Below are 72,089 nucleotides of genomic sequence, written 5' to 3' on the forward strand. Positions count from 1 at the left end.
CACTGAAACACACACACACACTCTCACACTGAAACACAAACACCTCCCACACGCTCACATACACATGCACACACTCACTCACACACACACATGCACATAGGCACGCCCCCAGACTCTTTGTCAACTTGCCTCCCAGGTTGCTGGCTCTCTCAGTAGAGGCCATCGAATGACCACACATAAAGAATCTGTTTTCATACAAGTCAGCATCTAGAAATGGTTCAAATATGGATAATAAGCAGGCACTTATCTCGCTATTCTTTTTCATCTATTCTCCTGTTTGTTTTATATCAAAATATATATTTTTAAATGCTTAAAAATATTAGAACATCAGAAAGAGATGAATGACTGGAAATTTTGAGAAATATGCAAAAAAACAAAAACAGATGTGAGTCAACTGAAGTAGAAAATGACCACTTAAAATACGCAATAAATTTCTATGAAAGGTGGGAGTGGTTTTGTAAGCATATTAGTTAGAGGCAAACATACAAGGTGATTGTTTCCAAAACTAAATTTAGAATAATCAGTCTGGGACTTTTTTTTTTTTAAACCTTTATTTCTGTCTTTTAAATCCAGCTGTGCCAGCACCAGGCCATGTTCTCAGACTGACGCTTTGAGTGGAACATGATATGGAGAGAGCCCTTACCTTCTTCTAGGTGGTAACACCCAGAGGAATGACCTCCCCAATATCTAGAACACAATGATGACAAACTTCTCGGGGGTCCACACTACCCCCCAAGATTACAAGGGAATCTATGGGAAACACAAACATTATTTCAAACACTTGAAGAAAACCAGAATAATAAATGAGAGGCATAAAAAAAAAAAGACTAAATATCTCAGGTTCCAGCTACTATAATACAGACAAAAAATTTTGAAGGAAATATAATACCTGTACTCAAAAAGGCAAAAGAAGATAATGCTTTTTTTTTTTTTGAAACAAAGAGGTATAAACAAATGCAAACACAACAATGTGCTCATAGTAAATTTCTCTATTTAAAAACATACTTTATTCTGGAGAAAAGAAAAAAAAAAAAAACTAGCTATATAGTGATAGCCTGCCTAAAACAATGTGTTAAAATTGGTGATGGGGTGAGGAGTTATTATAAAAGTTATTACAAAAAGTACATAGATATAACACTTTATCAAACATTAGGGATTTTAGCCCAGAAGGTTTACTAGGACAGGAAGTTCACCATGAGTATTCCGTAGCAAATGTAAATTGTATGCAGAGAGACTGACAGAACATCAAAGAATAATTGGATGTTTTATAATCACAAGGAGAGAAATGAGTGCTTTTTAAAAAAAGAAATAAATAATTAAGTAGTACTCCACGGTGTATTACATATGTATATATACATATATACTGCATTTTATTAATAAATATCATAATTTATAAATGTGAGCTTTGTAGCCAATACTTTGGAAATATACTTATTTTTAAAAACTCATGATGCGTTTGAAATCTTGTACAGAAACTTTGGCCCCAAGGAAAAATCAATACATTGAAAAATGCCCATAATTTTACAGACTACATTCTCTAACAACCATGTTAAATACATTTGGGAAGATTAACAACCGAAGCAGAGCCATCAGACTTCTCAATGTTAAAACTTCATGCAAGAAGATAATGGAGTAATATTTTAAAAATTGTAATAGGGAAGAAACGTCACACCTCAGTATTTATATTCTTCCTTTAAATGTGAAGGTAAAGTAAGTAAAATTCTCAATCGTGCAAGGTCTCAGAAGAACACCTCGAAAAACTTGGGCGACCGTCTTCAGGATTTAGAGCTCGCAAAGTGTTCCTAGATGGGACTCTGAAAGTGTGATGGATTCATAGACAGAAATCCTGATAAACTGGACCTCTTTAAGATGGAAAAGTTGCTCCATGGAAGCCCCTTTGAAGGGAATGAAAAGGCAAGCTACAAACTGGGAGAAAATGTTTACAAACCACATATCCAACAAAGGAGATAGGATCTAAAAATAGAATTCTTAAAGCTCTCAATTGTAAAATTCCCAACAATTCAATTTATACAATGGGCAAAAGACTTGAACAGATATTTCACTGAAGATATGGTGACAAATAGCACATGAAAATGCCATTAACCTATTAGCCGTCATGGGAATACAATGTAAATCCCTAAGAAGACATTACTAGAAACTTACTAGAACGAGGGGAAAAAAGTAAGAATACCAAACACTTGTGAGGATATGGAGAAAATGGGTCACCTGTGTATTACACGTTAGAATGTAAAATGGTAAAGCCACTCTAAAAGCAGTTTTAAAATTTGTTATTAAACTAAACATGCAATGACCATGTGACCTAGCATCACAATCTTAGGCATCTATCTCAAAGCAATCAACACTTTTCAGAAGCTGATCACCACTGAGGTGGGAAAAGTTAGAGAAGTACAGGTTTTGGTGGGTTGAGTATCGGGGATATGGTATAAGTGAAGTTGAAATAGTTATTTTATAAAATACCGCAAATGCATGTTAGTAGTTTGGTGAGCATAGAGATCAAGGCAGCGTCCAGGGTTGGAACATATACTTGGGAGTCCTGGACTTCAAAATGACTTTAAAACAATGAAACTCACTGCCACCATGAAAGAATTGACTATAGTTTTAAAAATTACATAAATTAAACCATAGGACATTTCAGTGTTAAGAAGTTTGAGCAGTTTGAGTGATAATGCTAAAAACAAAAACAGGAGACAAAGGCAGTTACCATAAAAAAGGGGAAAAATAAATAAGCTATATGGCATCTTCCACTATTGAGATTATTTTTATGTTTCTATGTAAATTATTAATCTAGTGACTGACAGTACTATATTTTATGTGAAATGAACTTTGCATTTTTAAAATAAATGCAACTTGAAGATGAAGAGTTGCTCTTTAAACATTGATAAATTTTTAGCATTGTTAAATCAATGTTTATGAAAGACTGGATGCATATCTAACTAACATTGCTTACTGGGTTTTAATATCCAATAAAAAATTCTGTGATTTTTTCCCCCACTATTTTTTCACTGGATTATACTAATAGAAAAAACATTTAAAAGCCAAACTGAGTTAAAACGGGAGTATTGTTAAAGAAACAAAAAATAAACTATGGAAGACAAAGTGAGCTCAGAAATAGATCCATGTATACATGATGAGTTGGTATATGGCAGAGGTACGTCACAGCCCTATAAATAAACATAAATCACTCAGGATATAATATGGATAAAAGCAGATTACTACATGAAAACACAAACCTAGCTCTTTATATCTTACCTAAAAAGATGATTAAAGATGTAAACGAAAAGGCTCTATATTGAATAACACAAAAATATGGCATGAAATAGAATATTTTTCTGACTTCCTCAAGAGAGTAGGGAAATGGTACTTAAACAGAAATCTAAATGTAGAGCATGTAACTTTAAAATGTGGTGAGTTTAACAAAATTAAACTTAAGACTTTTTAAGGTTCATTAAAGGACACTAACAAAAACTAACAAGCGACAGATTGAAAATATACTTACAAAATATAAGACTTATAAAGAATATTTTCTAGGCTATGTAGGAAAGTGCTCTTCAGCCTCAAAGAAAAGAATCCAAACCCAATTTAAATGATTATAAGGACTTCTGTCAGTTCTAGCAAAGAAAATCAGTGGCTAACTAATAAATGAATAGGTGCATATATTCACTACTAATCACAGAAAATCAGGTTAAAACAATGAAGTATGTCTCCCACCTATCATAAGGCAAGAATTTAAATGCCAGATAAAAAGTACTTTTAACAAGGATGTGGGAAAATGAGACGTTCTGAGAACTGCTACTGAAGTGTAGGCTGCAATGGCCTTCTGGAGAGAAATTTGGCAGTGCTTAGCAAAAATAATTATGTGTGTATAGTGTGATATAGCAATTCTGAGCCTGTGGACATATCCCCGAGAAGCTCATATGTAGATCCAGAAGGGGGTATGTAAAAGCCTATTCATCACAGTGTGCCTGTGAAAGCATTTGAGGCAGCCTAGGTAAATAAATAAATGGGTAAATAAAATGTAGTGGCTGGTTCACCTTGCATATTATGCAGCAGTAAGAAGCAGTAGGCAAGGCATATATACAGAAACAGTCATACATCTTAAAACTTAACACCTAAGAAAGCTAGAGACATATTTTCTGTAATAATATATTTTCATATAAATTAAAGGATCTACATGTTAAAGCAACAGCACGTTTTCCATAGATATTAACAAATCCAAAGACACATACTAAAATACATTTACTCTGGGGGGAGAGAGTGATTATGGGGGATGATGGAAATAGAATAGCGAAATAAAATGAAAGAAAAAAGAGGCCTCACATGGATCTATGGTGTACCCTGGACCTAGATGCTTGGCTAACTCAAATCTTTGAATCTGACATCGCTCCAAAATAAGTAATAATAATTATTAAACAAATAATACATAATTATTCACCTATCAGAATAGCAAAAGTTAATAAAAAGGTGGAAAATATCTGGGACTCAAGGGAGTATGTGGAAATTAATATTTTCATGTGGTGATGGGTTGAAATGTAAAGTAATGCTGCTTTCACAAGAATAAGCTTTCATTATCTAGAGATATTGATTGACTAATTAATTGAGACATGGTGCCTCTCTGTTGTCTGGGCTACAGGGGTCAACACATCTCACCACAAACTCAAACTCCTAGTCTCCACAAACAATCATAAGTTTTAGCCACACATTTAGGGATCTTGAGATAATTAAAAGATACGTTTTGCAAAATTGTTTTTTTTTTTTTCCACAGCAAAATCTGTGTAATGAATCATTCAACTTGTCTAGGTATCTATCCTTAACACAATACAAAAGTATTTATTGCAGGTTGTTTACAGAGGAGAAAATTAGATTTAATTAAATATTCACTAATTGGTATGTTGTTAAATAAATTAAGATACCTATACAGCATATAATGTAACAATATAAAGAATAAAGTTAACCCACCAGTAGTGAGGGATAGACAATTAACATATTGTTAATTACAACTGAAGTCAATAACCAAAGCACAAGTGCAGCATGACACCAGCTATGTTAAAATAACTCAGGCAAACTATTTTTGTGCATACATATGTAAATGCATAGCAGCAGTATAAATGAATATGTATTAGCTTGAAATTAGTACCTACATATAAAGGTCAAACAGGACCTTAATTACAGATTTCCAGGGTGCCTGATGGTAGCTCCCATGCATGTAGTCATGTACATTTTTCTGTAACTAAAATATATGTCTTATGTACTTCCTACAGATAATACCAAATAGCATGCCCTAAATCTTGTTCTGCACATTTTGGGAAAGGAATTCTTTAATTAAGTAAGTAAGTTTGAAAGTTAATTTAAATTTTAATTTTCTCTTAGAAATTAAAAATATACATTAACACATTACTGTCTGGGAAACGCTCTGCAGCCAAATGATGTTTCCATCATTGCTAGCCAGTGTTTCCTAAACTAGCATTCTTTTTTCCCCCAAACAACATTTAGTTACTATCTTTCTTATAGAGAATGCTGTCTGGTAAAAATCAGTGTGAAAATACCGAAATAGGAACGGAAGAGAAAAAAGAATTGAGGAAAGCAAAAAAAAAAAAAAAAAAATCCTCCCAATTCTTAAGGAGTTGCTATGATTTAGTTATAAAACATTTGCCTAGGCTGGTGCGGTGGCTCATGCCTATAATCCTACCACTCTGGGAGGCCCAGGCAGGTGTATCCCTTGAGCTCAGGAGTTTAAGCCCAGACTGAACAAGAGCAAGATCTGGTCTCTACTAAAAATAGAAAAACTATTTGGGCGGTGGCCCATACCTGTAGTCCCAGATACTAGGAAGGCTGAGGCAAGAAGATCTCTCAAGCTTAAGAGTTTGAGGTTGCTATAAGCTATGATGCGAGGGTATCCTGCCCAGTGAGAGAAAGGGAGTTGTGTTACATTAGATCCTCCTTTTTTGTAAAGAGGTCTGGGTAGACAGTTTTCTATGGTACTAAATTCTAAAAGAAAAGGTCAAATTTGGTGAATTATGTAGATGTCACTGAGTCTTATGGTTGGGAACATCTTTAACATTGTGACATTTGTTCAGATTTCGAAGTATAGATTGTGATTTAGTAAAAATGTTCCATTTACACAAAAATATTTAAAACTTTTAGTGATCAAATTATAGATAAATAAAGTCTGAAATATTGAGAAGAATAAACAAATGGTATGCTTCTTATCTCTATAAGCATAATTTACCATCAATTCACCCATTTATCCAAAAGGAGCATTTTCCATCAAGCAATCTATCCATCTGTATCAGGCACTGATATTTGACTTTGAGTTGTTGCTGGTCTATGGATCTCTATCAATGTAAGTACTTTGTATACCTCAAAGAGACTAATACAGCCTCAGTCACTCAAAATTAGTAAGTTCTGAAAACTTACTTTTAAACCTGCTACTGAGACATCATGTAATAACTTAAAAGATCAAATTATTTTATTTTTGAAAACTGAAAAAGATGAAGAAATAAAAGTACATTTAAGGCTCTATTATAAAAACATTTCTTTTTCTTTTCCTTTTTTTTTTTTTGAGACAGAGTCTCACTATGTCATCCTCAGTAGAGTGCTGTGCTGTCACAGCTCACAGCAACCTCAAACACTTGGGCTTAAGGGATTCTCTTGCATCAGCCTCCAGAGTAGTTGGGACTACAGGCACCTGCTACAACACCCAGCTATTTTTTGGTTGTAGTTGTCATTGTTGTTTGGCGGGCCCGGGCTGGGTTCAAACCTGCCAGCTTCAGCATATGCGGCTGGTGCTCTAGCTGCTGAGCTACAGGCGCCGAGCCTGTAAAAATAGTTCTTCCTGATATCCCTACCTTCTAAAATGTCTAATCTGGCAGAGCTGCCTGGTTTATTGATCATATTAGTATTGCTATCGATAAGCATTACTATTATTACATACTTTCCACAGGCCAAACCCTTTATGTGTGCCTCTATTTTCTTCTAAGCAGGGTGCTACTTTTTACTTCTACCCTAGAGTAAAAGAAAGTGATATTCAGAGAGATTAGGCATTGTTACCAAGTCACAGAAATGATGGAATGGTGACAAAGTAACTCCAGAGCTCAAGCATTCACCTCAACATTTGCACTTCAATTGATCTTTTCTCATAATAACAAAATAATATCCCAACAACACTATGATGCTATTGGAAATACCATCTACAAAGTCAACATTGTACAAAGCAATGTCAACCCATTTTCATTTGTGACCAATGAGGTCATATGCGATGAGTCTCCGAGCACTAGGGGAAAAGATGCAGAAGTGGAAGGCGTCTTTGCTACTGCCGTCTTGGCATTACCCAAACATTGGTTTGGCTCTTCCTGAAGTCCTACAGCTCAACCTTTTCCTGACCCTGATGGTTTGCGCTTGTTCTTTTCACCTGGAGTCTGCTTTACTTTCTCTCCTCATTTGTTCTAGATAGTAAGATAGTGTAAAGTCATGGCCAATTTAAGCTCAAATTTTAGATCTTGGGGGTCACACTATCTCAAATGCAGTCTTTGCTGTTTTCCTGTAACTGGTAATTTTCCCATAGACTCCTGAGGATTGACCGTATCCTGTCATCTGGCAGTGCCCTAGGAAATGATAAACTATTTTTCTTCCTCACCACTAAGGCAACATGAAAATATTTGCTGGCTCCTTTCTTTGAAAGTAACTAAAGAAATGCAAATGAGAATTGAAACCACCACCAACAAAACCACCTTAGGCTATAAAATTCACAAAGGTTTATATATATTTATATATTTTTTTCTGGTGAACAGTTGTTAACCACAAAATACTACATATATCTTCAGTGTTTTATTTTCATATATCCATCTGGTTTGGTTGTTTTATGTAATTATTTTCTCCCTTGCGGCCTTTGCTCTGTAACAATGCATGGATAATTGCATCCATGAAGATTCCTGCAGTGCTATAATAACTATGCAAACTAAAAGATGGTTTGTCAATGGAATAAAGCAATCCTAAGGATTACATAAGAGCTCTATAATCTATATTGTACAATTTTTCAGTGGGGCACAGAAGTGAGAGAAAAATTATTGTCAAAAAACAAGACATATGAAAGGCCTTTTTATTCTCCCTCCTATGGTAAAATGACTTTCTACAATTATATACAGGGAAAAATATTGTCCAAATTCCCTAGACTATGTTCCGATCCTTGATATTTTATGTGCAGAATGATGCTTGGCAAATACTAGAAAGCCTAATCAATGTTGTTAAATCGGATTGCATCTCTGCACAATAAATATAGAACTCTGAGACCAGAAGTAAACAAAGCAAAATGTTTATGTCATTGTTATTATTTATATTTTTTCAAATATTACTTATGTTTTCTATCATAAGCATGTTACTTTTCTTTACGAAGTAATAGTAACTTTGAAAACAAAATGAATAAAACCACATTTTTTCCCATTCTTGTGTCTTTCTAATTTCCACTTTTCTTTTAAGATTCAGTTCTAGAACTGTCAGTTCTAAAAAGTATTTTTTCTCTGACTCCTCATCCTTTTTTCTGACTGTTCCCTTCTCTGTGAGCTCAGATTTTTATTAAATTAATATAAATGAACTTAACATACTTTATGATAGTTGTTGTTTTATATGCCTAGCCTCCCGACTCTACAAATCCCATTAATTCACAGAATATGTTGTACTCATAATTATTCTTTCTTCCTTGTATGGGACTTTGAGTGTAGTGTTAGAGAAAGGTAATCATCTGAATAAAGCAAATAATTAGCTTAGTGAGGTTACAGCAATAGTTATGACACTGTGTCCATGTTCAAATCTCTATTCTTTAACTTTAAAATAATTTGGTAACATGATGCCTCCAGATTTATTTCTATTTCTAAGAATTGTATTTTCTATTTGTTTTTTTTTCTGGTTCCACATGAAATGGAGTACTATTTTTTTCAAGTTCTTCAAAGTATAACATTGGTACTTTGATGGGGATTGCATTAAATTTGTAGATTGCTTTGGGTAGAATGGACATTTTAACGATGTTGAGTCTGTCCAAAACTACAACTTGAATTTTACCTTGGAAGTAAGAATAATGTAACCTTAAAACTGGTATTCTCATATTAATTTAAAATAAACAAAAATTTGAACTGCTTTTCATTATCTGAAAAACCATCAGGACCTGGGAAAATAGCTATGAACTTGCACATACAGATTTTTACAGTGTTCTAAGTCAGATTTTTACAGTGACATTTCAATTGCTTTTCTTTTTTTGGAGACAGAGTCTCACTATGTCACCCTTGGTAGAGTGCTGTGGCATCACAGCTCACAGCAGCCTGAAACTCTTGGGCTCAAGCAATGCTCTTGCCTCAGCCTCCCTAGCAGCTGGGACCACAGGTGCCTGCCACGGTGCCTGGTTATTTTTGTTTGTTTGTTTGTTTGTTTAGCAGGCCAGGCTGGATTCAAACCTACCAGCCCCTGGTGCATGTGGATGGTTCCCTAACCATTGAGCACTGGTGTGAGCCTGAGATGTCAATTTCAAAAGAAATTTTAAGATTTTTTAAAACGACAGAAACATCACCAAACACTTGGCAAAAATTAAATTTCGAGCATCATTTCTTTGAGTATTTCTCCTAATCAAGTTTGTTACATTCCAATCAATGCATGTCAATCTCTAATAATAGGTTTCTCTGATAAAAGTATATCATTAATTATGTCCCTTCCTCATTCTTTTGAAAGTGTTTTATCTCTTAGACCACTAAATGACTACTCATGGCAAGATCATATTAAACTAGTAACTTTTAGTTCAAAATATTGTGAAACTAGATGTTACTACATTTTCCCAACAGGCTAAATAGGATTTTACCATTAAAACTTTTATTTAAGCTATTGCCTGGAAAAGGTTGTGGTTGATTTTAGAGTATGTTCTGTGGGCTGATGAGAAGAATGTGTATTCAGTTTTGTTGGGATGAAATGTTCTGTAGATGTCTGTTAAGTCCAGATGTTGAATAGTTAAGTTTAAATTTAAGATTTCTTTGCTTAGCTTCTTTTTGGTGGATCTATTCAGCACTGCTAAAGGGGTGTTGAAATCTTTAACTACTGTGGAACTGGAGGAAATCAAGTTGCTCACGTCTGTTAGAGTTTCTCATATAAATTGAGGTGCATTCTTGTTTGGTGCATAAATATTGATAATTTAAATCTCATCATATTGAGTATTACCTTTAAGAAATATGAAGTGTCCATCCTTATCCTTCCTTATTTTGGTTGGTTTAAAGCCTATTGTATCTGTGAATAGGATTGCAACACCTGCTTTTTTCTGCTTTCCATTTGCCAGGGGTATAGATGACCATCCTTTCACCTTGAGTCTATATTTGTCTTTTAATGTAAGATGCGATTCTTGTATGCAGCAGATATCTGGCTTGAGTTTTTGTACCCAGCCAGCCAACCTGTGCCTCTTTAGAGGACAATTTAAACCATTCACATTAATTGAGAATATTGATAAGTCTTTTGAGAGTCTAGGGGACATTTTTAATCCTTTTGCGACTGTGGAAGTTGGAATTTGATCAAAATTTTGTGGGTGGGTTTACATTTGTGGTGGAGGATTATGCTGGTCTTTATGGAGGATAGGTCTGAGAATGTCCTGGAGAGCTGATTTAGTTGTGGCAAATTTCTTCAACATGTGAATATCATTAAAGTATTTAATTTCTCCATCATAAATGAAACTCAGTTTAGCTGGGTCAGGATCCTGGGTTGAAAGTTACTTTGTTTGAGGAGATTAAAAGTTGATGACCATCCTCTTCTAGCTTGAAAGGTTTCCGCAGAGAGATCTGCAGTTATTCTAATAATCTTCCTCTTGTAGGTGATGGTTTTCTTTCATCTGGTGGTTTTCAGATTTTCTCCTTCATATTAACTTTAGTGAAATTGATTATGATGTGTCTGGGGGATGTCTTATTTGGGTTGAGTCAGGCTGGAGTTCTGAAACTGTTTGCTATCTGAAATTCAGAATCTCTTGGCATGTCTGGAAAGTTCTTTTTCATAATCTCATGGAGAAGAGATTCTGTACCTTGTGAAGCCACTTCATCGCTTTTGGTGATCCCTATAAGACGACTATTGATTTTCTTAGAATTATCCCAGAGCTCTCTGAGAGAGTGATCTGTTTTTGCCCTCCATTTATCTTCCTCTCTGAGAGTTTGGGAGTATTCAAAAGCTTTGTCTTCAATGTCAGAAATCCTTTCTACTGCTTGCTCCATTCTGTTACTGAGGGATTCTACTGTGTTTCTCAGATCTTTGAGTGCTGCAACTTCTTGTCTCAATGTGTCAAAATCTTTGGTCATTTGGTCTTTGAATTCATTGAATTCTTGAGACATCTTTTGGGTTACTGCTTGGAATTCTAATTCGATCTTACTTGTTATCCAGATTCTGTATTCGATTTCTGACATCTCAGCTATTTGTTTGTGCATGGGATCTTGTGCTGTGTCTGCCCCATTGATCCTAGGGGGAGTTGATCTACTCTGATTATTCATATTGCCAGAGTTTTTCTTTTTATTTCATCTCATGACTTTTTTCACCATTGCCATTGGCCATCCTCAGAGTTGGGGTGGTGTCTCTCCGAGATTAGACCCAGTGGGATCACTCTATTGTTGCTGGATCTCTGTAGGGAGTGAGCCTGTGTAGCTCTTCTGGGGCTGCCCCAGCCAGGGAGTTCTGTTTGTGGGAGCAGCTCCAGATTGTAACACCCTTGGATCCAGCAACAGGGCGAGGGGTGGTGGACACAGTTCTGGGAGTGCCTGGCACCCAGTGACTTTGGCACAGAGGGCCCAAGGCTCCAGCATTCTCTGGCCAGGAGAAGGGCTCCACGCAGTGGCAGGGAGGGCTCCAGAGGGCACGTGGCTACCAGAGTCCCTGGCCAGATGAGTGGGTGTTGTGGAGGCACAGATGGTACAGGAGGGAGGATGTGGGGTTGCGCGGTTCCCGGAGTTCCTGGTCACTGCATGGGGAGGCCCGGTGGGTGGGGTAGCGGGTCCCTGCACAGCTCTTACCGGAGTCCGGGAGGACACAGTGAGCTCTTACGGAGGTCCGGGAGGGTGCCAATCGCAGGTCCTGGTGCAGCTCTTCTGGAGGTCCAGGAGGGTCCCAGTGTAGCTCTTCTGGAGGTCTGGGAGGGTCCTGGTTCAGTTCTTACCAGGGGCCAGTAGGGTGCTGATCACAGGTCCCAGTGCAGCTCTTCTGGAGGTCCCGGAGGGTGCTGATCAGGGGTCCCAGTGCAGCTCTTCTGGAGGTGCTGATCACAGGTCCCGGTGCAGCTCTTCCCCCCTCTCAAATATTTCTACCACGATCCCACAACCTGTCAAGCAATGACTTTGACAGGGCTATTTCAGCTATTCTTGGCTAACTGAGCTCTTAAATAATTGAACATTGCCAATGTCTGCCTGGACGTTCTGCTGGGTGAAGCTCCTATGTATCTAGGTGTTAGGCATGGGAAATGAAGAAAGGCAATCTGTCTGACAATTTGCAATCCTTATATTTTATACCATAATATGGGGAATTTTGTTTAAAACAAATAGAGCATACTTTATCTATTGCTCTGAATCTTGCTTTGTCATTTAACAAATAATGGAGATATTTTTATTTCAGTCCATAAAGGGACTTCTTTTTTTTATTTAATGCTGAAGAGTTCAATATTTCTATCTGAGACTAAAAAAATGCTACTGATTATGTATCTCAAAACTTACTTGTTGGTATACAGCAGTACAATAATAGTAGGAAACTTCACCGCTCTACTGATACCAACAGACAGATCATCAAGACAGGACATTAACAAAGAAACACTTAATTTGGACCAAATGGAGGTAACAGAAAGTTACAAAACATTTATCCAACAATCTCAGGATGTGCATTCTTCTCATAAGTACATGGAACATTCTCCAACATCTCAATAAACTTAAAAAAATCAAAATCATACCACATATCTTGTCAGTCTACAATGGAACAAACTTGAAAAACAAATCCTAAAGAAACTCTCTAAAGTGTACACACATATGGAAATCAAACAACATGCTTCAAAACAAAGTATGAAGTCCATGAAGAAATAAAGACAACAATTAATATTTCTGAAATGAATGAAATAGAAACACAATATATAAAAACCTCTGGGATGAATTTCAAATTGTATATAAAATCAACACATTGTACCCCATAATTGCATCAATGTACACAGCCATGATTTAATTTAAAAAAAAAAGTGAAAAGGAAAAAAAAAACCCTCTGGGATATGTAAAGCTCTTGATAAGAAGGAAATTTTAGCACTAAAGGCCTACGTCAAAAGAACAGAAAGGTGATGAATTAATAACCAAATGCCTCATCTCAAGGAAAAAGAAAAATAGGAACAAACTGAACCCAAAGATAATATAGGAAAATAAATAACAAAGACCAGAGCAGAACTAAATGAAATTGATAAAAAAAGAACTATACTAAAGATCAATGAAACAAAAGTTGGTTCATTGAAAGGTAAAATTGACAGACTGCTAGCTAGACTAAATAAGGTAAGAAAAAAATTCAAATGAATTCATCAGAAATGAAAAAGGAGACATTATAAATGAACCACAGAAATACAAAATATCATCAGAGACTACTATGAAAAACTATATACCCACAAACTGGAAAAACTAGAGGGAATGGATAAATTTGGAAACATATCTTCCCTTAAGATTGAGCCAGAGAGAAATAGAAATCCTGAGCAAACCAATAATGAGTAGTGATATTGAACCAGTAGTAAAAAATGTCCTCCAAGAACAAAAAAGTCAAAGACCAGAAGGAGTCACAGCTGAATTCTACCAAAGGTGCAAAAAGGAACTGGTATCAAGCATTCTGAAATTGTTCCAAAATACTGAGAAGAAGGAACCCTCCCCAATTCATTCTACAAAGACGGTATTACCCCAATACCAAAGCCAGACAAAGATGTAACAACAATAACAAAAAAGACAACTACGGACCAATATCCCTCATTTCACAGATGCAAGGATGGTTAAACATATAAAATCAATATATGTGATTCACCATATGATCATTTCAATAGATGCAAATGATAAAATTCAGCATCACTTAATGATAGAAACTCAATAGACTAGGCATAGAAAGAACAAGCCTACAAATAATAAAAGCCATATATGACAAACCCACAGCCAACATCATTTTGAAAAAGGAAGAGTTCAAATTATATCCCTAAGAACTAAAACAAGACAAAAAATTCCTACTCTCACCACTCTTATGCATCATACTATTAGAAGTTCTAGCCAAAACAATCGGAAGAAAGAAATAAAAGGCATCCAAATGGAAAGAGGATATCAAATTATCTCTATTTGCTGATGTGATAATTTTATACCTACAAACCCTAAAGACTCTTCCAAAAAAAACTCTTAATTTCGATGAATAAATTCTGCAAAGTTTCAGAATACAAGGTGGACAAAAATCAATAGCATTTTTTATACCAATAATTATCAAGCTGAAAACCAAATAAAGAAGTCAGTCTTATTTATAATAGCTACAAAAAATATCCTATTCAATAGATGATGCTGGGAAAATTGGATTTACACATTCAAAAATATCAAACTGTACCCCTATCTCTTACAAAATTAACTCAAGATGAATTAAAGACTTAAATGTAAGACCTGAAGTTCTAAAACACTAGAAGACAATCTACCAAAAACATTTCTTGACATTGGCTCAGCCAAAGAATTCATGACTAAAACCTTGAAAGTAAATGTAAAACAAAACAACAACGGCAACAACAATAAAAACCAAACAAACAAACAAACAAAAATAGACAAATGTGACTTAACTTTTTGGTTAACTAAACCAAATAGCTTATGCACACAAAAAGAAATAAAGAGTGAAGAGGCAAGCTACAGAATGGGAGAAGATATTTGCCAACTATTCATCAGACAAGGGACTAATGTCCAGAATCTACAAGGAACACAGTTAAAACAAAACAAACTCCATTAAAAAATGGGTGAATGACATGAACAGATACTTTTCAAAAGAAGACATACAAATGGCCACAAAATATGAGAAAAAAATGCTTAAACACGATATCTCAGAGAAACGCAAATTAAAACCACAATGAGGTATCATCTTATATTATTAATTATATAATAACATAATTAATATATTATATCAGAATGGATATTATTAAAATGTAAAAAAATTACAGATGGGCTCAGTGCCCATAGCTCAGTGGTTAGAGTGCCAACCACATACACTATGGCTGGTGAGTTCAAACCCGCCTGGGCCTGTTAAACAACAATGACAACTACAATAAAAAAATATAGCCAGGCATTGTGGCGGGTGCTTGTATTTCCCAGCTACTTGGGAGGCTGAGGCAAGAGAATCACTTAAGCTCAAGAGTTTGAGGTTGCTCTGAGCTGTGATACCATGGCACTCTACCAAGGGCTACATAATGAATCCCTGTCTTTAAAAAAATAATTACAGATGTTGGAAAGGAAGCAAATAAAAGGAAATGCTTATACACTGTTGATAGGAATGTAAATTAGTACAACCTCTATGGAAAACAGTATGGAGATTTCTCAAAGAACCGAAAATAGAACTACTGTTCAATACACTACTCCTACTGCTGGGTATATAACCAAAGGAAAAAAGAAAAAAAAAATCATTACGTGAAAAAGTTACCTCCACTTACATGTATATAGCAGTTCTATTCATGATAGTAAAAATTTGTAATTAACCTAAATGTCCATCAATGGATGACTGAATGAAGAAAATATGTGATCTATCTATCGATATGTCTATGAGGATGGACAAGTAAGTTAGAGTGCTCATCCCAGAAAAAGTACTTTGAAGTATGGACTAGGCTCTGATATCAGTGCGTAGCTTCACAAAGGGAATACTTTGAAGGTGACCATAGTGATGCTCAGCACTTTTTTTCTAGGACGAGTTTGTAAACTTAATTATTGACCTTCTATGTCTATCTATACCATCTATATCTATATCTATACCTATATCTAAATCTTTATCTATATCTAAACTATATCTAATCTGTATCTATACCTAATCTATATCTATACAACACACGGAATACTATTAAGCCATAAGATAGAATGAAATTGTGTTTTCTGCAGAAACATGGATGTATCTGTAGTCTATTATCTTAAATGAAATAACTCAGACAGAAAATCAAATACCATATGTTCTCACTTATAAGTTGGAGCTAAATAATGCCAATACATGGACATGTGGAATAATAGTCATTGGAATAGTCAGTCACTGGAGACTGATAGGGAAGTAGGGTGGGAAGCAAGTGAGGCATGAGAAATTACTTAATAGGCACAATGTGCAGTACTTTGGTCATGGTTACACTAAAAGTCTAAACTTCCCCACTAAGCAATATATTCACATAACAAAACTGCACTTTTATCTCCTAAATTTATACAAATAATAATAAAGACCATCCCACTCTTCCTTCCTCTTTATTCACACTGACCTTTGTCTAGGCGAATGGATGGACGTTTGCACTACATAGGATTGAGGATGCCTGGATGGACGTGTTTGAATGATTTTGAATCTCTTCACTGCTAGTATAGCCCATATCATTTCCTGGGAGTTTTATGATTCCATTTTCCTGGAAGTGAGAGGCATTGCTATAGTTATCATTTTTTTTTTTTTTTTACATATTCCCTTTTTGTGGCAATTGTCATTTTTCTTCAGAGGTTATCACTGGAGACAGAAGGGTTTCTACTAGCTTTAAGTAGACTTTATGGCTACAGGCAAGGGCCAGCATTTTAATTATTCCCCAAAGCAACAATTTCGGCTTGAACATATATGACCTCGGTGGGGAGGAGTAGTGGTAGTCACAGGGTCTATACCTTCCTGCTTCCTATTTCAGATGACCAGCTCCACCAGCCAACTACAATTGTCCAGTCTGTGGCTTATGGTGATTATGTATGTTTTCCAAAATCTGACCAAGGTGTAGGGAACATTGTCAGATACTATCCCTGTTTCTAGACAATTCCTAGACAATCACCCTTTCTTGATGGCTATCACAGCCTCTTTATTCTGTTTGCCTTGATTTTCTCTATAGATGTTTTCATCAACCAAACACATTATATCCAACTTTCTTCATTTCTTCCAGGCATAAAGTGATATACTTATTCTAATATTTTTCTTTTTTTTTTTTTGTTTTTGTTTTTGTTTTTGTTTTTGTAGAGACAGAGTCTCACTTTATGGCCCTTGGTAGAGTGCCATGGCCTCACACAGCTCACAGCAACCTCCAACTCCTGGGCTTAAGCGATTCTCTTGCCTCAGCCTCCCGAGTAGCTGGGACTACAGGCGCCTGCCACAACGCCCGGCTATTTTTTGGTTGCAGTTTGACCGGGGCCGGGTTTGAACCCGCCACCCTCGGTATATGGGGCTGGCGCCTTACCGACTGAGCCACGGGCGCCTCCCTCTAATATTTTTCTTAAGAAATTCACATAACAGGGATTACTGCAGAAGCCAAAATTATAATTTTCTCCACCTGCTTGAGGCAACCAAACCTTATCATCATCTTAAATAGCAGAAAAGGCATATGTCCGCAGCAGGAGATGATTAATACTGGCTGGATTCATGATACCACCTCAAAATATACTGCTAGCATACTCTTTGTGTCCCTTAGGACTTATTTTTCTTTGAAGTAGGTAGGCTCTCTCTTGGGCCCACTTAGATATAAAAGTATTTGCACTTTGATGGAGGCCAGACAATTCTTCATGATGACCCAGAAGAAAGGGGAGCTGATCACATTCTTGCACTATCAGCAGCATTCCTAGGCTAGTCAAGTTTAGATTTTTAGTTTAACCAGGCTAATAAAGGATGTGTGGGCCTTCACTTAATGAAATAAAAAAAATAATGCCACTCAGCCATCCTTCGGTCTGATCCCAGGAAGCTTTGTGTGTGTGTGCATGTGAGCTCTCAGCTTGAGCTTTATATCTGAGTGATTTAGATGATCCCACAAATCCTTCTAATGAGACTTTAAGTAGTTTTTTTTTTTGTCTGCATGTGATTTCTTTTTAAAAAATGATTTTCAAGAGAGACTGGAATTATCACTGAAGTTTCAAATAATTAATTTCCACCCCTGGTGGGAAGGCTTATGTTTAATCAGTTCTTCTAGGAACCAGTAGGTAACTAAGAAGGTGCTGAGCCATGTGCTGAATAGATGGATGGATAAGCCAGGCACTTGCCCATATGGGTAGCCTATCAATGAGCTGGCTCAGGAGAAGGGTCTGCAAAGTCTCCATCTGATACTGGCCCTGGGAAGCCAATTCCTGTAGGCAACTCAGGAAATCAGAATGTCCCTCTTATCATCAAGGACATATCAAAGAATAGGAAAGTCAAGATCCTCTGCTATCCAGCGCTACACAATTTCTCAGGTGCTCTCCCTCTCCTCCTAATTTTCCTGTAAAGATGTAAAGAAGGCTATTGAATCACCTTTTCTGAATCACAAACTAAAATGTTTCTACATTAGGCCGGGCTATCTGAGGCCAGTGGGCTCGTGAAGACTTGTGAGGAACTGAAAATAATTAGCTACATAAAAGTTTCTCTAATAAATTTGCTTTGTATTTATACTATATGCATATTATCTTTGCGTGAGGCTTCACTGTGATAAAGATGGTCAAGTTTTCTAGGAATAAGATATAAACAGTAATTGAAGCAAAAATTAAAAACATTGGAATATAGTAAAATGTGGCTAGGACATGAGAACAGAGAAACACTGAGGTATTTCATGGGGCGTGCAAGTGGTTACTGTCAGCATTGTGATATGTTAATATTTTAAACTTTAGTTGATATGTAGCCATCAGCACAAATGAAGATGTGAATGAAAATGGTTTCCACAGCATTTTCATGGTAGAAAAAAAATTGAAAGCTAAGTTGATGCCAATCTCTAGTGGGGATAAATAAATATTATGTGGTATAATATTGAATGGATAAAATAAACTAAGCCTATATTTAAAACATTGATAGGTTACAAAAACATCAAAAATATTGTTAATGAAAAAGAAAAAAATGAAGTCAAGTTTATAACACAATAATGTTTAATTAAATTAAAAATATGGATTTGGACCAGTGTTTTATAATAAAAGATGTCAAATGAAAATGCATGATCTTATTCATAATAAAAAGCAAACTCTAACATATGGAGTAACGTGCTCAATATAATGAAGCAAATGAATTAGCAATGTTTGAATTAGCATAATGATTTTAAAGACATGTTCTATAGTACCTAAAAAGCTGAACATATGTGTACTCCATGACCTAGTAATTTTTGTTCTAGGTAAATACACACAGGTGTTCATCAAAAGACATGTGCAAGAATGTTCCTCGCAGCACTAAACATAAGGGTCCAAACCTAGAAACTACCCAGATGTTCATCAATAGTAGAATCATATGCTGTACACTGTCAGTGCAGTGCCCTGACCACATACTTGGGCCTTTTTGTGGTACTGCCTATCAGTCTGATTCCCAGCTGCTAGCATCTGTATCTCATTGCCTGAGCCTTTCTCGAGTTGTTAGATTTCATTCTCCTACATTTACTCTTCCCATTTATAGGCACAGCAGGCAGTAAATGCCAGAGAATTAATAATCTCTGTAAGCAGCTCTGAAACAAGGAGTGTATGCGCCAGTACCTCAGCTTGGGGACTAACACTGAGGCGTAAATTCTTTATTACCCTCCAGATTTCCCCTTTGGGATTAAGCTCTACTACCTGCAGTGACAAAGGGCTTGATAATGCCTCTCTTCACTTTCTTGACTTTCCTACTAAAGTCTCCTGCTTCACCTCATTCTATGTACCATTGCTCCAAAATAAGATACTTTCATGGAAGCAGTGGCAATTATAATGACTGTTTAAGTGCCTTTGGTAAACTTAAGGAAGGTACTAGTAGGACCAAATTAGTTGACTATTAACTAGGGTCACAGTAAGAAAGCCAGAAAGCTATAACACCTTTATTTTATTTATTTATTTATTTTTTTATTAAATCATAGCTGTGTACATTAGTATGATCATGGGGCACCATATACTTGGTTCATAGACCGTTTGACACATTTTCATCACCCTAGTTAACATAGCTTTCGTGGCATTTTCTTAGTTATTTTGCTAAGACCTTTAACACCTTTAGCATGTAAAAGACCCTCATCTCTTGCAACCAGAGGCCCAGGACCAACTTTTGAGAGTCTCATGGAAGACAGAATTTATAATCTTGGCAGGTCTCGTATGCTAAATTCAGGCCCCTAAGAGAGAAAGAGTATGGCATTTAGACCCAGGTTTGGAACATCCAGTTACATGTGCTTGAGAACTTGGCATCCTAAAATTTATATGAATCTTTATGGCAGCAAAAATGAACCATTCTTCTTAGCTAGAGGTTAACAATCTCTTCTTGTCTGTAAACAGTGCAAAGGCTGTATCAACAGATGATCGTGTCTTCCTCAAAACCTGTCTCTACATCTTCTCATTGCTTTTTGGCCAATAGATAGGGCCAGCTGTCAGCATTTGGACAAAATTGCTCTAAATATACCATTGCCACATAACTCTAGCCCAAAACATCATTACCTCTCAGCACAATTATTGCAAATGCCTCTCAACTGGCCTCTTGTTAGCATCCTTCACTTTCTTTCCTTATTTATTTATTTTTTTTGAAACAGAATGTCTGTGGTCCTGGGTAGAGAGCTGTGGCATCATAGCTCACAGAAACCCCATACTCTTGGGCACAAGTGATCCTCTTGCCTCAGTCTCTTGAGTAGCTGGAACTACAGGCTCCCGCCAAAATGCCTGGCTGGTTTTTCTATTTTTAATAGAAACAGGTCTTGCTCTTGCTGGCCTCGAACTCCTGATCTCAGGTGATCCACCTGCCACAGCTTCCCTGAGTGCTAGGATTACAGGTAGGAGCAACCGCACCTGGCCCATCCATCACTGTCAATTGTCTTTGCTTAACACACACTCACCACCCACAGAAGTCAGCCCAAGGGACTGCTTGTCTCAGGATATTCCAGTGGCATTCTACTTCACTCAGAATAAAACTCAAAATGTTTAAAATGGAAATCTAGAAGGTGCTCTTTGGCCCCAACCCACCCATACTTCTTCTGATTTCAATCTTATTTTTCTCCCCTCCCTCAATATATGCTATCGACTCTGACTTATTTACTGCTTCTCAAATAAGCCCAGCAGGATCCCACCTTGGGGCACTGAGAATGGTTGTGTCCTCTGCTCCAAATGCCGTTCTTCACACCATTCATATGCTTTGTCTCCATTACCTCTGTCCAGCATTTTTAAAATATTACTTTTCAATGGAGTTTTCTCTTTCCACCCTTTCAAAATTGCTCACTCTCCTTCTCCCTGGAACAGAATCTATAACCTGCCTACTTCGCCCCTCTCCAAAGCTCTTATCATCTTCTAATATATGCACTACTTCATAAACCTAATCTGATTTAATCTGTGTGGCTTCTAATATAAAATCTACTTCATATATTGTACTAGAAGGGAATTTTATGTGCAGAGTTGTAACTATTTGTCTTATTCCCTTACATATCTTTAACATTTAGAGCAGTACCTGAAACCCAGTAGGCACTTGATCCTTAAATGTTGAATGAATTAAAACATCAAAGATAAAAGAAATAAAGAAATAAAGAAGAAAAATGGCAATAATATTAATTGTAGCATTAATAGTTATAGGTATATTGCTGACGGCCTACTGGGTGTCTTATACTACAGCATGATCCTGTAGGTTTATTAGTGCCACTTCATAGATGAGAAAACAAAGCCTCGGTACACTCAGTGAGAAGTCGAGGATCACTAAGAAGAAGAATCACAGGGTGAGAAATTATCCCACATTATTCTGACTCACAACTCCATGGTTTTTCTATTATATATAATATATAATATTATATTTATAAATTATATATAAATATATATATATCTATATATATTTGATTATCCTTCATCAACTAAATTCCAGGGGTAATACACTCATTTTTAGTAATTTGCTGTGTCATTCAAGAGATATAGAGGCATGCCTATGTATGTAGAGGCAATATCTAAATTCACCTGATTGCAATCATAGGTACGGAATAAGAACACAGATTCTGGTAGTGGATTATGTAGGTACATGTCCTAGCTCCAACAAGTACTGGTCAAACCACCTTGAAAAGTGATTAAGCTCAGTTTTCACATCTGTAAGAAGAGGATAATGATAATACCTCCCTGGTAAGTCTCTTTTTTATAAGAATTAAGGAAACTATCACAAATAACGCTTAGAATAAGTACAAGTGTTATGCTCACTTACATGACATAGCATTTTAAAGTTTTATAGTGTTTTCACAATATTTTCATTAATATTTTTCAGCAATTTCATGAGTTAGAAAAGAATATTTTATCCCCATGTTTTCTTTCAAACTTTCTTTCTTTCAAGTTATTTATCATTTAATTTTTGATATGTTCTAGTCTAAGCTTTAGACTTAGAGGGATAAATACAACAATTTCTGTTTTCAAGAACACACAGACAGGAAAAAATTACTTAGTGGAATAGATGCTTTGAAAAAGATAGTCCAGAGGTGCTAAAATCCACAGAGGTTAAAAAGTCTGTCTAGGAGGGCGGTGCCTGGACTCAGAGGAGTAGGGCGCTGGCCCCATATGCCAGACGTGGTGGGTTCAAACCCAGCCCCGGCCACAAACTGCAAAAAAAAAAAAAAAAAAAAGCTGTCCAAGATTACCCAAATAGTAAGGCTTCTTGCTCTACATCCAGTGTTTCCTCCCAGAACACCAGGAGGAATGTTTTTTTCTCTTAAAAAAATTCTCAAATTCTCCTTACATCATAGCAAAAAATCGATCCTTCTTCCTTCACTTGATTTCCGTGTTGTTGAGAGAGATTCTATTAATCCTAAGTAATAATTCTCATTTTGGTCCTTCAATTCATGTGTCCACAAATTCTTAAGAGCTTGGTTCATGGAAGATTTTGGTGAAGTCAATATTGTACCAAATTGGGAATCGTGAAATCTGAACAGAACCTTAGGCAAATGATTTGATGTCTCTGAATCTTAGTGTTAGCTGCCATTAATACTTTTATGGTCTCTCGAATGACTTGTGTGGAAATCACATAACATACTAAAAAAAAAAGGCTTTGTGTTGCTTCAGAAAGTTCATTTCTGTGTTGTTTTTTCATTGTCTTCTTCATCATGTAGAATTCTATATGCCTCTTAAGCGTTGGGCAGAGCCTAGCATATTGCTTTCTGCAGAGTACAAATTCAAAAATATTTTCTCAATGAATGAACTGTCATCCACACAATGAAACATATTAGTAACTCAGTATTTAGAAAGATGCATCTATACATCTTTAGCTCTCTCTAATCAGACACAGCCTCATCTTGAGTCTCAATTCATAACACCTGCAAGTCCTTTAGCGTGTTCTATTTCTTTGCAAGGTTTTCGCCACAGAAAGACTATTTTCTGCCACAGCTGCACCAATTAGTCTCCCTGCCTCAGAAGAGTGACAATAGCGATATTTTCCTGGATGAATGGGAGACCTACTGGAGAGCCCACAAATCAAAATGTCAATTTTCTTTTCTCATTCAGTTTTTTTGTACATGGTGTATTTGTATATAATTTCTTCTACGAAAATGCCTTTGGATAGAGAAATATATACACATATATTTCATGTTTAACTAAATAATAAAGCAGATCTGTGACAGATTTTGACACATTCTGAAATTATGGTTGTTACTTACCAAGTGTGGCAACAGCATGAGAAATTCTTTGAAGAGAATTATTTAAAAGTGCCAATAATAGCTAGAAGGTAGACAGACCAGTAAAAGGGTAAAGCGTAAGTATATTCTTGATAATTATAAAAAATGGAAAAACAGACTTCCAACTTAAGCAGAAAGTCCTCAGTTCAAAATATTTATATTGTAGGTATAATATCATCATTTCTTTATTATTTTGTTATAGCCCAAATATTTTTTGGTATTTTAAATTTCTATGCAACTTTAAAATAAATACACGTTAACACTTAACATGTACTAAGTTGAAAACCAATATTAAGGACAGGATAATTATATCAACTTCTCTATTTTCTGTTAAAATATTGCCAGTAATTACCAAGTTTTCAGAAATAAATTTTGTTTTTGTTTGCTTTGATTATTTAAAGAACTTTTTGGATTAACGTGTAAATTAAAGTATGAAAATGTTCTAAAAATCTCTATCCAGAGACAACTTTTAAAGTACGTAACAAATGATGAAAGCATAAATAAAGAATGGAATTGAAACATGACTTCATAGTTATAAATCATGAAACAAGTTCTGGGAAAAATTAATAAACTATATTTGACTTAGAGGTGCTTAACTTTAGAAAATGGCCATATTTAAAGTGACCTTTAAAGAACATTAAACTTGCCTGTTTTTTTTTTTTTTGAAAATGTAATAGCTTAAGAGTCACAATTTCTGTGTTGATTTTTGACACAGCCCATTTTAGTTGCTCAAATAGTATCTTATGAAAGTTTATTCATTCTTTCCATATAAAATATCTGATGCATAAGGTGCTATGCTAGATGGGTGCTAGGAAAAATCTAGCCAGGTGCTAGGAAAAAACGGAAACAGAATGCTACAATTAATGAGAGAGATAATATGTACATTCAATTAATTATAAATGAAAGAGAAGCAAACACACATAAGAGCTAATAGTATGCTCTGAGAATCCAGAAGAAGGAAATAATCACTATCAGATAGAGAGAATATAAAAATTCTTCTACAGCAGGCAATATCTGAACCGGGTCTTAAGTGACAAGAGACCCATTTTACTTTTGCATCTTATGTAAGTACAGGGAATTGTATATGAAAAAGTAAGAATGTCCTGCTAGCCAATTTAACTGAGAAAAAAGAAAGAGGGAGGCAAGATTGCAAATATAAATGAAGATAATTATGGATGCCTGAAAACCAACTTGATATTTCTAGAAGTAGTGTAATTAGGATATAAAAATGCTGTGTAAAATATCAAACAAATTTATGTTACTGCTATTGGGAAACAATCTGGAAAATATAGAAAATCTAATATTGATAACTTTAATCTATTAGGATGAATAGTTATTAATGGAAACCATGTTATATATTACTGTATGTTGGAAAATATCAATATAATAATGTAGATGAGATATGAAAACCTACAGAATCTCTGAGTCTTAGACAGTTAAGTCTTGTAGTATCTTCTAATTTTTCTCTTTACGAGGGGACACATGAATGTAAATGAGTATTTTAAGTGCACTGTTGAGATCTACTGCTTAGTAAAAAAAGATTCCTTTCAAAATTGTTACGGTTCATTGACAATGCACTTGGTCATGCTGGAGCTCTGATGATGTCCAAGAAGATTTATGTTTTTATGCCTACCAACACAATGTTAATTTTGCAGCCCATGAATCAAGGAATGACTTAGAATTTTAAGTCTTATTACTTACGAAATAAATTTTATAAGGCTATAGCTGGCATAGATAATGATTCCTCTGATAGATTTGGACAACATAAACTGTAAACCTGCTGGAAAGTTTTCATTCACCATTCTAGGTGGCATTAGAACATTCCTGATTTATGAGAGAAGATCAAAATGTCAACATTAACAGGAGTCTGGAAGAAGTTAATTCTAACTCTCATGGATTACTTTGAGGGTTCAAGACTTCTGTGAAGGAAGTAACTGCAGATGTGGTAGAAATTGCAAGAGAACTATAATTAGAAGTGTAACCTAAAGATTTGCCTGAATTGCTGCAATCTGATGATAAAATTTGAATAAGTAAGGAATTCCTTCTTATAGATGAACAAAGAAAGTGGTTTCTTGGATGGAAATTACTCCTGGTGAAGATGCTCTGGACATTGTTGAAATGACAATAAAAGAACATTATAGAAACTTAAATGATAGATGAGTGGCAAGTTTTGAGAGGATTGACTCCAATCTTGAAATAAGCTCTGCTATGGTAAAACATTATCAAATAATATTGAATACTCCAGAGAAATGTTTCCTGAAAGGAAGGTGCAAGTATTATCAGAAATTTAACTGTTGCCTTATTTTAAAAATTGTCACAGCCACCCCAAGTGTCAGCCACAATCATCACTGTGATGACTCCCCAGCCATCAACATGAAAGCAAGACCTTCCACCAGTAAAAAGGTTATAACTCATGGAAGTCTCAGATGATCATTAGCATTTGGAGCAATAGTATATTTTTAATTAAAATATGTTCATATTTTAGACTTTGTACACATCTTTAGACTTTGTACACATCTTTTAGACTTTGACACTTTGCACACTCTGTAGACCACAGTATTCTGTAAACACAATTTTTATATGCACCAGGGAAACAAAAATTTGCATGACATGTTTTATTGTGATATTCACTTTTATTGCATTGGTCTGGAACAGAACTCATAATATATTTGAGGTATGTCTGTACTTAATAATTTGGAGATATATTTAAGAAGTAAGCAAAAAAGAGTATAGGTCACCAATTTAGTGTGAAAAGTTGTCAGAGGTCATAAGATTTTTTAGTAAATGGAGTTTGAGTAGTTAAAGCCATGAGTGCCAAAGTAATTTTATACACTTGACCCTTGAACAAGTGTTTGACCTACAATATCCACTTACAAGCATTTCTTTTTTAATATTCCTTCCTGCTTCCTCTTCTACCTATTCCTTTTTTCTGCCTTTCCCTTATGAGACTGTGAGACCAACTCCTCCCCGTCCTCCAGCCTACTCAACTTGACGATGAGAAGGAATGAAGATGAAGAACTTTATGATGATCCATTTCCATTTAATTAATAGTGAATATATTTTCTCTTCCTTACAGTTGTGTTAAAAACATTTTGTTCTTTCTAGATTACTTTATTACAGGAATGCAGTACAAAATACATGTAATATATGGAATATGTGTTAATTGACTATTTTTTTTTGTTGTTGTTAATTGACTATTTATGTTACATATCACTGAGGCTCCTGGTCAACAGGAAGCTATTACTAGTTAAGCTTTGGAGGAGTCAAAAGTCATTAAGTCAATTTTTGACTGTGTAGGAGGTCATTGCCCTTAACCTCTGTGTTATTCAAGGGTCAACTTTATATTCTCCATTTGAAACACGAAAGGGCAATATGAAATTCTCTGCACAAAAGGGAAAACTGAAGAGGGGAAAGCATAAGGATCCTTTTTATTTTATCAACCATATTATTAAAAAGAACAAGCAAACCTTATCTTCAGTGCATTAAAGGAAAGGTCATTGAGCAACTTTTCATTTTCTTCTTTGCATTTTCCTTGTGTTACAAGTGCAGGTCCAGGCAAGAGCCTATCACTTGTTCTTTCATTTTTTTTTCTCTCTTTCAAGATACTCCGAAATCTAAAAATATCAATTTTTTTCAACTTGGTTATTTCTCAAGAAGACACCTTTCTACCCTTTTACCCTTCTACCTTACTTTATATCCTGTGGACATATTTTTGCTATGTGATTTTTTAGTTATAGTTGTTCATTTGGAAGAGGGTTAATATCAATTCCTGACCCTGTGAAATAGGGGTGAGCTAGAAAGCAATGTGCCTTGATATGAGATACAATAAAGTCAACTGAAGAAAGCCAAGGAAATTCAATCTTGGGCAGTTGCACACTTATCAGCTTGCAAACTACTGATCGTATTATAAATCATTTACATGCTTATATTGACACTGTAATTTATGTAACTGAAAAATTTTGTTATAAGCTGAGCAGAATCTGTTTCAATTCTGAGTAAAATTTTGGCATATACAGATGTGACACACTTTGAGCAAGAATCATACAGCTTAAAATGTTTTTAAAATAATATAGATTTTTTTAAATAAAGAGATGGATCTTTATGAAGAAGACTAAATGATCACTATCTATTCATTTCTCATTGCGTTTCTTAGCTACACTGTGAAACTAAAAAAGTGAGAGGAAAATATAGGAAGATATAATTATTAGTATCATATTTCTCAAGCATTTCTGAATTTAAGGTACAATAATGTCAAAATAACATCGGCCTTGACCTAGACTTATAATTTAACCCTCCCCCCCCATTATATTCTTGTTTCTGAGCATCAAACATTAATTTCTAAATTCTCCAATGCTGCCTGGATATATCATTATGATTATAAGTTTAATTCTGTAATTAATAACATTTGTAAACATAAAAGCAAATATAAATATGCACCCATTTCTAGATATGGTAAATGAAGCAGACTATATAGCTAATTCATAATTATTAGTATTTTGGAAGGGTGTTCAAGTGGAAATGATCATAATGTTTTATTTTCACTTAAGGAATTGGGGGAATAGAAATTATTATATTAAGATGGTTTCTAGCTAATTCATAATTATTTGTATTTTGGAAGGGTGTTCAAGTGGAAATGATCACAACGCTTTATTTTCACTTAAGGAATTGGGGGGAATAGAAATTATTATATTACGATGGTATCTAGGAGAAGGAAATAAAGTGTTATTTCATACTATATGACAAAATTGTTGCTAGTTCTAGGACATAGTGTAGAGTTGAGTTATAGGTGACAAAACTAGAAGAAATGGGTTTAAAAATAAGTTAAACTGGCTTTGGCCATGTAGTGTATGGAAAAAGTAGTCAGCCTTTGGTCTATTAGTTTTACAGGAAAACAAAATGAATGGACAGAGGAAAGGAAGATCAGTCCCCTACTTGGATTGCCAACACCAGCTGGCAGGAGAATTGGAGTGCCACCAATTTCTAGTGTAGGTTAGCTCTTTGTTTTAGCCAATAAGGGTCATTACTGAAGTTTTGAAATGCACAAAAATCAAGGAACATAAAATCTGCAAGGATGTAGACAAATGACGTCCTCCCAGCAACACTGATAAGCCGAGCAAGTTGAAACTTGCATAGGCAAATCAGAAAGGATGCTGTCAACTGGACGTGAAATAATGGACCAAAACACAATGTGTCTCAAAACTTTTGTAGAGACCCACATACCATTGGTCTGCCAACTCAGAGGGCTGCCACTTGTTTTGGTGGAAAAGGGGTGGGATGGAATGTCATCTTCTTTCTCTACTTCCCTGAAACCACTGGGCAAAGGGGTTCCCTTGGTGTTTGGCTGTAGGACAGTAGGTATTTCCAAAAATAGTTTTCTGTTCTCTGAGGTCCTTCAGAAAATAGGTTTTGTCAGAAATTTATGTTTTTGGCTTTGATTGTTGGAGGTTATGTGTTGAAATCTTCTGTAGCATCTTCTGTAAGATACATGGGACAGTAAAGAAAGGGACCCACTGTCTCATTTAAGTACCATAGTAAAGGCAGTCCACCTTCCTGTTTCCATCTTTCAGAGACTTCTATGCTTAGTTAAGTCCAGGGTTTTTAAATATACTAGGGACAACCTTGGGGGAAATGAGTCTACTCTATGTTGACTAAAAATAGAAGTACACATCATTCCTTTTGTTATGTTCATAATATTGTAGGTGTTTCACATCTTTTAGAAATGAAGATTCATCTCTAAAATAACTTCTTTTTTGTGTGGTAATGTAATTTGAGTATGTACCTGAGAATTATAAATAGAGTATTACCTATAGATAAGGATTCATGCCCTCTTTTTCCCGTGAGGAACTACTGTCAAAATTACACTGTAATAATTCAGACAATAAGGAACTTAACCACTATGTCATACATTGATAGTTATGAAGCCTAGATTTTAAATCAGGCTTGTGTTATTCCAGACTTTAAAATGTTTTTAATTTATCCATTAAACTCCATCCTTTCTCAAATGGAATTATTTCTTTGCACTTCATTGCTGCTACATTATGAGTTCTTTAATGAAGGAAGAATCAGTCTCAATTAATGTTTTATATCTAATGCTTAATGCATTCTGAGGATTTAATAGAATTTGTTTCTTAAATAGGTAATAATTTGAGCCCCCTTTAAAAAATTACAAAAACTTCTTCAGGAGATCAAAGGGTACATTGAAAAATAATATAAAATAAATAATTCTCTGGGAAAGGAATTTTTCCATGTGAAAAAGAAACAGAACTTCAAAATTTCTATAAAGAAAAGGGGGGAAATGAAGTAAGTAAAATAGGGCAACTTAACCTGAGACTATACGTAGTAGAACATGAAAGGAATTATTAAATCATCTTTCAGCTTTATCTGCAGGGAGTCATCAGTTAAAAATGCCAGATGAAGAGTTTGTGATGGAGAACACTTGCTGGATCAAAACCAAGTATGAAAGGTAAGCTTATGATTTGTAACAAATATTTATCATGTACTTTTCAACTTAAAGGAAAAGAATAAAAAAAATCCTAAATAAATCCAGATTCTCAAAGCTTTGTTTTTCATGTAAACAAATATGTCTAGAGACAAAGAAAGGTTTAATATTCAGGAAAGCTTTTGTTTGTTTCTTTTTCTTTTCTTAACTTTTCTTCAATTAGAGGAAGACAAATAGATGGCTATAGTTGAACTTGTTAAAAAACTCTGTTTGCAGGTAAGCAAGAAACAATGCAAAGTTAATTTTCTTTGACCATTCCCTGAAAAGCATATGAACAAAAGACTAAAAAAATTCTTCGAGTGTGATTTTTCATAACAATTATTTCATGAGCTAGATGAAAGAAAAAGGATGGTAAATGTTAGTTCTGAAAATAATAGTGAATATTTGATATACCTAGGTAGTAATTTTCTTCTAAAAAATTCAGTCATGAACAGCAGGGAGACAACATTACATAAATGAGATAACTGAAGCCAAAAAATTAATGTTCTTTGATGTTCGGAATACATAATGTGATGAACATAAAATTGCCCTAAAATTATTTTTATAATTTTCACATACATTTATAGACTAAATATTTCTGTATTTATTTTCAAGTTTAAAATTTGTTTGTTATCATTATTACAAATATATTTATTTAGTATTATAAGTAAGTGTTTTTATGTTTACAGAGTACACAGGGATCCTAGCTAGGCAAGATATGAAACTATCTTAGTTGTGGAAATTGGTATCCGCCCTTTTCTCAGCCAATTGTACGTGGGGCCTGAGACCCACAGGAGGAGGGATGACTTTATCCATAACCGCAATAATGGCTTTTGTACAATAGAGGCATATCTGAACTCTGGGAAAAGGGAATAATCAAAAGAGGATAGGAGGATGGAAAGGAACAGCCAAGTTCAAGCAAGAGACACAGTTTTCAGCACAAAGGGAGGAAAAACAAAGACTACAGCTGGAAGCCAGACTTGATACATAGGTCTGAAAGTCAGAATGGAGAAAGGTTTTAGTTACAGAGTGACAGATATTTGAACCCTCTAAAACTCAGCTCCTCTGAATGGGAGTTTGCTTGTCAATTAAGAGGTCACATTTGACTCATTATATTGTGTTTTTGCTGTAATTTTTAATCTTTTCTTCTGTCCTTTTAAGGGAATAGGTAAAGAAAGGGCAGTGGGAGAGATGGCTAGAAATAGTGTTCATAATGTGCTTTCCCGTTATATTAATTTATTCATTTTTACAGAACAAATAGAGTCTTAGTTATTTCTTATTGAAAGTACTAATATATTTTTTAAAATCATTAGGTGCTAAACTGAAAGTTTTTAGAGTTGAGTGACTATACAAGTGTATTGTTTTGCTTTTATTTGATAATTCTCAAATTTGGCTTCTTTTAAATACATGACCTATATAATCAATGTTTTCTGGGTAAATAGTTACATTGTGATTTTTCACAATATCATAATAATAATATATCAAACATCCTGCTTAAATTTCTAACGTTTTAAGATTTTACATGTCATAAAAAAGTATTTTCAAAGATAGAAAAATTTTCAATCATTAGATTTGTAACTAGCCCCCAATTTGTCAATTTAAAAACTAAAATAGATCTAATTAAGAAAAGGATTATAGAAACACATTATATGTATATTAATTTCTCCTGTTTTGGAAGTATAGCATTGATATTACATATTTTAATTATGAAATATTTTCCAAATTTCAAGAACATTTCACTTTAAATTTGCCACTAGTAATTAGAGTAAAAGTGTAAGTGTCCATGAAAAAGGTATGCGTTTTCTTCCGCTGAGACCGGGATTGCAAAGCTGCACTCTTTTCTAAACACAGGTGTGCCTATGACATCTTGCAGTAAAGACAGCATGGTTAAAAAAGATAATTCGATTAGGTTAAATGTTTTGGTAAAGCAAAGACTGTGTAATTTGATGAAGAATTCTTGCAAAATGTATGAAGGATACCCCACAAAATAATTTTCATCAAATTTCATGCAACTGGACCATATTTAAACAATTACTTGGGTTTGCCAACTAATTACTCTCAAAAACTCTATTCAGCACGTATCATGGTTCCTTTCAACACATGCTTATTGATAAAACTGGGAGGAAGCAAAGAAATAAAAATGAAGTTGTATTCATGGAGCAGAGTCATATACACTAACATGAACATAGCAGAGTCAAATTAGAGGGGTTTGGCAATTATATCTACAAGATACCCAGAGTCTGCTTTAGGCATATCAATCATCATTCTGATACTGCAATTCTGTTTTCAGTAGGTCCTTGGTCTGGGTGATTTGAATGAAGCCACGGACCACAGATGAGTGGTAAGAGAGGATTTATTTTATAGAAAAGAATACAAAAACAGGAAAGTTCCTGGCAGAGAGAAACAAGCCAAGGGGGGTGGAGGGAGCTCTCTCTCTCCCTCTCTGCCTCTCTCAGGGCTCTTTATCTTCATATACATAGTTGGATGGGTCCTCTGTAGTTACATTTAGTGGACTGGTAGTTACATTTAGCAGGACTCAGTAACAAATGAATGGCTACAATCCCTATTATTCTCAGGCCTAGGAAACCTACTCGAAATTGACCAGGCCTAGGAAACATACATGAAATTGACCAGGCCTAAGAAATGGCGGGTTCCCTGCTCAGCCCCAAGCGCAAGAGGAGGGAGACCCAAGGTGCTGGAGTCTCCCCAGCAGTTGTCTGGCCCCTCTGGCTACTGCAGCCTCCTGTGGGACCCCCACACACACCCCTCCCCCCACCTTCTAGCCCACTGGTTCCTCTGCCAGCTGCCACCACACCAACACCACCTGGAGGCAGCATGTCTGCCCCTCAGCTCCACACAGCTGGCTGGGGAGCCACCTGTCCTTTAGCAATCCTCCTGAAGTGAAAGATAACTATTCACCTTAAATAACACATAAGACACGTTTTACCCTTAATATTGTCTATAAGAAAATTGTATTTCAATTGATTGGGTGGACTAAAATCCATTTGCAAAAATTTTGAAAAGTGCACAGTTATATTGTCTCTAAAGTTCTTTGAAGCACTAAAATTCCATAGTTCTATGATAATCCACCTAGTCTGTATAATCCAGTTTTCTGACATCGTGGTTCTACTTATTCATGTCTTGCCAGAAACGTAAAGCTTAGATAATCCAATGCATAACAGTGCTGGCCGAAAGATAATGTATCTTTTCATTTCTTTATTCACTGAGATCATTCTAGAATACACAAATGTTTGGCAATGCAAGTGATAAAAAACAGATATGTTGAGAATTCTATTGGTATGGATTAATTTTATCTCGTTTTCCTCCCTAAACTTAGCAGCTGCTTTTGACATCCCTCAAGTGAATCCATCAAGGTTAGAAAACATATCGTGGCATATTCAAGCACTAAATTTTAATGGACTAAGAATAGAATTCCATGTCTTTTTGGAATTAGCTACAACATACAGAGTGAGGTTTCTGCAGTGGTGTTTTGTTTCATTTCATGCAGCAGTCCAGAAGAATTATTTATCTGTTCCAAATTAGAAATCAGATGAACCATTTTTTATCTTTCTTTTGAATCATAGAGAGATTTAGTATTTTGAAAGATAAGTAAGTGAACAAGGAATTAAGTTTAATACAACACAATGAACTTAACTAATCATAGAATTAAATAATCCCATAATATATAGCTGGTGAGTAATAAATGGATTTAATATGAGAAGGTAGTTTGGTGGCTGTGGGCTCCCCCAAAAAGTTACTTTCCAAAAACTGAAAAGCTGAGAAAACAATGTAGCAATGACCAATAAAAAATAAGTTTCTATACTTGGTACAAAACTGAGGGCTTGATAATGTATATGGCTCAATCTTGCTGGCACATGGTGATTTGACTAAGTTAACCACGGTAGGAATTCTTGGCCATCTCCAAATATCAGTGCACACAGGAAATATTAATTGCTTAACATACCAAGATCTCACAGGTCCACTTAGAAAGGGACCAACATTCAACATAAAACCATCTAATGTTTAACAGTACCTACAATTTATGTAAGTCTTGGCATATATGATTTGTATTTAACAATGTTTTCTTTCTTAAACCTATCACTGCAACTTTGTGGTAAGTATGCCTGCTATGTTTGAGGAATTCCCAGGAGCACTTGGAACATGTGCACTCTCCAATTATACCTTATGTGGCTGAGTGAAAATTTGCATAAATGGGTATACCACAAATGCTACTTTGAGATTCAGAGGCTGATTGGGAGAAAATCAGCCATTCTTTATCTTTCATGTTTTAATGTCCTAAACCTTGAAAACTGAGATGTTTTAATCTAACCAACTTTTCAAAACTTTTTTCACCATTAAATATCTGCAAAACTACTCTTATAACCACAATATTTTATGTGCGTACATACATAAAATGTATAGGAACATATGTATTTGTATATATATATTTGCACACACTTATAAAATGCCACTAATACAAAGACACCACATCCTACAGCTCAAGCTCTACCATTGAATCAAAAGTCAGTTAGGTATTTGGCCCATCACTCTCCGTGAAACTCACAACAAGCCTTTTTTGTTTTCTAGTGCATTCTATATTCAAAAAAGATTTTCCCCAAAAACTTAACAAACCTGGGAGTGAATTCAGGCAAGATTTTGTTGAACTCATCCTGAGTATTCAGCAATTTCTTCCAATAACAAATTGGGACCTGGAAATCTACATTATGTGGTTACCCCCTGTTAAAATTCCGGTTACTGATTGATTTAAAACCTGGAAGACTTCAGTGGAAGATTTGCTCTATGTGTTTGGACAAATCTCCTGTAGGAAAGATATAATTTAAATCAAATCATTTCACATGATGATTGAAACCACTAGTCAGGAAGACCCGTAATCAATGCTTAAGTGAAAAAATGAGTATGTATAGCTTGATGTAACTTCATATATTTTTTCCATAATTCAGATGTAGATGTTTTACATTAGAAGATAAGAACTTTGTGAAGCTGTGATTATGTTGTTTTGCATTACATCTGTCAGTATGGTGGAAAACACTTGGCGGGTTTAGACACACCCATGGTATATCGACTCATCTCTCAGTGCTTATGAGGTACCAGTATATGAATGGATGATTACATTTTATTCTTTATTTCTCCTCACAGATTGTTGGGTAACAGAGGAAAGTGTGTACACACATTATTCTTATTTCTTTTGTATAGTTAATATATAATAAATGTGATTGATATTAATGGTTTTGTTTTATTTGTATTACTAAGTGTCTATAATTGAAATAATTTTCACATCTATAGTTTTAAGATGTTTATTTTTAATTTTCAGTGAAAGTCTGTTTCTCTTTAAAAAACAATATATATGAAAGCACAGATTTGGTTGTGTCTCTAGGTCCTTACATGGTTCTCAGCACATAGTATTTGTTAGATAAATATTTAATGGGTAAATTGAATAAATATATTCTAATACTTTCGTGTTTCATAGCTCCCCATCTATAAATAAATGCCATTATGATGTCTCAATATATTTGGAGAGCATATTTTACCTTTTAATGTGGTTCTGATAATATTATCCTATAGGCTAAGGGCCTATTTTTCACTACAGTGTCATTCAGAGACTGAATCTTATTATTAGCTCAATTGATAACCTTTTAAAAAGGTAAAACTGAAAACATTCCATCAAATCAGTCTCTAAATATGTTATTTGTCAATGAATAAGTTATACTATAGATATTGGCCTCTCAAAATTTTTATTTAACTTGTGCCTCAAACTTTTAAAAGAAGTATTGAAAGATGTACTTTTTAATTTAAAAAAAGCTACAGTATGAGACTGTCTTTCCTCAGTCTCAAAGGAGATGAATTATGAATCATATAATTATGTTAAAGCTGTATATACACACATATATGACTTGGTATACAGAAAAATATTTCTAGCACTATATTGATAGGAATTACCTCCAGGAATCAGCTTTACTAAAAAAATGTCCTTCAAATATTATGGATTCCTGTAAAGTATGAAATGTAAGAACATTTTATGATGATGGACATCACAAAAATATGTTTTAAAGAGGACAAAACTTGAAACAATAGTTCTTCACAATGATGCATATTTTAACTATTTGTTGTAGAGCAAAGAAATTACACAAAAACTCCCAAATCCCCAAGGTTTTTGTCATTAAAATTTACCTTAAAGAAGAGTTTAAAAATTTTAAAATAGTAACTAAACCATTACCTTTCAGAAAACCAGGATGTAATTAATATTTCCAAAGATAGCTGAGTAATATCCACATATTACTAACTTTAAATTTGAATGTCAAAGAATAGTGACAAAAATATGAAACCTATTTTGAAACTATTGTTTTAAAATAAATGAAACATTAAAACTATAGCCAAATATATGTTATCTTTTACACACTTATACAGAGAGGCTATTCAAATTCAATCTGAAAAGAACTATGCAAAGTTTAATCTCACCTATAAGTGAATCAGTTTAATCAAGCTTGACTGTTTATTTAACATGGCCTTCGTGATAATGTTCCATGAAATTCTAAAATACTGCATACTTATTTGACTAAACTAATCGCAGCACTCAATGAAAAAGATTACCTTCAGTAAAAAGTTTCTCAAAAAATTACAAATAACTGGGCGGCGCCTGTGGCTCAAAGGCGTAGGGCGCCAGCCCCATATGCTGGAGGTGGTAGGTTCAAACGCACTCCCGGCCAAAAACCGCTAAAAAAAAAAAAAAAATACAAATAACTGCTATATATATATATATATATATAGTAGAGAGAGAACGTGAGAGCACAGACAAGAACCAAAAGCATGGCAATAAAGCTTTTGAATAAAAATTAGTAATGGAACTGATGAAGGCTTAATAGCTAATTTTATTAGAAAAGTACTCGCCACTTCATTTGAAAGACACAAAATACTTCACTAATTTACTTCACTTGAACAGATATTTGCACTTCAGTTGAAGTTTTAAATTTTATGTTTTAAATTTTACTCATAAGACTTAAATCTTTTTGTTCAGGGGTTTACCTAGATGAGATATTGATACCCTTTTTTGAATAACAATAAGAATGTATATGTTCATTTCTAAATAATACAGCAAAGATTCTTTGTATATCTCATTTACAAAACCTAAAGCTAAATTTAATCACCTTTTTTTTTTTTATTTTAATCCTCATGACCAAACTATGAGGATGGTATCTTTATTTTACCGATTCAGAAACATATCCAAAGTCTTGCTGCTTCAACATAGATGGTATTTGAACCTTGGCAGCAGTCTGGCTCCATTGTACAATAACTAAACTATAACATTATGAAGGTGCTATAGACTTATTTATAATATACCAGAATATCTTCTCTTAGACCCTCCAAACATTTCAGGGTTTATAATGTGAGTATTTGCGTAGTCTTTCTCATGCACCTTCTTTCCCTTTCAAGTTGTTCAGTCTCCTGAAATTTATAGTAATCACAGCTTGTTTCTTCACAGTTCAATGACCCTAATATGCATCTTTAGACATCATTATTTTAGTCCAGTCATCGATATTGTGTTGAGTGTCTGTTGTTCTATACATCCCTATCTATCCCTTTTTTAAGTGACTGTCATAGTCATGCATTGCTTAATGACAGAGCTATATTCTGAAATAAGTTTTAGATGATTTTTAAATTCTTTTTACTTTTGCAAATCTAATATTTAAAATTCACTTGTATATGGTCTTATTCCATGCAGAATGTTGAAAAGGAGGGGAGCATTGTTACCACCCTAAAAGAATAGTGAAATTACAAAACTATAACTTTACATAAATCCATCAGAAGCAAGATACAGTGTAAATAAGCAGCTTGAAATTTAAGGAAAGGTAAGACTCTCCAAGAAGAGATGGAGAGTCCTGGCCCCACTTTGGCAGAGTTTAGAAGGAAGATTCCTCCAGGACTGTAAGAAAGATACAGGTAAAATTTTCATCATGGGGTTCAAGTGTAGTAGAAATAATTGTTAGAGTATAGAAACTCTGGCAGTAATAAACATGGGAACTTTTAAATAACTCTAAAAGTAACCAAGTATTCAAAAGAAAAACTGATTAGCAATATTGGTTTATAGCACATGTAAAGTAAAATATATGAAATAATAGCATAAAAAAGAGTTAAATGTACAACTTTATAAGCTTGCTTGTTTCTTCATTAAATACTTACTGTAATATTATTTGAAGTTAGACTGTGACTAAAGTTAAATATTGTAAACTCAAAGGTAACAGAAAATGAAAATGATAGTTAAACATATTAGCTAGTATTGTAGATAGCATAAAATCATTAAAGAAACTAAATTAATTTAAAAGTAGACACATAAATGGACACAAGGAATAAGAGAATTGAACCAAAGAAAAAACTAATATTAGGTTGTAGATTTAAATCCAGTTATATTAAAATTACATTAAACATAAGAAATATACACATAATGATGAAAATAAATATACATGTGTTTTATATATATATACACATACACATATATAAATAAATAGTGAAAAATATATAGAAAAATATGTATATACCAAATAGCAAGACCCAACTATATGGTACCTATTAAAAACTAATTTTATAAATAAAGATATAAATAAGTCAAAGTAAAAGGTAGAAAAATGATATACATTGCAAATATATGAACAGAAAATTTTAGTGGCTACATTAGTGTAAGATAAAATAGACCTTTGTACAGACAATATTAGCAGAAATGAAAAGAGAGAATGCATAATAATAAAAAGGTCATTTGTCCAAAAGGCACAATACTGAATATATTTTCCTAATAATAGGATTTCAAACTCCCATAAGCAAAAACTGACAGAAGAAATAGGTCAATAATTTGAGTTGGAGGTTTCAATTCTTCTCTCTTAGTAAATAGGATAAAAAGACAGAAGGTCAATAAGAATTTTTGAGATGGAGTCTCACTATGTCACCCTTGGTAGAGTGCCATGGCATCACATCTCACAGCAACCTCAAATTCTTGGGCTTATGCGGTTCTCTTGCCTCAGCCTCCCAAGCAGCTGGGACAATATGTGTCCGCCACACCCTCAGCTATTTTTTGTTGTTGCTATTGTTGTTGTTGCAGATGACATTGTTGATTTTAGCTGGCCCAGGCTGGGTTTGAACCCACCAGCTTTGGTGTATGTGGCCAGCACCCTACTCACTAAGCTATGGGCACCGTCCTAGACTGAATTTTTGTGTCCACTTCAAATTCATCTTTTGAAGTTCTGATTCCTAGCATGATAGTATTTAGAGGAGGGGAACCCTGAAAAGTAATAAGGTTTAGAAGAGGTCATAAGATTGGTGTCCCTGTTTTGGGGTAGGGCCATTATATGAAAAAGAAACAAGAGATCTTTTTCACTGTCTTTACTATGTAAGGACTTTGCAACGAGGCAGTTATCTGCATACCAGGAAGAAGACCCTCATGAGATGACAAATCTGCCAGCACCCTGATCTTAAAATTATAGTTAAAATTATAGTTCTCCAGAACTATAAGAAATAAGTGCTCATTATTTAAGATACTCAATCTATGCTATTAGATTGAGAGTATGCACGAAACATTCACTAAGAGAACAAAAATGCAACATATTAAAAAGATTGAAATGATACTATGTATTCATATGACCACATTCAAATTTAGACGTCAATAACACAAAATATTTAGAAAATATTGAAATGTTTTGAAATTACATCTTATACTTATGAATAGCCAACAGGTCATAAGAAAAATTAGAAAACATTTTTTAAATGAAAATGAAAACACAACATAGAAAATTTTGTGACATAAAGATAAAGTAATATTCTGAGAAAATTTAAAAGATTAAATTTTAGCATTAGAAAACAAGACAGTTCTCAAATCAATGATCTTTTGACCTAATCTATTACTGTAAGAAATAATAATTGAAAAAGAAAATTAAATCCATGTAAGTCATAAATAAGGTTACAACAAATATAGAAACTAATATCATAAATAAATAAAAATGAATAGAGAAAGATATAGAGCAAAACAAAGTAGTTGAAGTTGGTTCTTTGAAAACATCAATGAAATAAAAAGCTAGAAGATACACATACCCAATATATAGATCACATAAGGTACATCATTGTTAATTCTTAGGATATTAAAGGAGTAAATAAATAATAATAAAATCAATTTTATGCCAATAAATTTAACAGTTTTGATATAATCAGCAAATTCCTTAAAATAAATAAACAACCAATGTCATCCAGAATAAACAGATAACTAAGAACATTTCTGAATATATTCTTATGCTTATTAAATAAATTTAATTTGTTGTTGAATACCTTGCTATATACAAACAGACAAACAAAGCAGGCTTAGATAACTTCAATGATACATTCTTGCTAACATTTAGAAACAAATTATACAAGATCTATACAAACTTTTTCCAGGAAATACCATATATCAAAGCATTTCTTAAGTCATTTTCATGACCAGTATTACTCCAAAAGCAAAATCACTTATGGGCATTATAGGAGAATAAATCTCCAAAGTCATTTACTTGTTCAACACAGATGCAAACAATAATAAAAAAGAATACATGGATGGAGGTGGAACATATTCTTCTTAGCAAAGTATCTCAAGAATGGAAGAAAAAGTATCCAATGTACTCAGACCTTCTATGAAACTAATTTGTAGCTTTCATACGAAAGCTATAACCCAATTATAACCTAAGAATAAGGGGAAAGAGGACAGGGGGTGGAGGGAGGGTAATTGTTGGGACCACACCTATGGTGCATCTTAGAAGGGTACATGTGAAACATACTAAATGTAGAATATAAATGTCTTAACACAATAAGAAAGAAAATGCCAGGAGGGCTATGTTAACCAGTGTAATGAAAATATGTCAAATTGTATATAAAACCAGTGTATGGTCCCCCATGATTGCATTAATGTACACAGCTATGATTTAATAAAATAAAAAAAAAGCAAATTTAAAACAACAGCATATAAAAAGGATAATAAATACATTATTACTAATTAGTAATAATCTTAGAAATGCAAATTTGATTCAACATTGAACAATAAAACTAATAGCAACAAAATAATGGGGTAATATAATTTACCATACCAAAAAAACTAAATAAGGAGGGTAGAGCAATATGACGAGACTGGGGAAAGTTAGGGAAGTGTGCAGTGAGGTGGCAGTGTGATCTAGAGCAGTGAAATCTGACACACTAGTTTTAATTTCCTTTTTTTTTTTTTTTTCCACTGAGAGCTGGGGTTGCATGGCTCTTTTCACTGAGAAGTGGGGTGGTCTAGCAGGGAATGATGGCAGTACTCTGTCTCAAGAAGGTGAAGAGATCATGGTCTAGAGAGCTTTTCTACCTTTGGTCCTGGGAAGAAAGTACTGGCAAATCCACACTACAGAATTTTTGTATTTTTTTAATTCTTATTTAATTTTTCCTTCTTATTTTTCATTTTTGTTCTTTCCTTTCTTATCCTATTTTTGGCAGAGGAAGACCTAAGCTCTGATACAAGGTAATTTGAAGCAAAGGAAGAAGTGAGAAGGAAAAGGGAGGACAAAAAGATGAATAAGAAGAAAGCATACATGAGGAGGAACCAACACAAATATTTGGGCAACATGAAAAACCAAAACAGAGGAACTCCTCCAGGGGACCATGAGACAGCTACTACAGAAGACTTTATCTATAAAGAATTAATGGATTTGACACAAAGGGGATTTAAAATATGGATGATAAAGACAATAAAGGGAATGGAGGAGAAAATGGAAAGACAGAACCAAAAGATAGACAAGAGATATGTAGAATATAGAAAGGATATGGCAGAACTTAGGGAAATGAAAGAGAGAATCAGGGAATATAAAGATGTAGGACAAAGTGTCAAAAATAGATTAGACCATGGAGAAGAAAGAACCTCAGAGCAAGAAGATAAAGTTTTTGAGTTAATCCAGGTGGTTAAAGAGGCAGAAAATAATAGAGAGAAAGCAGAACAGTCACTTAGAGAACTACGAGACTTCATGAAGCATTCAAACATACACATAATAGGAATTTCTGAAGGGGAAGAAGATTGTCCCAAAGAAATGGAAGTCCTACTGGAGACTATCACAAATAAAACACTTGCCAAGTTTTATCAAAGATCCTGACACATTTCTTTCAGATGGATATTGAACCCTGAGTAATTGCAACTCAAACAGAGCTTCTCTAACACACATTGTAATGATCCTGTCCAAACTCAAGATGAAAGAGAAAACTATGCAAGCATCCAGGAGTAAGCACCAACTGACCTACAGAGGCAGAGCCATTAGGATGATAGCAAGACTTTTCAATGGAAACTTTCCAAGCCAGAAGACCATGGTCATCCACTTTCAACATTCTTAAGGCAATTTTCAACCCATAATTGTGTATTTTGCTACACTAGCCATCAAAATTCATGGAGAAATCAAATATTTTATGGATATACGAACACTGAGGAAATTTGCCACAACAATACTAGCTCTACGGGAACTACTTATACCTATTCTCAACACTGAAAATCCCAATGGACCACCAGCAAAGTAAGCATCCAGAAGCTAAAGGTCATAACTTAGCTTCCACAATGGCACAAAGGATAAAACTACACAACAGATTTTCACCAAATAAGATGAGTAGAATTCCACCACACTCATCAATTCTCTCAACAAACGTCAATAGGTTGAATTTCCCACCAAAGAGGCATAGGCTGGCTGATTGGATAAAAAAGCACCAACCATTCATATACTAGTAAATGCATTTAGCCTTGAAGGACTAAGCAAGGATTGAGGTTAAAGAATGGAAAACAGTATTTCAAGCAAATGGAAATCAGAAGAAAGGAACGGTTGCAATCTTATTCTCAGATACAAGTGGATATAAAGCAACTAAAGTTAAGAAAGACAAAATTTGACACTTCATATTGGTCTGGATGTAAAGCAACTAAAATTAAAAAAGATGAAGTTAGACACTTCATATTGGTTAAGGGAAAAACACAACAGGACACTTCAATTTTAAATATTTATGCACCCAACATAAATGCATCCAGATTTAGGAAACAGACCTGGAGTGATTTGAGCAACATATTATCCCATAATACCATCATAGCTGACTTTAACACCCCTCTGACATAAATGGAAAGACCCTCCACATAGAAACGAAACAAAGATAAAAGGACTTAAATGTGACCCTAGGAAAAAAAGCGGGATTAATAGACATAAATAGAACACACCATCCCAAAGGTAAAGAATATACATTTCTCTTGTAAGCCCATGGAATCTACTCCAAAATAGATTACATCCTGGGATATAAATAAAACCTCAGCAAAATTAAAAGAATAGAAATTATACTTTGTCTCTTTTCAGGCCACAAGGCCATAAAGGTGGAACTCATCTCTAGCACAAATGTTCATCTCCACACAAAGACTTGGAAATTAAACAACCCTATGCTGAATGACAGTTGGGTTCAAGAAGAGCTAAAAGCAGAATTTGTTAAATTCCTCAAGTATAAAAACAATGAAGACACAAGTTACCAAAACCTGTGGGATATAGCAAAAGTAGTCTTAAGAAGGAAATTTACCACAGTAGTTGCCTGCATTCAAAAAACAGAAAGAGAGCATATGAACAAACTCATAAACCATCTTATGTAATTCTAAACCCAAAGAATAGTCTAAGCCCAAACCCAGCAGAAAAAAGAAATAATTAAAATTAAATCAGAGATGAATGAAATTGAAAACAAAAGAATCATTCAGAAAATTAATGAAACAATTTTTTTTTTCAAAATAACAAATAAAATCAATAAGCCTTTGGACGGATTAACTAGAAAGGGAAAAGTAAAATCTCTAATAACTTCAATCAGAAAGGATAAAGGGGAAATAACAACAGAAGCCACAGAGATATAAGAGATTATCTCTGAATACTATAAGAAACTCCATGCCCAGAAATTTGACAATGTGGAGGAAACAGATCAATACTTGGAATTATACCCTCTCCCTAGACTTAATCAAGAAGAAATAAATCTGAACATATGAATTTCAAGCACTAAGATTGAGAAAACAATGAAAAATATTCCCCCCAAATAGTACTTTTACCCAGATGGCTTCACACCAGAATTCTATCAAACCTCAAAGAAGAGCTTATACCCATACTGCAGAAGCTATTCCAAAAAAAATTGAGAAGGAAGGAATCTTCCCCAACATATTCTATGAAGCAAACATCATCCTGATACCAAAATCAGAAAAATACCCAACTAAAAAGTAGAGCTTCAGACCAGTTTTACTAATGAATATAGATGCAAAAATTCTTAATGAAATCCTAGCCAATAGATTACAGCTTCACTTTAAAAAAATCATACATCATGATCAAGTAGGTTTCAGCCCATGAATGCGAGGCTGGCTTAATATATATAAGTCCGTAAACATAAACATAATTCAACATATTAACAGAAGCAAAAACAAAGACCATATGATCCTCTCAATAGAAGTAGAAAAGGCATTTGATAAAATTCAGTATCATTTTCTATTTAGAACACTTAAGAAAATAGGCATAGGTGGCACATTTCTTAAACTGATCAAAGAGATCTATGATAAACCCACAGCTAATATTATACTGAATGGAGTAAAACTGAAAGCTTTTCACTTTCAACTGAAACCAGGCAAGGATATCCACTATTATTCAACATTGTGCTGGAAGTTCTAGCCAATACAATCAGGCAAGAGAAGGAAATAAAGGGCATCCAGATGGGAGAAGAGGAAATCAAACTCTCATACTTTCCTGATTATATGGTATTATACTTAGGGAACCCCAAAGACTCAACCACAAGACTCCTGTAAGTGGACAAAAAATACAATAATGTTTCAGCATATAAAATCAATGTCCACAAATCAGTAGCCTTTGTATATGCCAATGACAGCCAAGTTCGGAAGCTAATGAGGGACACAATTCCCTTCACAGTAGCTTAAAAAAAAAAAAAGAAAGAAAAGAAATACCTAGGAATATACATAACAAAAGAGGTGAAGTACCTCTATAGTGAAAATTACAAAACCCTAAGAAAGAAACAGCAGGAGATATTAACAAATGGAAGAACATACCATGCTCATGACTGGGAAGAATCAAATGAGTATAGACTTTGAAAATGTCTATACTTTCCAAAGCAATCTACAGATTCAATGTATTCTGCATTAAAAATACCATAATACTTTCAAGATTTGGAACATAAACATAATAAACATAATACTTTCAAGATTCAGAAAAAATAATTCTTCATTTTTTATTGACCCCCCCCACACACACACACACACAAAACCTCCATATCATCATGGCAATTCTTAGTCATAAATACAAAGCTGGGGACATCATGCTACCAGACTTTAGGCTATACTACAAGATCATAGTGATCAAAACAGCATGGTATTAACACAAAAATAGAGATATAGACATTTGGAACCAAACAGAAAACTATGAGATGAAACTAACATCTTACAGCTACCTCATTCTCTCTAAACCAAATAAGAACATGGGGAAAAGAATCTGTATTTAATACATGCACTGGGGAACAGAATCTGTATTCAATAAATCGTGCTGGGAGAACTTGATAGCTACATGTAAAAGACTGCAATTGATGCACACCTCTCACCACTTATGAAAATTGATTCAAGATGGATTAAAGATTTAAATCTAAGGCAAGAAACAATACAAATCTTCAATGAAATTGTGGAGAAAACACTTGAAGATATTGGCCTGGGGAAAGATTTTATGAAGAAGACTTCTGTGGCAATTGCAACAACAACAAAAATAAACAAATGGGACTTAATTAAACTGAAAAGCTTCTGTACCGCTAAGGAGACAACAACCAAAGGAAATAGACAACCTTCAGAATGGGAAAAGATATTTGCATATTATGAATCAGACAAAAACTTGATTACTAGGATCTATAGAGAAATAAAAGTAATCAACAAAAAAGAGCAAACCATCCCATATATAACTGTGCAAGAAATATGAACAGAACCTTCTTTATAAAGAGAGACAAATGGCTAACAAACATATAAAAAAAATGCTCATTGTCCCTAATCATCAGAGAAATACAAATCAAAAGCATCCTGAGGTATCATCTAACCCTGGTGAGAACGGCCCACATCACAGACTCAAAGTTGCAGATGCTGGCGTGGATGTGGAGAGAAGGGAACACTTTTACACTGCTTTTATACTGCTGGTGGGACTGCAAACTAATACAACCTTTTTGGAAGGAAGTATGGAGAATCCTCAAAGAACTCAAATTAGACCTCCCATTTTATCCTACAATCCCATTACTGGGAATCTACCCAGAAGGAAAAAAAAATCCTTTTATCATAAAGACATTTGCACTAGACTGTTTATTGCAGCTCAGTTTACAATTGCCAAAATTGTGGAAACAACCTGAATGCCCACCAAATCAGGAATGGATTAATGAGCTGTAGAATATGTATACAATGGAATAGCATTCAGCTATTAAAAGAGATAGAGACTTTATATCTTTTGTGTTAACCTGGATTGAGATGGAACATTTTCTTCTTATTAAAGCATCACAACAATGGAGAAGCAAGAATCCGGTGTACTTAATTCTAATATGAAGGCAGTAGATTGCCTAATACGTGGATGGTGGTTGGAGAATGAGGGGGGGGGCAAGGAGGAAGGGTGTATGACACACCTCTTGGGGGTGAGACACAATTCTAAGAGGGACATTTTCTAATAAATGCAATCAGTGCAACATAAATCTTTATACTCTTAATCCCAAACAATAAAAAAAGGGAAAATTCAGCATCCATTTGTTATAAAAAATCTCAGCAAACAAGGAATAGAAGGTTTATTTAACCTGGTAAAAGATTATCTTCCCCTCTTCCCCCGCAAAACACAAAACAACAACAAAAACAGCGACAAAAATCTGTAACTCGTGTCATATGTAATTGTGATAGACTGGGTGCAATGAAGATTGTGAGAAGACAAGATGCCTGATCATACACCATTTCTTATAAAAGGGGCCTTAGATTTCACAGTAAGTTAAGAAAAAGAAAGAAAAGGCATACAAATTGTAATAGAAGAAATAAAACTATTTCTATTCACAGATAACATAATTACATGGAAATTCCCAAAGTTTCTACCAAAATTTCAATAAAAAATTTTTTTTTCAGTTTTTTTGGAATAAACAAATGCAAATTAAAAAATTAAAACTGGCAATAGCAACAAACAAATACTGAAGTATAAATCTTATAAAATGTGTACAAAATCTGTAGGCTAAAAGTCATTAAATCCGATGAAAGCAATTAAGAAAATTCAATTAATAAAGAAATACATACTGTATTTATAGACAGAAGGATTCAGTGTTTTAAAAATGTCAACTATCCCCAAATTTATCCTAGCAAAATACTCATTTTTGGTACAGTTGACAAGCTGATTCTAAAATTTACATGGCAATTCAAAGAAATTAGAATTTTCAAGACAATTATGGAAAAAGAAATTTGGAAGATTTATAGTACCTTTTTAAAAGAATTACTATCAAGTCACAACATGCAAGGAAGCATAGTGCTGGCGGAAGATGAGACACATTGGATATATCCATATAGCAGACCTCAGTAAAATTGCTTATGAAATATAGTAATCAACATAGGTTCCAAACAGCACTTCTGGATTATGACTTTTTTTATTTTTAATATTATGGGTACATAAGAGTTTTATATCTTTATAGGGTACATGTCATACTAGGAGATAGGCATACAGTGTGGATTAGCCAAGTCAGAGTAATTGCAGAATTCATCATCACAGGCATTTATAATTCATTTGTGTTAGGAACATTCTAATTCCACATTTTAGTTATTTTAAAGTGTATCCTCAGACTTACTGATATTGTGACTTTGTTATGCTATCAAATATTGTTCATTCTATCTAACTAGCTATATTTTTGCACCCATTACATGTGCCCACTTTGTCCCCTATTCTCCACATTCTTCCCAACCTCTCGTAACCTTCTTTCTACTCTCTGTCTCTGTAGATCAATTGTTCTTAACATTTGGCTCTGGCCTGTGAGTGAGAACAGGAGAAATTTGTCTTTCTGAGCTTGGCTTATTTCACAACATAATTTGTTCTTTTCTTCCCTTTCTCCCTTTCCCTTCCTGCTCCCTGTACCTTTCCTACTTTCTTTCCTTCTTTCTGGCTCCATTTTTTTTTTTAATTCTATAATTATTCCTCATCACGGTTTGGAATTAGAAAACAAGGGATTGATGCTTGATTTCTGTAGTCCTTTTCTTTTTTCTTTTTTTGAAAATTACTTAAATCTTTTAAGATTTAGTTTTCTAGATTTTGAATTGGAGATACCAATGTCTATCTTATGAACTTTGTTGAATATATAATGAGAAAATAATCTAAATTTTTTGTTTTTATTAAAATAATATTTCAAAAGGCTTACAATTTAATAATAATTTAATTCTGTGAAGGCAAAAAGTGGAAACCTAATAAACACACATATATATAAAAAAGTAAAAAGTAATGATATTTAAATATTTAATGTTAATTATTATAAGATTCAATCTAAAAGAAAATCCAAACCATACCAAAGCATAATTAAATACAAGGAAGGCTCAAGCTACTTCACAGTAAATTTAAAACACTTGCATTGCCAGTTCACAGTCTGAAAATAACTATTATCATCCTATCTTGCCTATGATTTCTTTTTAACCAATCAGTGGAAGTTTTCAAGTAAACTGTAATTCTTTAGCATATCATAACGTGGCTCTGTGGTTCTGAGTGTAGTAAGATTTTCTTACAATGGACGGCTCTAGCTGAGACTTTTCCACTCTACCTCTTCTCTCATCTTCTTCTCTAGCAAGTAACTTGGGGAAAATAATGTTACTGCTGCATACTTACATATTTCAGGACGTTTATCAAAGATTCCTCGGCTAGTGTTTCTAAATTTTTCATTGTTTATGTTCACATGAGTCATACTTTTTATGTATACAAATTCCTCAGAATGACAGTAGTATTACTATTATTATAATTATTACATCAGGTCGTTATAAAGTTCAGTTATCACCATCATAGTCTAGTTAACTCATTCCTCATATCATCTGGAATTCTTTTATCCTATTTGCTGATTCTCAAACACGTATTTCCAGTTTAAAAACATATTTTTCATGAAATGTCTTTTTCACTCTACCACTCAAAATTCTGATGTGAGCTTTCTACTCTAACTGCAATAGCTTTGTTCCTCCTCTTTCTTAATAGAAAGTGCTCACTGAATTTTATATTCTAGCTTAAAACTCACTTCTTTACACCTAGTTTTCAGTAGATCAATTTTTTATTTTTATTTTTTGTTTTTTTAGATCAATTTTTTATTTGCTACTATACTTCACTTATTTGTGTGTATTTTAAGGTTCGGTATTGCTGTTTTGTCTCTTGGGGTCGATTGTAAACATCTTGATGGATGGAACTGGGTTATCTAGCTTTTCCACTTTTTCTAAAGTTTTTAGTATTTAACCAACAATTGGTATTTGATGAATGTTAAGAAAGTCACTAATAAATTGATGCAAGCTTTCAGTCACTAAGAAATCCATGACTGTATTTTAGAAAGCATTTCTGTGGAACAGCTATTCATCCATCATTCTTTTTTTTTTTTTTAAATGTTTTTAGTAAATTTAAATGTAAATGTTTTGCTACTATTAGTGTTTATACCTGCACAGTATCCCTTATGAGTTTCCTTTGCTACAGGCTTTTTTCCCATATCTGTCATTATACTTGCATTGTTCATTTTAATGCATAATGGAAAATCTGTGTGCACTGTGAGCAGTGACATAATGTATCCTTCGGGGTGATAAGTTATGTTTCATGTAATGTCAATTCTTCTCTTAGAATTTACTCTGTTCTCAGTAGATGTGTTTCAAATTAATAGAGCATTAGTCCCTAATCAAGGAAGTATTTAGGAAAATGCTTTTAATTAAAATGAAATATGGGAAGGAATAAATAGTCATAGACTTTTCTGTGTTAATTTGACATAATACATTTCCCGTGTATCTCTGTGCATTGTCAAAGATTAGACCATTGGTATTTCTGTAACCCAGCACGTATAAAAATTAAAGCAAATGGAAAGAAGCAGATTTAATGGAACATTAAAAAATAAAAGCTTAAAATCATAGCGGCTGTGATAGAAACCAAATCATAGAGTACATACTTGTCAAGACCCAAAGCAATTATGTAATCAAGCCATCCACTGGCTTATAAGTGATGAACACTACAAGATAGAAGTTTTATCAGCTGTTTTTAATTACAAGGACTGTGTGGCCACCTTTGGTAGTGTTATCATCTTTGCCGATAAGGAAGTCTTTCCCAAGTGAGCTTCAAAGAGCAATAGTCAGTTTTTTCATTTATTTATTTATTTAAATATGTTAATCCTATTTACAGAGCTCAAAAAGCTGTATTTTGCATCTTAGGCATGAAATATAAATGCCCAAGTTCTAACTTGAAAGATTTGATAGTTAATTCATACACAATAGCAAATACTCACATAAAATGAAAAACAAGCAAAACAAGACTGAGATCTGCCAAATAACACTTGTGAATACAACATTGTAATCTTTCAGAATATAAGAATTGGCTACTCAGGAGGCTGAAACAGGAGGATCTCATGACCCTGGGAGTTGGAGGTTGCAGTGAGCTATGATCCAGGCACCACACTCCAATCTGAGTTTTAGAATGAAACCCTGCCTCACAAAAATGCATTCCATATATTGTATATATTCATATTTTAAGTAGAATATATATGTATGTGTGAGTGTGTAAGCTACGTGGAGCTATATAAATTGTCTTAGTTCAGCACCTTCCAAGTACAATAGAAGGCAGGCAGATGGAGAGCATTTTCTTCATGCTTGGGTACTGAGAAAGAGCATAAACAAGCTAGCTATCATAGTCTAACAGTTAAGTATCAGGTTAACGTTTTGCAAGAAAATTAGGAGAAAAAAACATTTAGAATTAAAATATACTTTATTAACCAACTTTCAAACCCTGTCCATATTTCTTTTGATAATAACGATTTCTGACTTCTTTTTTTGACTTCTTCAAATTTCTGATTTCCTTCAGAAATCTTCTGACTTCTTCAGAAGATTAGTTGACTTCTTCTTCAGCTAAAAAGAACATTGCTCCCATCATTGCAACAGAGAGCTGAGAATACAGGGCAACAAAACAATCCCAGAGCCATAAAAACACTAGTTCCTCCAAGGACAAACGGGACGCATACTTGCTTACCTGGAGCAGAGTTTGCCAAGCACCATAAAAGCTGGTTAGAAGAATTTGGCTGAAATTTTAACACATTGTTAATGTCTCCGTTTGGGCTAACAGGAGAATTGAGGATGCCTGGAGTTTTAGACATAGGCGAATTAGTTTCCACGCAGGCGGTCTTCCCCATGGACGTCACCAAGTGCTGGTAAAACACCTCTGGCCAAAATGTGTCTTGAGAAAAGTTCCCTTATGGGATAAGCTTTGGGGAAAGGAAGAGCAGCTTTTGTCTAAAAGGCACAAAGCCCCACCTACGTCCATCTCCCCCGTGTCCCCTGAGGAACCTTAACACGCTGGGGAAAGGAAGCAAACCTTGTCATCCTTGCAGCACTGGCCGAAGCCCACTGCAGCTCTCTCAGGAGGTGAGAAAGGCGGGGTACAAACAAATGTGTAAGACTAGTAAGGAGGGGAAAAATCACTGAATCCTTCAGCCCTGAAACCCAAACACCATGCCTGCGAAAGACTACACTAAATAAAGTCAGAGAGAAGAGCTTCTCCCCGCACAGCCCACCATACTAGTCACAGCAGCCAGAGAGCGGAAAGAGGACAGAAGGCGCAACACAAGGATGGTGCGGAGCAGACACCGACAAAAATCCTCTGTAACAGCATTTAGTATGCAAAACACTAAACGCAGAATACCAATGTCTACACACAATAACTAAGAAAATGCGGTGAAGACTACGTTGAACAGTTTGATGAAAATATTTCAGATTGTATATGAAACCAGCACATGGTACCCCTTGATTGCACTAATGTACACAGCTATGAGTTAACAATAGTTAAAAAAATTTAAAAAAAAGTGAAAAAGAAATAAAACTTTTTCAGACAAAGAGCCTTGAAATAGCTATTCCAGATAAACTATTTCCAAATATTAAAAAGTTACATGTAACATCCTCTGTAACATCGTTTCCATCCAAAATAAGAGTTAAACCAGAGAAATTTGCAATCTTTGATGTATAATAATAATTTAATCTAAACATAATTCAGTCTCTGATAAAGTTATCCCAAACCATACCCTGAATGCTTAGCAGAAAACCTTGCATGCCGATTTCCAGGCATAATGCTCTGAACTTCAGTCTCTCTATCCCGTACAACAGCATGGATGACTCTCAAGTGCTTTCTGCTATGTGAGAGCAGGTGAGAAGCTGTAGGATTCCACTTATTTGGTGTCTGGAGAAGGTTGAATGACAGGGAAAGAAAACAAATATTTTTGCACCCATATTTATAGCTACTTTATTTACAATAACTAAAACATGGAAACAACCCAGGTTTTTAGATTAATTAGATTAGATCTATTAATTAGATCTATTAGATTAATAGATAACAAAATGTAGTATAAAAGGAAGAAAATTCTAACATGTGCTACAACAGGGATGAAACTTGAGGACATTTTGCTAAGTGAAATAAAGCAGTAACAAGAAGATACATGCTGTGATTCCACTTCTAGGAGATACTTAGAGTACTCAGAATCATAAAGACAGAAAAAATTGGTGGTTGCCAATGACTGGGGGGATAAGGGAATGGAGAATTATTGTTTAATGGGTACAGAATTTCAGTTTTACAAGATTATAAGAGTTCTGGAGTTGGATAATAGAGATGGTTGTACAACATTAGAATTTATTTAATACCACTTAACTGTACACTTAAAAATCACAAAGATGGTAAATCCTGTATGCATTCTGTTATAATAAAAAAATTGAAAAAGAAAGGGTAAAGTATAATTTTTTTTCCTTTCTTCCACAGTCTCTCTTTAGGCCTATCGTGGTATTTTTTTCTTACAATTTAATACCCTGCTCCCTGTGCCCTGGTAATACTCACCTGGCATTCTCACACTCAAGCAGGTCTTTGCAGATGTCTCTGGGCTCTGCCTCCTGAACTGTGTTCTCACAAAAGAGGAGTCAGCCAGGCAATTGTTTTCGCCTTGTCATAGCCTGTTACTCTAATCCACAGAGGTTGGATATGCCACCTCCCCCAAAAAATTGCAACCAGCAGCCCATGTACCTGCTTTGGGGATGGGCAAGAGTCACCAGCCTAAAGCACCATGATAGTGCCAAGTCAGGGTCGGATGGTTACCTCCAGGCCCTACCCTGAGACTCTGGTCTGAGAGGGAAGAAGTGCCTGTACCCAGTTTAGGCTGTAGCTTTCTCTTCGTTAAATACACAGATTTTCTTTCTCCATTCACAGAGATCCTGGTTTACATAGTCTTCCATGGGACCCCGAATTCTGCATGATTAAGGAGCTTTACAATGATTTTGATATGCAGGCTCATTTGAGAGAAAATATTATACTTGTGAGTTTGAGGACTAGAGGGTGCTATAGGCGGGGCAAGTTTGGAGAAAGCTGAGTTCTCATATGATGTTAAATTGGCACGAAAGTCTAGGGCATTTTCTGATTATTTGAGAGCAGATTCACCTTAGATCAGTCATTTTAAAAGTGGAAAATTCATCTCACTTTAGATCTTAGAGGAGAATAAGAATTGGAAGGAGGGGATAAGATGTTAATGTAGGATTTGGTGTCAGAAGAGTCCCTTGGAGATGAAGTCACATAAAAGCTCTGAAGAAGTTGTCTCACAGTAAGAGAGAAATATTAGCAAATGCTTATTTCGTAATGTGAAAGAAGCAGATGGGGCTGTTTACTTGTATAAAAATTTACATATTATTATATTTGTATAAAACCAGATTAATTCTAATGTAAGCAAAGGATAGAAACATGGCGATTTTTCATTCACTCTTGTTCTAATTATCTCAGCATCATTATCTGTAGTATATTAAACAATTTTACAATTTTTAAAAAGAAAAAATACTTAACATTCACATTTTTTAACAAAACAAGCAGTTTCTTAAGTTTTAAACTTATTTGAAGATAATTTTAATTGTGATGACTTGTTAAGGTGACACCAAGGAACTCATAGATGTAGATAATCATAGGCAGTTGCTTTATTTTTAACCAGTCTCTAGTTCTGCTTTACCATCTCTCTCAGGGGCATCTATCTAAACAAATAATATGACCTTGTCACTACTTTACTAGATTTTTATGACTTTCTAATGCCTTCAACAGAACATCAATTTTTCAGGCATTCCAATGGCGTACAAAGAACTTTAAAATTTGGCTGCCTCATTTCCTGTCATCTCTTCCAATATCCAGGCTTCCTAGTCTCCAGTGTTTCTGGACTGCATGCTTTCAGATAAGTGGTTTCCTGCCTGCAGCACCAGATCAATGCTTCTTTATTCTTTGAGGCTATGCTTAATTTTACCTCTTTGGGTCTGTTATACATTTCATAAAATCCTTCAAAAAAAAAAAAGATAAAAGAAAAAAATGGGGAAACAAAAACAGGCAATCATTGTGGCATAGTAAAAAGAACTCAAAACAGGTGCCTTAGTTTGGCAACTCTATTGTCTGTAACCTCCAAAATGTCACTTTATCCTCTCTGCACTGGTTACCTCACTGATTAATTAAGAAAGATAGACCAGATGACCAGTAAATGACATTACAATGCTATGGTCATCCTCTTCTATGGTGTTACGAGTAAGTAGAAAAACAATGAAAGTGAAGACAAAATAAAATAAGAGCATAACATAATCTCAGACTTTTCTCCTTTTTAAGAGATCAGAGATGGGGGAAAGGAAATGTTAATGTGCATGCACAAGTCCATGCCCCAGGGTACGCTGAAAAATTGAGTTTCCTACGAGAGTAATCGTAACTTCTCTTCTCCCAAAATGTTCACAATTTAAAGAGAAGAGAGGAAGAAATGGGAATACGTATTTTATGATCTTGCAGTGAGGGGTAGTAGAGACGAGAGACAATCAGACATGAGTTAAACATCTCCACTTTACTTATTTATCAAATATTTATTAAGCATCTATCAAACAGGATTTTCTGTCCTAGGATCTGGGACTACAACAGTGCAGAGAATAGATGAGACAACCTTGAATCTTGCTCTTATAGGAAATCATTAAGATCATCAAATGCTAGTTTTGGTTATACACCATGAATCTGTGGAAAACCCAATTGGCTGAAACCTAATTGGCTTCAGTAATACACAGCAGCTGGCTGTTGGAGAAGAAGAGGCCAGTGGTGCTTCTTAAGGATTTAGTGAGGAGACAAAGGTTAAAGATGAGGAACCTTAGGATAATTGTAAGTTTTATTCAAAACGCAGTGCTAGTTAGTTGGGAAGGCAAATGAAGCCTGAATATAAGTCAATGACTGAGGTCAAGTTGAGGATGAAAAGTGAATATTTTCTATGATATTCAGTTACAAATGATTCAAATTTATGATTTTAAGCAAGCTAAGCATAACAAAAATACATAATGCACAAGGCAAGCAGCCAGGATTCACAACGCAATGATATTACAACTAAATGAAAATTATTAACTCCAGTTGTACACTTGATTACCTTCATTACCCTTGAGCAATTTCAAATGATTGGAGTAAGAGTCACATATGAGGAAATGTGAGATTTTATACTTTGTTTTTGGCTCAGTTCATACTCCTCACACAAGCAAAACATGCGAGTCCAAGGAATTAGACAATATTCATTGCATAAGAATTTTTGTTGTTTGTTTGTTTGTTTTTGCAGTTTTGGCCAGGGCTGGTTTGAACCCTCCACCTCCGGCATATGGGGCCGGCGCCCTACTCTTTTGAGCCACAGGCGCCACCCCCCATAAGATATTTTTTTTTGAGTTGTTGGTTTCTTTCTATTTATGAAGAATTCTAAATGATGGTGTTTTGAGAAAAACAAAGGAAAGTTTATTTTGACAATGTAATAGAAATGTGCTAAATTAAAAAAACTGTAGATGAAGAAGACAGATCTTTAAATATTTTGTTTGATTTCAGAATAATATGAGGGTACAATGATTAGGTTATAATGTTTGCTTTTTTTAGGTAAGGTCCCTGTTGTAGTTGTGCCCGTCACCCAGAAGGAGAGCCACGTACCCTTACATTGTGCCCATCAGATGAGAGCACATTAGTATCTTCAGATATTTAATTTCTTGAATATCAGTTGTTAAGGAATTTGATCTTTTAACGTGAAAAATCCAGTGCAGCAGAGTCCTCAGGATTTATCACTGCATTTTAAATGCATGAGGGAATAACTGTGTGTGAATTAGTTATTGGTCTTTATCCTGAGAAACTGATATTGTCGTGTCATCTAAAACAATGATTCACTAGGAGAAAAAGAAAAAAAAGATATAACACTTGATTAGCTTTTACAAAAGAAAATTAATCGTAGTGAAACATGATTAAAATGTAATGCCCCCCAAAACAAATGCCATATCCTTTTTACTTACTTAAAAATCAATATACTGTATATTGTGATTGTATAAATTTTTACTGAAAGTATTGCCCTATTCCTTCTTCATTTTCTTTAAAAGTGTTACCAGATAGCAAATTGAAACACGAAACTGTTTTGTTAAAAGTGGGCCAATAGTATTGTCAACAGGAATTAATTTGTTTATTTGTCGTGGAAGGATGGCAGATTTTCATGCACTCAGAGCACCTATATGTACATAACTCTTTGCCGCTGTGGAAACTGGAAAATGAAGGCAATATCTAAGTAGTCACGACAAGTCACTGATACACATAGCTTGGCATCCACGCCTGTGTTTCAACAATGGCTTTACCCATGACCCGAAGTGGGTGCTCTGAATCTCTAAATGACAGTGAATCCTGTTTGGAACACAAGGTGGACTGTTAAAAACCATACAAACATTTTCAGTTGAAAGCAACAAAATCTCCTGAAGATATTTTGTTAGAAAATTCATTTTTATTCTCGAAGCTGTTAGAGATAAAACTAAAGTGTATAAAATCTAGACCTATGTTTACATACCTTGTTTATTGATGCCCGCTCTTTGCTCAATTGCTAAGCATTTGTTATAATCATCTGATATGAAAGGAACTTCTGCATCCCTAACTGCGCTTTCTGCCACAGCCTGGAGACGGTGAAGCGTTGCTGTTGTGCAGCTGCTGATTAATTGTTGGACAGATTTTTCTGCTTCACCACCTCTTTTGTAGGTGCCAAAAAATAAGAGCTCATTGTGCCAAGTTGTGTCTTTATCACCTGTCAAAGATCTCAGTGCACGGCCGTGGGGCACCTAAGGTACCTACGCATTTATTTTGCCTCTCCTTTTCTCATTACACTCCATTTATAAAGCTCTTCTCTCTTTCGTTAGCCTTTGTCATCTGTGGTATGAAATAAGCTTGAAGTCTACGGAACTGTTTCTTTTTTTCATTTGCCTTTTCAAACATAGGGACTTTTTAAAGCTACCTAAAATTTTGAAACCAAAAAAGAAGAAAAAATGAGTTTCAATGCCACTTAGCTATCTTTTGCTTTTAGAGCTTATCAAACCACAACTAAAGGGAAAAAATGAAAATGAAGGGAAGGGTAAATTCTGGACCATCTCCAGAGAGTTTTCTTCTCAAACTCTAAGAGACAATGTTGGCCACTGCGTGATTCACATTCAGGAAGCATTCTGATTCAAGGCAACTGGTAAATATTAAGTATATGCTTTTGTGGATTAAATCTTCGCTCTTTGTCCAACACTACTTCATCATCATTTGGGTTGCCTTGTTTGTGAAAACATCTAAATTTAAAAAATCACAGCATGATAAGCAAGGGTAAAAATTGCACTGTCATTTGTGGCTTTTTAGTGACAGATTTAAAGCAGCTGTATTTGCGTTTATATTTGCAAATGGAGTAAAAGGTGCAAATACATTTTATGCTATGATTTTATAAAGATATCAGCCTTTTAAAATGTTCTATATTTACATCACTATACAGGATATTGTGTAATATGATATCCCTGGCTTTCTAATCACCTGGGATTCAAACAGGAGCAATTTAAAATGAAAATCACTTTTTTTTTTTTTTTTTTGCAATAAATGGAAGGAAGTCATTTTGATTATACAATCCAAACGGGGATAAAATAAATAATACAAAAACTAAAGTTTTTTTCTATTTTTTCAAGTCATTAACTTTTAATTATCCAAGACATTCAGTCACAATAAACAAAGTAAAGTATAATTTATATCTTGATAATTGGTAATCTCAAAGGTACTCGTCTGCATTAAAATTCTGTAGGTGAGAAAAGAGATATTATTTTTTCTATATTAAGGTAGAACATTATATTTTCTGTTATGTATCAGGAAAGAAAACATTGACATACATTACTTTTGCTTCTATTTGTAAACATATTAAATTTATATACTTTTTAATGAAGACTAGATTTAAAAGATTATAATCTATAATCCCAAGACCCAGCTGTCACTTAGAAAGTAGTTTCTATTCAGAATGACAAAGAATTGGTACCAATGGCAACCTGATTTTGATGAATATGTTTTGAAGGTTTGCTCTACTTACTGCCAGAAATAGAAGACTTATGCTGTGGGGAAGACTGCCAGAGAAGGTGCTGGGCCAAGAGATTTCACCTTGCATGTGCCAATGACCAGGACATCCTACACCCAGTGCATTTGCCACATTTATTGGAATTAGAATCTTAGTCTATGGGCTACACAAAGTAGGAGCATATATTAATTTGAAAACCAGAATTTATACATATGTCTATGAATGCAAACACGTATCTCCTCATGCACACATGCTGCAATTGTGTGAATTGTGCCAATCTTATATTTTTGTAAGGATCAAAATTTTTCTTTGTTTGAATTGAGGGTCTTTAAAACATTTCTTTGTTTTTAATTTTGGAATATTATGGGGGTACAATCATATTTTAGTTACATAATTTGCTTTTGTGTAGTTTGAGTCAAAGTTCTAAGTGTGCCTATCACCCAGATAACATGCACCGTACCTGTCCCCTTCTGGTCTCTCACACCTGCTTGGTTTCCATTGAGTTTTACTACTATATGTGCACATCTTTGAAACATTTCTTTCTTTCTTTCTTTTTTTTTTTTTTTTTGAGGTGCAGCCTCAAGCTGTAGCCCTGGGTAGAGTGCCGTGGCATCACAGCTCATAGCAACCTCCAACTCCTGGGCTCAAGCTATTCACCTGCCTCTGCCTCCCAAATAGCTGGGACTACAGGCACCTGCCACATGCCCAGCTATTTTTGTTGTTGTTGTTGCAGCTGTCATTATTGTTTGGCGGGCCTGGGCTGGATTTGAACCCGCCAGCTTAGGTGTATGTGTGGTACCTTAGTCGCTTGAGCCACAGACGCCAAGCCACATCTTTGAAACATTTCTATTTCATTTCATATGTTTGTGGTAAAATCCCTTTTGGAAGAGAGAGCAATGGGAAACAAACCCAAGTGTGGTTTCCCTGCTCTGCAAAGCATCCTCCAAACACTTCTAGCTCCATCCTTTCTATGTTTTAGTTTATTTATTTATTTATTTATTTTTATAATTCATCACCATCACCTTAGACTGAGGGCTCTTGTAGTCAGTCTCCTTTCTATCTTTGGGCTCAAAGGTTGTTTTAATGTGAAATATTTCTCAGTCCATGTTATCGTTTCTTGGGAATAAAACTCCCTCACAATTTGGAAGACTTGGCTGGGTGTCTGTAGCACAGTGGTTACAGCGTCGGCCACATACACTGAGGCTGTCAGGTTTGAACCCAGCCCAAGCCAACTAAACAAAAATGGCAACTGCAACAAAAAATATAGCCAGGCGTTCTGGTGGGCACCTATAGTCCCAGTTGCTTGAGAAGCTGAGGCAAGAGAGTCGCTTATGCCCAAGAGTTTGAGGTTGCTGTGAGCTGTGACGCTACAACACTTTACCAAGAACAGCATAGTGAGACTCTGCCTCAACATAAATAAATAATTAAATAAATAAAATTTGGGAGACTTTGAAGTTATTTTCTGCTAGTCATGTTTATGTGCCAGTAACCACAACCGAATTATTTTTCTGGACATAATTCTCAAGCATCAATTCTTTCTTTATTCTACCCCCCCCCCCCTTATTAAAAACATAATCTTGCTCCGTGGCCCTGGGTAGAGTGCCTGGTATTGTACCTCACAGCAACCTTAAACTCTTGGGCTCAAGCGATCCTCCTGCCTTGACCTCCTCAGTAGCTGGGACTACAGTGCCCAACACAACTCCTGCTAGTTTTTCCATTTTTAGTAAAAACAGGGTCTCACTCTGGCTCAGGCTGGTCTTAAACTCTGAGCTCAAGCAACCCACCCACGGCGGCCTCCCAGAGTGCCAGGATTACAGGCCTGAGGCACCTCACCCGGCTTTGTTTTCCACTTTCTCTCTCTCTTTTTTCTTCCCTTCCTCTCCTTTTTCTCACCTTTTAAATGGCAGACAATTTAAAGCTACTAAAAAAAAAATTGTCCTTCTGAAGGAGAAGGTAGCAATCTTAATCTGATTATCTGATCTTTGCTGCCAGACTGAGAACCAGAATAAAGTGGGAAATATTACTGGGCCTTTGGCACTCAGGTTATTTTTATTTTACCTACTGCTTGACCTGTCACAGTCATCGTTTCTGAACGATCAAGCCCTTGATTGCTCCATAAAAGCCAGCCAATCATTGCCCGAATTCATCTTTCTCTTGTAATGGTTTGTCAGAGGCAGCCAAGAGTAACCAGTACACATTCTTATACTTTCCAGCGACTTACTCTAAAATTACAGGTCTCGTTCTCACATGGTCTTACTGAAATGCATCTCAGACATGTACTGTTTAAGTGTTTCTCGTGGTAAAGCAGAGGGACCCCGCCAGAAGGCCACTGTATCTGTGTGCTCAGCATCTGCTGCTGCATTTTAGGTTTTCTCATACCAATTTATCCTTTATGGTAATTAATGCTAGTTGGTAAAATGTCAGCTCCAGTATGGCAGTGAATCAACAAAATGGAAATGAATTGTCACGTGTATAGAGTTCAGTTAATAGGAGGAAGGGGGCTGAGGGTTTTTCTCTCATAGTCACTGAATGGCTTAGGCTCCTTCCATCCCCTAGCAGGGGTCCTCAAACTGCGGCCTGCGGGCCACATGAGGCGGTATGATTGTATTTGTTCCTGTTTTGTTTTTTTACTTCAAAATAAGGTATGTGCAGTGTGCATAGGAATTTGTTCACAGTTTTTTTTTTAAACTATAGTCCGGCTCTCCCACCGTCTGAAGGACAGTGGACTGGTCCCCTATTTAAAAAATTTGAGGACCCCTGCTAGAGTGTGTCTTTTACTGGATCTGGTGCATCTGTCTGTGAGATAGGGAGGTAAGTAAGGAGGATATGTGTATATGTGGGTGATTTTCATGACCCAGGAGTAGAAATGGCACATTTAAAAACTTTTTTCCCTTCCCCTTGTCTAAAATGTAAGCAAATGGCCACACTTCTAGTCAAGGGGGTCTGTGTGTTCAGAAAAAAATAAAAAACTGTATGTACAGTGACTAAGTCTCTGATGCAAGTAATAATCAACCTTTATTTTTCTTAATTTGAATTCAAATTGTCTGTAAAACTTTTCTAAGTCATAGTTTTTTTTTTTTTTTGTAGAGACAGTCTCACTTTATTGCCCTCAGTAAAGTGCCCTGGCATTACATAGCTTACAGCAACCTCCAACTCCTGGGCTTAGGTGATTCTCTTGCCTCAGCCTCCCGAGTAGCTGGGACCACAGGCTCCGCCACAACGCCCGGCTATTTTTTGTTGCAGTTTCCCTGGGGCTGGGTTTGAACCCGCCACCCTTGGTATATGGGGCCGGCACCCTACCCACTGAGCCATAGGTGCCACCCTTAAGTCATAGATTTTTGATAAATTGTTTGCTTGGAAAGGTTAAAGTGTTTTCATGTATGTACCTTCAATGTTCCACCATTACAATGTATCACTTAAAACAAAAGTAGGCAAATTATTCCCCATGAGTTGGCTGCTTATTTTTGTAAATAAAAGATTTATTGGAACATAGTGTTTCCCATTTGTTTACATATTTCCTATGGCTTCTTTCACACTAGGAAGGAAGTGTTGATTAGTTCCAACAAAAATCTTACTTTAAGAAAAGCTTGTTGACCCCTGACTTATAAAATTCAAAATCAGCTTTGCATCTATCTACTTAGGACAGTGAATGAAAAAACACTGCTATTCTTTCCATAAATAATCCTTTTATTGATCTTAAGCCACGTTCAATAATATTTTATTTAAGGAAGTGTATGATGATTTACTTGACAGTATTATTTTCAATGCCTGATCATCAGAGAATTAAATGCTTAACACAGGAAATGGCATTTAATTATAAAATCAATGGGATTTTGGCAAACTGCCAGACGTGAACCTCCTTTCTGTAGCTCGTTCCACTTGATCAAGATACAATAAAACAGAAATATTTTCAAAATATACATTGTCATACTCAAAAGAAGAGCGATGCTCAATATTTGGACAACGAAAGCTCTGGAATGTTCAGAGTTGTCATAGAACAGTCAGTGAATTTGGGGTTTATATTATGGATAGATTTAATAATAATACCAGGTTCACACTGGTTATTTGTTTTTTCATCTCAAGATTCCAATGCATTCATATTATCCTCAGTTTATAATTCTGAAAACTGACAGATCAATGTCACCACATAGGTAAGCTATTGAATGAAATATGGGATCATGACATCTGACATCATATCCATTACAGCTTCCACTGTGATGAAGCTATTTTTAGATTAACTAGTCTATGGGTTTTCAGTTAATTTACCAAATAGCCTCAACTCTTCAATATGTTATTGTTTTACTCCTTGCAGTCAAATGCTGTACCCCTCAGCTCACCCCCATGTTTTTACCCTGTGATAAAATGGAAAACTGCCTTTGCATTGAGCCAGGTGCTTCACATGCCTTATCTCATTTACTCTAACAATATTTAACTTGTACATCAGTATTATTATCATACTGATAAAAAAAAATCAAAGAAGCTAAGTGACTTTCCTAAGTTTACACAGAAAAAATTCTTAAATTTATCATTCATTAACTATAGTTTTTGTATGAACACATATTTTGAAAGAAACAAAGAGGTAAGTGTGATGAATAGGTGCGTAAAGTGGGAGGAGACCTACAGAATAGGGTGAAAGTAGAAAGCCTCTCACCTCTCGGAAAAGGTGATATTTATATTAGCACCCTTAGTGAGGAGTCAGTGACAAACTCTTTTTCTTTCTCAATAGAAGTAATGGCAGGTGTAAAGATCTCAAAAAGAGAAATAAGTGTCATTCTTCCTTTTTTCTGAACAATATTCTAGTCATGATTTCTCTCTTCTACTGTTAAACACATTGATTAAGTTCCTAATTGTGGAAAATTTGCCCTTCAGCTGAAAATATTCCTCTGTTCCATTTTTAGATGTCAAATCTTTGTTAACATTTTTATCGTTTCTTCTATTTTCTGTCATGTTTTTCAGCATCTCCAGAGTTATGGTAAAATTTACATCTGATAATTCCCAGATCTTGATCACTGGTGTTTTATTTCTATTCCTTATGTTTTTTCTCTAGGATTTTTATAATCTATTCCTATATCTTGTCATGCTTTGCAATTTTTAATTGAGTGAAAATCACTATGTGTGAAGTATTGTAGAGACTCTGAATGATGTCACCTTTCTTCAGGGAAAATTTCATATTCACGGTGGCATATGAACCTATCATCTTGCTTCAGTTTAAGACAGATTTTTCTATGCTGATTTTGGGTTTTGGCAGATTTGGTATGTTGACTTCTACTTGTTTCTATTTTTTTTTTTTTTTTTTGTAGAGACAGAGTCTCACTTTGTCATCCTCAGTAGAGTGCTGTAGCGTCACAGCTCACATCAACCTCCAACTCCTGGACTTAGGCGATTCTCTTGCCTCAGCCTCCTGAGTAGGTGGGACTACTGGTGCCCACCACAACGCCCGGCTATTTTACTTGATTCTTACACAATTTAAAGTACCAGTGATCTCAGTGAAAGAGTAGGGTCTTTCACTTTTCTTCTTTTTTGGTGGCCAGGAAAATGCTTTTCTTATCACCATCAGATTGTTAAAAAGTACTGTTTAGTTTTTCAGACTTTACCAACAATTTCCTCCTAAATTTCTTGACTTTTCAAACCTTAATGAAAAGATAAAAATAGATATATATTTATATATGTGGTGCAGAACAATGTTTCGATGAAGAACTGCTGCATATTTGATAGTGCTCCCATAAGATTGTAATGGAGCTAAAAATTTCTGTTGCCGGGCAGTGCCTGTGGCTCAGTCGGTAAGGCGCCAGCCCCATATGCTGAGGGTGGCAGGTTCAAACCTAGCCCCTGGCCAAACTGCAACCAAAAAATAGCCAGGCGTTGTGGCGGGCGCCTGTAGTCCCAGCTACTCGGGAGGCTGAGGCAAGAGAATCGCTTAAGCCCAGGAGTTGGAGGTTGCTGTGAGCTGTGTGAGGCCACGGCGCTCTACCGAGGGCCATAAAGTGAGACTCTGTCTCTACAAAAAAAAAAAAAAAAAATTCCTGTTGCCTAGTGAGGTCACATTACCTTTTTGTTTTTGTATTATGATTAGGTTACAGTGTTTGCATTTGTAAGGTAAAGTTTAAATTGCGGTAGAATCCTTCACCAAACATTGTACCCATGAGTTGGGGGCTTACTGAACCCTCTCTTCCTTTCCTATCTCCCGCTTTCCCCTTCCCCCCTTTTTGAATTTGTGTTTTTTTTTTTTTTCCTCATGTGGGCCTGTAGTTGTTCATCTACCAGTTTCACATTAGTATTGACGACATGGAATGTTTGCTTTTCCATTCTCGAGATACTTCCCTAAGGAGAATGTTCTACAGCTCCATCAAATTACTTTTTCTGTGTTCTGATATGTTTAGCTAGAAGAAATCCCTACCATTGCAGGGATTTCTTTTCTTACCACGGTCAGATTGTTAAAAAGTACTGTTTAGTTTTTCAGACTTCACCAACCATTTCCTCCTAATTTGCATTTCCTACTGTTGCAGTTGCCTACAGTATTTAGCACTGTACCATCCTGTACAGATTTATAGCCTAGGAGTAATAGGCCACACCTTATATCTTAAGTAGATAGTAGGTTATACCATCCAGGATTGTGTAAATACACTCTATAATGTGTGTCTATGAAAAAAATCATTTTAAAATGCATTCCTTGGAACATATTCTGGTCATTCAGCGATACACGACTGTGTGTACATGTGTATCTCAGCTGAGCACCCAGCATGCAATAATCAAGCCAGACATGTTGGTTCTTTCCTCTTCTCTTGTTTTATTCAAAGGTCAGATTTTTGACTGTTCATTGATCGATCTTTGTCAGATCCAGTGACATTTCTAAGATGTATGTGATAAGTTTTTGATGAAAATGGAGAAGAAATAAATATGCATAAAGTATAGCATGCATAGACCTATCTCAACAAATGCATTTTATCTGCATGTCTGTTATCTTTCCAAATAGTCAACTTTTCATGAATTTTTATTACAATTTTTATTATGATATGCTTAGAATGACCTAAACTTGAAAAAAGAACGAATAAATAAAGGATTATGCAATAAAAGGACTTAATTTTATTTTATGAAAATACTCAGGGTGGCGCCTGTGGCTCAGTGAGTAGGGCGCCAGCCCCATATGCCGAGGGTGGTGGGTTCAAACCCTAGCCCTGGCCAAACTGCAACAGAAAAATAGCCGGGTGTTGTGGCGGGCACCTGTAGTCCCAGCTGCTCGGGAAGCTGAGGCAGGAGAATCGCGTAAGCCCAAGAGTTAGAGGTTGCTGTGAGCCGTGTGACGCCATGGCACTCTACCCGAGGGCGGTACCGTGAGACTCTGTCTCTACAAAAAAAAAAAAAAAAAAGAAAATACTCAACACTTGGTAAAGAGAAAAAAAGTATGCATTGATTGCATTTGTAGTGCCAAAATCTATATAAAATGGATGAAATAATATAAGCTAGATTTTATATATTTGAAGGCCTTTGTAGTGTTCCCTCCCAAGTAGTCAAAAAAATTGTTAATGCTTTTATCATTCACATGAATATACATTTATACTAATTTATTTAATGAATTCGCCATTTTATTTACTATCTCATAAATTCTTTTCAAAGACAGAAATTTATAGCAATTGATAATCATCTTTCTTGTTTTTCAACGTGGGTTTCCAAAATTAGTCCTGTAGGTTCATTTTCATGGCGGCTGATTGCTTATTATGTCACCTTTCCAGTGCTAGTCACGGAGCAGATCAATGAGAAACTCATTGCCTTGAAGAGATTAGGTGGTAAGTTTATTGAAACTATTTGCTCCAGTCAAGAAATGTGTAAAGTTAATAGATCGTTCTCAGAATTCAACCCAAAAATCAAACAATTTAATCATTAGATTCTTTGTTTTAGTTTGAATGAATATGAACTAAATATAACATCTGGAAATTAACTTAATAAAAAGGAATCCAGAGAGCCATACCCACAGAGAAATGAAGCAGCTCAGCTATAGGTCAAAAGTTCACTTTGCCCAGTAGATAATGGGTATTAAGTAAAGTGATCATTGGGATTGATCAAATCACACCAATCAACCTAGATGAGACATTTTAACAACACCCTCTTCATCTCAGCCTTGGGTTAGCTTTGCTGAAAATTTAGTTTAACCCAGGGAAGAAAGTGGTCTGTTATATACACAACAATAGCAGCAGTTTTTAGAATTTTATTTCCTGGACCAATAAAATTCTGAAGAATTTTAAAAACCAATAACTTTTTACTTTATCAAAAATGGAAAGTTTTTTAAGCAAAAGAACCCCTGAAAAAAAATGTATAACCATAATCATTTCAGAAAAGAAATATTTTGAAAACAAAGGAATAATAATGCAATTTAAAAAAGAATAAATGATCTTGAGTAAAGAAAAAAACTGTTGGAAGCATGGCTATGCATGCATATGCACACAGAAGTAAATCAACACTTCATTGTCATCTTTGTTGTTTAGCAAACCACGGAAAAAAAGAGCAGAGAGTAGCTTCCGTCTGAGCACTTGCTTGACAGATCACGTGTTACAGGACCTTCTTTGCATGCTTCTCTGGAGCAATCAGGTACTATCACTTTATTATTTTGTTTAACTCTCTTTACCACCACAGAAGTTTTGATAATTTATGTAACATCCTCCATTTTCTTCACTGAATGCCTTCAAGTTATCATTCTAACATGAGTGTGTTTTTTATTTCTGTTTAACATTGATCATTAATATGTAGTATTTTTAAAGTGCAGGTAAATGTGTGTTTGGTAATGGACAAGAGATGATAAAGTAGGTCCCCATTTCTTCTGTTAAGCCCATAAGATTGTTTTCCAGTCCATTGATAATGTGAATATGCAGTCAGTCATTTTAAAATTATTTTTTATTTCATTTTTTATTTTAGAATATTAGAGGGGTGCACAAATTTGTGTTACCTAGTTTGCATTTGTACATTTTAAATCAATGTTATAAGCATGCCCTTCACCCAGAATATGTAGATTATACTGGTTAGGTGTGAGTTTACCTATCCCTCCTCCTTTCTTCTCCCTACTAGATTTCCATTGAATTTTACTTCCATAGATGCATATAAGTGTTAATTCACTCATTTCAATTTAGTATTGAGTACATGTGGGGGTGTTTGTTTTTCCATTCTTGTAATATCTTCCTTAGAAAAATCATCTCTAGGCCAGGCCTGGTGGCTCATGCCTATAATCCTAGCACTTTGGGAGGCCGAGACAGGTGGAATGCTTGAGCTCATGAGTTCGAGACCAGCCTGAGCAAGAGTTAGACCCTGTGTATACTAAGCAAAGGAAAAGAGGATTGTTTGAGCCCAAGATTGAAGGTTGCTTTGAGCTATGACGATGCCATGGCCTTCTACTGAGGGTGACAGCTTAAGTCTCTGTTTAAAAAAAAAAAAAAATGGTCTCTATTCCATCCTGGTTGTTACAAAAGATATTAAATTGTTGTTTTGTTAATGGCAGAATAGTATTTCATGCTGTACATTTTATGAATTCATTCCTGTATTGATGGGCACTTAGGTTATTTCCATATCTTTGTAATGCTGAAATTGTGCTGCTATAAACATTCAAGTGCACGTGTCTTTTTCATAAAACTTCTTTTATTTTTCCTTTGGATAAATGCTTACTAGTGGCGTTGCTGGATCAAAAGGTAAGTCTACTTTTAGTTCTTTGAGATACCTCCACACAACTTTCCATAGAGGTTGCACTAGTTTGCAGTATCACCAAAAGTGAATGAGTTTCTTTCTTTCCACTACCATACTTGCATCTGCTGCTTTGGGACTTTTTGATATGAGGCATTCTCACTGGAGTTAGGTGACATGTAATTTGGTTTTGATTTGCATTTCCCTGATGATTAGAGATGTTGAACAATTTTTTTCATGTGTTTTTGGCCATTAGACTACCTTTCTTGGAAAAGTTTCTATTCATGTCTTTGCCCTCTTTTCAAAGGTGTCATTTGTTTTTTTCTTGCTGATTTGCTTGAGTTCTTTGTAGATTCTGGTTGCCAGTCTTTTATCAGATGTATAGCATGCACATATTTTTTCCCATTCTGTGTGTTGTCTATTTACTCTGTTGTGTCCTTGGCTGTGCAGAAACTTTCCCCTGACAGAAGTGGACAAATCCATCAGTAATAGTACTGATGATCCAGGGGTACACACAGGTAAAACAGACAAACACCTTAACGTCCAGGAGCATAGGACAGTGCACAAACAGGTCAGGAGGATCGTGACTGCCTCCTGTTATTTTTCTTTCAAGTGAAGATCAGAATGAATTCTTGTTGCCAGAATTGGGTCTTTGATCTCAAGGTTCAAAGAATGAAACCTTGGACCACTCAAGTAAGCAGAGAGTATAGAATCTCCAGTAGTGGAGGTATGTAGGGGAACCTCCCACCAACAGTTGGTCTTTTAACTGGTTTCTATGATTGAACAACACAAGAAATGTTGATTCAATGGTTGCACAAGAATTTGCTGTATTATAAATATATACTTTGTATTCTGGAAATTATTTAGCAGAATAACACCCCAAACAAAAACACTCATTAGATAAAGTGCCCATCTACTTCAATGGGATCTTCACTTAACAGCTGTAAAATAAAGGTATGAATTTTTGTTATTAGTGGTGTTGATATTTGAATTAGTTCCCAGCACTTAAAAATTGTGAACTTTCGCATAGAATTCCAGATTCTAGGAAAAATACAAGGTGATGGGCCACATTGAGCCTCTATCACTGCACAGTGATACCTGGAGGGGCAGCAGCTACCCCTGTGTTCCAGGCTTGGTCTCTGGTCCCACGGGACCCACCATCCCAGAGCTCCTGTCCGCAGGCTTCATCCCTGAGCACCAAGGCTTGAGTGGGGAGACATCCCACTCTGAGTGTTCCCACAGCCTGGTCTTTATAGCCTGCAGAGTCTGAGCCGGAAAGCTTGCTCCAGGGAGGCTTTCCCTCTTTGTCTTGCAGTTCTGGAGCATGTGGCCCATAAATGTGTCATGAAGGTTTAAGCGGGGCAGGAAAGAAGACAGAGGGTGGAAAAAAGACAAGACAGCTTCTTTCTCTCTGTTCTGGAGCTCTCTGTGTCTAGTCAGGGCTCCTACAGCCAGATTTTGCTCCTATCAATCTCCTCTGACATCCAACCCCTCCATCATATGGATGCTAGAGAATCCCAGAATCCTAAACTGTCTGACAGGAAGTCAGGGCATGTACAGAGCTTGAGGCCAGTCCTGTTTTGGGGATCCATTTTTCTCCTTTTAGGTGAGACCCTCAGTAATCCTGGAGCCTGAATGCACTGAAAACAGGGAAATACCTACCCCTGCTGAGTATCTGGGCAAACTCAAGAGATGGTGGAGAGTGGGTGGGACATGCCTCATGTCAAAGCCGAAGATTCTGCTTCATCAAAGATTCTGCTTTCCCTGACCTCCAGGACCCTACACGACTTTCTTAACCTCCTGGTGCCTCAGTCACCTTGTCAGTGAAATGGAAATGGTGATGGCCCCCCTCTCACAGAAAAAAAATCAGTTGGTCAGTTTTTTGAAGCTTAAAGTACCAGACCTATGCTATCAAGCAACCATACCCGGCACATTACAAGCTCTCTGTAGCTGTTGGCTAACCCTGTGGGGCTGAAGCAGAAGACCAAAGCTGCCTGACACTGATACTGGAATTTCGTCTTCAAGGGTTCTTGGTCCCAGTGATTAGAAGAAGGCATCCCCTGACCACAGATCAGTGGTAAGACAGGATTTATTTACAGAAAAGGAAAAAAAACACAAAAATGCCAAAGCTCCTGGCAGAGAGAACATACGTGGGGAAAGAGCTCTCTCTCTCCCTCTGTTTCTCTGTCTCTCTCTTTGCTCAGGGTTATATATAGTGGCGTGGGGTTGTTTAGCCGGAACTCAATGGTTACATTTACCCGGCATGGGTTCTCTAAAATTAAGCTCATGGAGAACTCAGTTGTTACATTTAATGGCTTGGGGCCAGAACTCAGTTAATGAATGGCTAGGATCCCTTTCACTCAGGCCTAGGAAACTGACATGAAATTGACCAGGCCTAGAAAAGGTGGGTTTCCCCAGAAGTGCAAGGGTAAGGAGACCTAAGGTGCTGGTGTCTCCCCAGCAGTTGTGTGGCCTTTCTGGTTACTGGAGCCTCCTACCGGCCCCACCCCTGCCTACCCTCCAGCCCGCTCGTTCCGCGCCGGCTGCCGCTGTACCAACACCACCAGGGCTAAGGCGGCAGGTCCTCCAGCTCAGCTCAGCTGACTGCGGCGCCACCTGTCCTGTATCAACACCACGCTTGGACTCCAGCGAAGAGAATCTCTTGCTTCCTTTTGGTTTCTGAGGAGGGAGCCTTGATCTCTCAGCCCTGCTGGGCACCTGAAGGAAGGTCTCGGTGCTCCAACATTTGCTGATTCTGTGGGTTGGGCAGGAAGAGAAGTATAAGGATGGGCAGGGAGCATCAGGGAAGATCTCCGGCTTCACATCTGGAGCCAGAGGACAGTGCTGGGCTCTGTGTTCCTCTCTGCCCAGGAACAGGGCAGACTCTTCTCAGAATATTAACAAAAACTGATCAAAACCCATACTTTTTAAAAGAAACTGGCACAATAGGGCTACATTTTCTGACATACAAGATTGTATATGTCTAAAATCCAAAACAACCACACTAGTAAACACTTGAGCTAAAGAAGAAATGATAGAGAAATACAAGGTATTTATACATTTTCCAAATTGATTTTAAGAAGAATTTTTTTTTTTTTTTTTGTAGAGACAGAGTCTCACTGTACTACCTTCGGGTAGAGTGCGGTGGCGTCACACGGCTCATAGCAACCTCCAACTCCTGGGCTTAAGCGATTCTCTTGCCTCAGCCTCCCGAGTAGCTGGGACTACAGGCGCCCGCCACAACGCCCGGCTATTTTTTGGTTGCAGTTTGGCCGGGGCTGGGTTTGAACCCGCCACCCTCGGCATATGGGGCCGGCGCCCTACTCACTGAGCCACAAGCGCCGCCTGATTTTAAGAAGAATTTTAAACCTTGGCGCCAGTAGCTCAGTGAGTAGGGCGCCAGCCACATACCTGGAGGCTGGCAGGTTGGAGCCCCGCCTGGGCCTGCTAAGGAACAATGACAACTGCAACCAAAAAATAGCTGGGCCTTGTGTCGTTGTAGTCCCAGCTGCTAGGGAGGCCAAGCAAGAGAACTGC

This window comes from Nycticebus coucang, chromosome 16, assembly GCF_027406575.1.
Source record: "Nycticebus coucang isolate mNycCou1 chromosome 16, mNycCou1.pri, whole genome shotgun sequence".
Lineage (NCBI taxonomy): Eukaryota > Metazoa > Chordata > Mammalia > Primates > Lorisidae > Nycticebus > Nycticebus coucang.